The 72,089-nt window shown below is 39.7% G+C and overlaps 3 protein-coding genes across 4 annotated transcripts in view; all 3 read left to right on the forward strand.

Annotated features, from left to right (window-relative positions):
- LOC114472354 (uncharacterized) overlaps window positions 1–14,236 on the forward strand; it is a 15,427-nt gene extending 1,191 nt beyond the window's left edge. Inside the window, exons 2-6 of one of the 2 annotated variants that reach the window (XM_028461587.1) lie at window positions 4,163–4,207; window positions 4,543–4,581; window positions 6,590–6,737; window positions 8,172–8,333; window positions 9,923–14,236. In XM_028461587.1, coding sequence (XP_028317388.1) covers window positions 4,163–4,207; window positions 4,543–4,581; window positions 6,590–6,737; window positions 8,172–8,333; window positions 9,923–10,932 — 1,404 coding nt within the window. In that variant the 3' untranslated portion in view covers window positions 10,933–14,236. Of the gene's footprint in view, window positions 1–4,162; window positions 4,208–4,542; window positions 4,582–5,693; window positions 6,738–8,171; window positions 8,334–9,922 lie in introns of those variants that run through there. The other variant, XM_028461596.1, reaches the window with a different exon arrangement.
- Window positions 14,237–15,712: 1,476 nt separating this feature from the next.
- On the forward strand, window positions 15,713–33,944 carry pdcd4a (programmed cell death 4a). The gene is made up of 11 exons (XM_028457027.1): window positions 15,713–16,156; window positions 23,577–23,879; window positions 25,279–25,376; window positions 26,918–27,031; window positions 27,115–27,336; window positions 27,539–27,636; window positions 27,734–27,848; window positions 31,087–31,194; window positions 31,986–32,096; window positions 32,215–32,354; window positions 33,044–33,944. Exons 1-11 carry the CDS (start codon window positions 16,111–16,113, stop codon window positions 33,093–33,095), a joined length of 1,407 nt encoding a protein of 468 aa, XP_028312828.1. The 5' UTR covers window positions 15,713–16,110; the 3' UTR covers window positions 33,096–33,944.
- Window positions 33,945–36,485: 2,541 nt separating this feature from the next.
- Window positions 36,486–50,743, forward strand: mogs (mannosyl-oligosaccharide glucosidase). Its single transcript, XM_028455963.1, has 5 exons — window positions 36,486–36,573; window positions 43,506–43,869; window positions 45,040–45,263; window positions 45,353–45,546; window positions 47,192–50,743. The coding sequence occupies exons 2-5, from the start codon at window positions 43,521–43,523 to the stop codon at window positions 48,960–48,962; spliced, it is 2,538 nt and encodes an 845-aa protein (XP_028311764.1). The 5' UTR covers window positions 36,486–36,573; window positions 43,506–43,520; the 3' UTR covers window positions 48,963–50,743.
- The last annotated feature ends 21,346 nt before the right edge of the window (window positions 50,744–72,089 follow it).

A 72,089-nucleotide genomic window follows, 5' to 3' on the forward strand; every position in this document is an offset into this window, starting at 1 on the left:
ACCAACCTTTCTGAAACTTTGAACTACTTCAAAGCTCGTGAGTAGTCCATAGGGCTACCAGTTTAAAAAGCACTTATTAACTACTACATTTTCACATTTTCACTTTAAGTTTCAAAATGCATCACTTTATTTCTCCTAATTTATGCAATGGTTTCATTTTTGTTGCGTTTCACAGAAAATAGTCATGTTCCTATTTCACACGCCGCTAACAATTTTAAGTTGTGTGTCTAACCACCATTATGTACCGGTAATATTTTTTTGAAGATCCACTATGCATTTTTATATAAACACATATCACAACCCATACTCCAAATCTGTGACATGTGGCACAATGTTTTTATGAAAATAAACATTTGAAGATGTTAATTTAATACAAAAACGTATGAAGTGCAGCAGTTTGTAACTCTACTAAGGCACCGACTACATCTGTCATCTGTATTTATTTGTGTGGGTTTGAAGCCTGGCAAGTAAATCAGATTTTAATTGGAGCTCATTGGTGACAAGAGCTCTAGAACAGGCCTGAGGGTACCTCACATGGTCCCTGCGGGCCACCTGGCACCATGGTGGTGACCCCTTGCTTGAATTTTCTAGAATGAACCATGATCTCTGTAAATAATCTGGCTGTGGAGCTTGATGACTGCAATCAATCAATCAATAAATTCATCTTTATTTCTAATTGCACATGTCACAGAGCAACACAATTTCATTTCAGTTTCATCCCGTCCAAGAAACATGAAAAGACAAGGACGGGAGAACTGCGGGTCGTCACAAGGGCAGCGCCCCGTATTTAAATGAAAAGTGAAAAAACGGGAGGAAAGGGAGGGTGAAAAAGGCAGGTCATAAACTGAGTTCACTATTGGGAAGGGTTTAGGGTTTGGTGTGGAAAAGAAGTGAAGAACACAATTCTTTGTTCTTTTCTCTCTGCCAAATAAAAGCAGTATGTGATGTTAGTTGGAGTCTTTGAACTGAGCGTTGTAGTGATAGTGTGTGTGCCTGTGATGGTTGTCTCCATGTGTGAGCCCAGTGATGGATAGGTGACCTGTTGCTGGCATGCAGGCAGAGCCTTGTTCCCTAAGTAAGGTAAACATCCACAACAGCATCCCCTCAACCATGATCAAGAGAAATGGCTGTGAAATGTTCAGATTTAATAGAACCTTTCTGTCGCTGATTTCATTATTTTTTCAGTTCTGAACTTTATACAACACTTAACCTTTCGTTTCCTCTCAGAGCTATGCAGGTGTATGAGTGTTTTGTTGGTAAGTTGTGGTTTCTGGCTAATGCTTCTGTGCTTTTGAAAATGAAGCAATGGCAATAATTAAGAGAGCTAAAGTGTTCCATGTTGAAACTTAGTATTTCCTAACTTTTTAAGTAGATGCAAAGTCTTCCTTCATTATCTTTCACTCTAAATAAAGTGAAACTGTGAAATTGTAGTCGTATTTCTGTGTACTGTGTATCAAACTGGTGGCCCTTCAGATTAATCAGTAACTTTGATGTAGCTCACCGTCTCAGAAAGGTTGGTGACCTCCGTGATAGAGACTTTCCAAATGTAAATCAGATTTATGTTATTTTGCCTTAAAAAAGGCTTCCTTAAAAATGTTTGAGGGCCTGTAAAGCTCCTGATGATGATCATTTTTTAAACTGTACCTGTATTTCATCCAAAAGTTGTTGTAATCCATTACTGATACAGTGCACCTCTAAACTAGGGATAGACCGATATGGATATTTTTCGGGCCGATGCCGATTTTTTTTCCATCAGCCTGAGCCGATGACCGATACTGACTGCCGATATTTGGAGCCAATACTGCTTTTGCTCCTTCAATTTACAACATAAAAATTACACGATGATAACAAATGGTAAAAAAGGAACATGTATTGAAATTAATAAAGGTGAAGTAGAATGACAACAAGTAAAAACATTTTAACAAGTATTAAAAACGGATGATGTAAAACAAGAACAAGTAAAACATATTTCTGCTCTCTGTAAATAATGCCAATCAGTGAACGCAGCAGCCTGTATCGGCCGACGCCGATACATGTAAAAAACGCAAACAATCGGCCTATAATATTGGCCAGCCGATGTATTGGTCTATCACTAAAACACACTGCCAAAGTCATTTCCGAACACATTTCAGGTGTTTTCAAACTTTTCATGGATTGAAAGTTGTCCCAAAACAATGGCAAATGCTGATTATGTGGCTTTCTACGGAAACACCCGAATATGTATGTTAACAAACCAGAACAAAAAGGCCACCTAGTGAGTCAGTCTACCTTGTCTGGTGAAGAAATTCAAATCTCGGTAAGAATATCATATTGAACATCGTAGTCTAAACTTTGTCCGGTAAATGTAACGTGAAAAAATTGGGCATTTCTTATGAGTTGCAGCAAAACCTTGAAAATGGATGGTGTTCCTTTTTTAAGGTTTTCTCTACCTTCTTCCAGGTCCTTTAATTGAACAGCTCTGAGGACAGATGACAAGAGTAGTTTAATTTCAATGAGGTTTATTTATAAGTAAAGTTTAGTAGACTAAGCCCACACTCGTGGTAGAGGAAGACGTTTGTGTCTCTCCATGTCTGTGCGTCTGCGTCTACCTCTATATCGTCATGACTGGATCCTCCTTGGTAACGAGAGGTGTCTGGTACAAGCATGACTTAGCATCACAGGGAAGCCCAACTCCCCTCTGCTGCTGACCTTGGAGTCATAAAAACAGTTCACAGTTGTGTGAGTTTTCAAACCAAAGGAACAGAGTTTCAGGACCTATCAGACACACGTTAAGGAATACAGAAATAATACTTTTACTTTGAACTATCCGAGCTTTCTTTCTAACCAAATCTGTCATGAAACTTTTTCGCGTCGGCAATGTCATTGCATTCTTTACGGGATTCCCAATCCCACAATGCAATGCGCAGAACATTCCCGAAGTTCAAGTTTCATGTGATGAGTCAATAATAGGGCTGCACGATTTTGACTAAAAACTTAATTGAGATTTTTCGCACCAATATTGCGATTACGATTGGATTTGCGATTTTTATATTTGATGCATTTAAAAGCATAAACTGCTTGAATGATGAGTGAAGGAAGTCATGTGACTTGTACACTGTCAAACAACATATTATTGCTCAAATTGCCCCACATTAGAATAAAACACATTAGTCTACTTTCAGAAAAATGTGGTTTTGTGTGGACAGCGCTCTCTTCTGGAGGAATCACAGGCTTTCTAAACACTTTAGGATCTGCGTTATGGAAACTCAGACCTTTTAATCTGTTCCAGCTGAACCTGAGATTGCAAGGCTCCACCATTCTGATTGGTGAACATCACACAAAAGCCAGAGACAGAAGAAAAAACCTCAGCCTCTTGAGGCTACGTTATTGCAGTAGTCAAACCTCGATTGCAATTTGATATCGATAAACCTTGCAGCCCTAGTCAATAACTATGTGGGACACAATGACAGATAACACTGGAGCAACTGTCCCCCACTGTGGCACCTGGAATTCTCAGTGGTCCCCCATCCAACTGTTAACCAGGACCAGACCTGCTTAGCTTCTGAGATCTAACGAGATTGGGCAATGACAGGCTGGTATTAGTGCTATATTGTTGCATAAAACTCTCTGGGAAGCAAAATTTTGTTCTAAGCAAAGTTCTTCAATCAATTTTGGTAATTTTATTAATGCAGTTTAAATACATTCTCAGTAAAAGGTTTCTATTGCCATATCCTAATTTTATATACATCAAGGGTTATAATAGGTATTGGACATGAAATAACATTAAGAAATAATTCCAGCAAGATTGTTTTTGTCTTTTTCAATAGTTAAAGTTTCATTTATTCAGACAACTGATAGTTACTTAGGAAATTTAAAAAAATCTTGCTGGAATTACTACGCGGCGGAAGTCAAGGAATCTTCAAAGGAAACATCAAAGCGATCGTCAGACACCTGTGACGAAGACTAGCCGTGGACATTCGACACATGTCAGGAGATCAAAGTGGATTTCTTAAGTAACAGTTGTCTGAATAAATACAACCTTAACATAATATTAACAAATTTGACAGTGAGGCACACATTAGTATTGAAATGATACAGAATCATATTATCTAAAGTTGTGTTGAAGCAAGCTGCGATTAATAACAGCAAAGCTAACATATGGAATATCTCTGTTTTTTATCAGATGACTATGTCTCTGCAGGGTCTGGTCGCCACTGAAGACTCCACGGTAGGCTTTTGACATTTACACTGCAACACACACACACACACACACACCTTTTCCATATAGTGAGAACAGCTCGGTGGTTGCCATGGTTATGCATAGCTATTTGTTTGCACTTATGGGTGCTGTGTGTGGTAACTATATCGAGAACAGATTTAGCGAACCCCGTTGTGTTAGTTTATCTTTGATTGTTGTTTCTCTGTTGAGGGTTTGGGATCGTGCAGTCTTCTATTCACCGTGATATCAAGCATTTAACCTCAACATTTCATCCATTGCTTTTAAAATGATAGAATAAGAAATAAATAACCAAACTCAATCATATCTATTGATTCTGCTTCTAGGTGCCTGTGAAGGAGATCGACATGAGCACAATAAACAAGGTGTGTGAAACCAAACCTGCCAGTGCACTCTTCTCTTTGTAACAACTTTATAAATGCAATGATGAAGTAAATGATGTATCAATAAACTAATTAGGATTAAACGCCATTTGAAGGCTCTTTAGTAACCCTGCATCTTATTTGTTCATACTGTTTTTTTCTTTTATTTAGCACACATTAAAAAAAAACACATCAAAGTTGCAAGGAGGGAACAAAGCCCAAAGGGCTTGTATAAGAGCTCCACCCCTTTCAATAAACGCAAACTATTTAAAAGAAAACCAAAAAAAACAACACTTATAAAATCAAGAGACTAAATGCACAATAAATTTTTATATTTTAGGAAAACTAATATAGAAACAAAGTACACAAAAATGTATATCAAATCATAATATTGAACATAATATTACATAATATTAAATAAAAACTTAAAACATATATACATACAGTATACATGCATATATACTAGGGTGCATCAAACCACACATAAAATGATTACATTTTTAATATTTTTCTGTCCTCATTCTAAATTGGTTTCAATGCCAAAAAAAGAGAACCAAGCAAAATATTATTCTATCATTGTTTCTAGGGTTCACCACCAAGCCAGTGCAAATTTAAAAAAAACACAATAACAACAGAAAATATGCATTTATTTGTTGTTTTCCTGAAGAACATAAGAAAACAGAAATGATAAATGACTACTACATCATCAGTTCATCAGTTCATCATGCTAATTGTAAATGTGTCAATAGTGCCTTATAGTAAAACTAAATAAACTTTATTGATATAGCACTTTTCAAAACACATGTTACAAAGTGCTTTCCAAAGGCAACTATACATTAGAGCAGGGTTTCTCAACTGGTCTCACCCTGGGACCCACATTTTACCACATTCATTAAATCGTGACCCAGTTTCTTTTTTTGTTCAACCAACCAAATTAATTTTTTCTAAAATAGCTGTTGAAACCACACACATATGTAATCTTTTTTAAAACATAAACCTATATATTTTCCTGTGTAACATGCATTTCACAGCATGACTGTCAAAAGAAAAGTTTCTTTCAAAATAAAAGACATGTCCAACATGAGAGACATTAAGTAATAATTTATTTTTGACCAGCTGTTCGCGACCCACCCAGTACAGGTCCGCGACCCACCAGTTGAGAATCACTGCATTAGACAATGAGGTCAGTTTAAAAAACAGAAACATAAAATCACTCATAATGGGGCATATGAAAAAATGTCAGCCTTGAGGTGGACCCCATGAATATAAATTTATTTACCAAATATTTTGCAAGGCTTCCTATTTTGGTCATTAGAACATAATTAGACTAGGGGCACATTGATTTTAAAACATTGTGGGGTTTGATGCACCCTAATATAAACATACACACATACACATGCAAATACAAACATACATAATGCGCATGAATGTTTGTGCTTTAATCTGAGTAACTGTTCTCCATGGTAAGATCTGTATTCTCTCTAAGCTTCATAAGAACGTAGTCTAAGTATTTCTAATGATTCAAATGTCACAGTTAATCTGTAATCAACTTGACTTTAATCAATAGGGCATCCAGAAAATATGTAAGGCTTAATCAGGGAGTCCATGTACTTCAATAATTAAATTATTTTGTGTAAAAAAATGTTTTAAATTAAATGAGTGGCTTGTTAATTAGTAAATGTAATTATTCATAGGAAAATCCTGAAGGTTGTATTTGTGTATTGATGGAGACATGGTAATGTCATTTATCTTAAAAACAACAACACGAGGGAAGAAGCCTCTTTGTATCAACGTGCAATGCAAAAGCCATGAATACCAATTTTAGATCAATATCAATTGTAATCCCATTGTAAATTAGTTAACAACTAATGATGAGCCATGGAGATGTACAGTGGGATGCATCAGCTCCAGGTGGTAAGTAGTTGCACATTTTAGAAAGCCTTCCAAACTACAAAGTTAAAACGTCTTTTACGATTCTGATCATCCTGCAGTGTTGTCTGTCGCCCACTAGGTGGTGAAGCATCATGGGAGTTCTGGTAGCCAGCCTGTAGTCAGCACAAAGTACTGTCCTGGTGTGAACAACAGTCCTGGCTACCTGTGTGAAACAGGACACTGCTGTGGGGAGACAGGCTGCTGCACATACTACTATGAACTCTGGTGTGAGTCAGCCGACGTCTGCTACTCTCAGCTGTTTTAACATTAAAAATAACAAAAAACACACAATTATTATTTACATTTTCTTGTAACACAGTATTGTGTAAAAGTGTTGTGCGAGTGGGGAAAATGCTGAGAAACAAGAAGGCAGGAAAACTGATTTTGTGAATTAATTTCCAATAATTATGTAAAAATGTTTTAAAATTTGAATATCTAAATCTAAACCTCAATTTTTATAGTCTTCAATTTGAAAACATCTCCTGTTGATCTTCAGGCAGAAAATATCCAGTATTCTTTTTTTTTTTTTTGTATGAAGTCCTTGTGTAATCCCTGTCTCTTTTCATAATCCTGTAGGGCTGGGCAATCGATTTATCGAATTTGTAGATAAAAACGATTCTTATTTTGCAAATTCAAGTTAAAAAATAATTAAAATAAAAAAAAAAACAATGTTTTTTTAAGTTTTTTTTTTTCCGTTTTATTTTTTTCCAACACAGTTTTTTGGGACTTTTTCGCGTTCCGTCCCTATGGGTTACCGTAGCTCGATGTGAGACAGCCCCCTCTTTGTTTACCCTTTGAGTAGACTATATGTGTGACACAGGCATGTTACATTTTTTATTCACACTATGCTGAGATGCTAAGGGAAGAGTTTATTATTTTTTTAATTGTAATGTTATATGTTATAAAATATGTAGTTAACTGATTTCTTAATCAGAAAATTTAAGCTACTGTGAAGTTGCTGTTGCACTTTTGCTTAAACCTGGGTTAAAGCTTGAAATAGTTGAATGACAGAGCCTCATTTACTTTTTATTTTGGGATTATTCTATGCATTTTAACTCTTGAGGACAATGACAGCAATAAAGTTACACTTTTGACAATATATCTGATGTCTGCAGTCATTTTAGGTGCATTTAAAAAAAAGAAAGAAAATCTAATCGAAACTTGAATTTTTCTTTAAAAAATCTGAGATTTTTTTTTTTTTAGGAAAAATCGCCAAGCCCTATAATCCTGTACAGACTTGTTGTTAAGATTACAACTCTGAGGAGATTGCATCATCACATTCAATATTTCTCTTTCTTCCCGATTATTATTATAGGGATATAAATTTTATTTGCTTCATTTTTGGAATTGTCAATTCACAAGCCTTCTCTATTTTTTTTTTTTTTTTTTACATATAAACAAATATATTTTGTGTTATGGAGCATTGATGTCATCAGGGACAGTGAGGAACATGATGTTATTGTTAGTTTGTAAAAAATAGACATTATATTGGACAATTTTCTTCTGCTAGACATGTACCACAGACAAAATCCCGTTGATGCACAAGAATGGAGAACCATTTTCATTTCTGCTTATGTGGGTCTGAGCTGGGGTCACTATATGTGTTTGTGTCGAACCTCAACATATTGATAAGTGCCTGTCTTCCTGTTCGTGCTCTGCAGGGTTCTGGCTCCTGTGGACTGTGCTGATCCTCTTCAGCTGTTTCTGTGCTTACCGACACCGCCGGGCCAAGCTGAGGATCCAGCAGCAGCAGAGGCAGAGAGAAATCAATCTGATCGCTTACAACGGAGCCTCTAACTACCCATCCTCTATGCTGGATCTAAGTATGTTGATTTATTATTCATGCATTTCTGAAAGGATATCAGAGTGATATCAGAGTGAAATCCTGCACATACACTATCGGTGAAAGTTTTAGAACACCACACTTTTTCCAGTTCTTTACTGAAAAGTATTCAGTTTATTGTGTCATTGCACTCTGGCATGAAAGCATAGAACAAATAAACAATTTGAGTTGAAAAAGAAGTCATGGAATCAATTTATAGACCAAAATGTGTTCTAAACGTTTGAACTCATCAAAGTACAGTGTTCCATCACTGCCTTTATGCAGACAGAGGGGGTTGGAAGTGACCAAGAAAAGTTGGAACACCTGTAGGAATTAGTAGCACCAGCTTTCAAGGCTGATCCAACCTTCATTGCTGCAGAAAACTTTAAATTGTTAACCCACTTTGTGTTTCCTGAAAAAGGCCTATTTGTATAATTCTGAAATGTACATTATGTTTCAGTTCTGGGTAAACAAACCTTTTGTTTTTAACTTCTGGCTGTTCAGTACTTACCTTTGTACCATTTCAAGCTATTCATTGGACTTGCACGACTTGAATTGCAATAAATAAGTGGAAAAATTAGGGTGTTCTGAAGTTTTTTGACCAGTTGTATATATTCTGATTTCAATGTTTTCTATAATACTGTAGATATCCAGAAGCACAAATACTGTCTATTCACACCTACATTTGCAGGTCTTTTTTCTCTTTTTTTGCAGGTCAAAAGAACTTGTGATATACAGATTTACACAAAACATGGATCAATAATATTTATATTGTGTAAAATAACCTAAAGCTGTTTTTTTTTTTTTTAAAAAAAAAACAAAGTTATACTTGAAATTATAAAAACCGTATACTGTATGCCATGAAATAAATTATCTGGATACACTCCTTCCCATTCACTGAGATCTGCTGGCCAGCTGCTCCTGGTTGTTCCAAAGTCTAGACTGGAAACTAGTGGAGACTGGACCTTCTCAGTAGTTGCTCCTAGACTTTGGAAAAGCCTATCCTGACCAGGACCTCTCCTACAGTTGATAATTTTAAAACTCTTTTAAAAACCCATTTATATACTGAGGCTTTTAAACCGGACTGAGAACTGGCATTATTGGTTTTGCATTTTTATCTAATTTTCTTTTACTTGTACAAAGTTTTATAACATCTGTATAGCACTTTGGTCAACGTCTGTTGTTGTTTTTAAATGTACTCTATAGATAAATTAAAACTGACTCGACTTTCAAACTTTCTCTCTGAGTGATGAAACCATTGAGTTCTTGGTTCTGTCTTTGTCAGAGAAGAACAGGAAACATTTGACTCCTCAGGAACAATATTTACCAATAAAACTGGAAGGTTTTTGGAAAAGGAAGTCTAAGAATTCTTTATCATCCCTCGAAGGCAATTTTTGCTGCCAATCGAATCCACAACGAGAAATAACAATAAAACACAGATTTTATCTCATCTAGTTATTCAGATCAACCACAACAGCAGGAATAATTGAGTTCTTAAACCTATTAGTCCTTGTCTGCTATCTTAGCTCTAACAGTCAGAATATTGTAATGATTTGGAGTTTAAATGACCTTCTGTCTTTTTTCCCACAGGTTTTCTGGCCTCCTTCAAGCTGCCCTCCTATGAGGAAGTAGCTGCTCAGCCCTGCACTCCTCCTCCGCCCTACAGCTCCGTCTTTGCCCTTCAGGGAGCCATCGCCAGCGGTCCCAGCACCTCCTATCCCCACCATCACCACCACCGCCACCCCTGTCCCCCATACCCCCCCTACCTGGGCCCCGGCCCGAGTGGCCTGACGTCCTCTCAGAGCTCTGACAACTACACCAGCTGCTCCTGTGAGTCCTGCTCCCTCACCTCTCCCTCCAGCACCTCCTTCTCTGTGCAGGTGACAGACGAGACGTACGACAGCAGCCGCCTCACCACGCCCAGTGACACGGGAGGCGGCGACCTCGCTGTGACCTTCACACCCGAGTCCTCTCCTCTTCCTCAGTCACAAGCGTCACTGGATGTCGTCCCTGCGATCACTCCGGACGTCGTTTCAGGCCAAAGATGTTCATCGAAAGGCGGCGAACGACTTCCTCCTCCGGCTCCCCCGCTCTCCCTCTCTGTGCACGCTCGACCCTCACACTCTTCACATCTCCCCCGTTTCCCGCTCATCCTGTTATCTTCTGCTCCTCAAGGTCAGGCACTTCCTTTCTCGGATCCACTCGGAGTCGTCGCAGCTGCTCAGAAAATGAGAAAAGAAACATCGATGCACAATTTAACCACAGGATCAACGCCTTCTCCACAAATGCAAGATGCTTTTACGCATTCTGATAGCAAAGAGGAGCGGGAAAAATACGAGGAAGAGGAGGAGGATGAAGATGAAGAGGATCATTTCCGCCACCGACGTCTCACAGGCGACTCGGGCATCGAAGTTTGTCGCTGCCACGTGAGGAGAGGACGAGAGGAAGAAGAGTTGCAGAAGAGAGGGAAGACAGGGGTGGTGCAGGAAGGGGAATGCACCGACGCGCTGCATGACAACCAGGACTGTTTCCAACGCTCCAACACGGCTGCTCGGTCGCCGCACGCACACGAGTGCAGAGAGGCCATCATCACTGAGTAACAGGCAGCAGACAAGTGGTGGAAAGGTGTAGAAAGAGTTGCTCCTGCCTGACAGCTCTCTGTTAGATCAAGGCTAGTAAGTGACCCAAGGAATCACTGAAGAGAAGTCTTGCAGCTCTCACTGTGTTGGCGGGAAGGGAAGACGCCACAAGACTTTAAGGAGCATTGTTGATGTGGCTAGAACTTTGACAAAGTGAGACGTTTCACATCAATTCGAAAGGCTTTCTTATTTGATGGTAGAATACTTAAAAAATTTAAATACATCTCATATCAGGTAAATATATTTATTGACCAAATTGAACACTTAAATTCTTTCAGAATTAATCCCAAACTAACAAACTTATTTGCTCCTATTCCTCCAAGTTTTCTGTTCAATGCACAGAATTGTCAAGTTGTTGTTGTCCTTTTTTGTCACACAAATGTGTTCTTTTATTAGCCAAATTCTCTCCAGTGAAACTTTGACAAATGGCCTCTTTGCTCAGTGACACCTTTTTGTGTTTTGTTGCTTCCTTAATGAAAAATGAGGCATATAAAGAAAAACATGTGGCTATCAAAGCCTTACAAATAAGTCAGTGCTTTGTTCTAAGAGACTGTTACCTAAATTGTCTGTAAATGACCCATCTGTTTTCATTTGGGTAGTATAATAATGTGTTTTATATGATGGTTGACTGTTGATATTAATGCAGGGCAGCGCAGCTGAATCCTCATTGAACAGACTGTTCTTTTTTCTTTTTTTTTTAACAAGGCAGACACTTTAAGATGAATCTCATCACAGAAAATGAATGTAAACGGTTATGCATTGCAACAGAAATACAAATCTTTGGCTGCTTTGAGTTTATTAAGCATGACTCTTGTGTCTAAAGTATCTAAACCTAAGCGGTGGACACGGCACTTTGAAAGCAAGTAGCCATTGTTAGTGTCAAATGGTACGTCTTAAAATCTTTTTGGTCCTGCTTTGATAAAGCCTGTCTTCACTTCACAGTTGCTGATTTACATCGAAGAGTGGTTTATTGGGAACATTTTGTGGAGTGTTGGGAGTTTTCTGCTCTGCTAATGTGAACTGAGTGACATCTTCTTGATCAATGCTCTGTAGATCAAAGGTTTCAGTCAAGTGAAGATATTTGTTTGCAGGTCTAAATAAGAATAGCACAGAAGTTGAGACCAAAGGTACGAGATGTACCGTGTTTGGTTAGAGAATGGCTTTTATTTCCTTAATCACATGTTTCTCTTGCTGTCGTTGGTTAGTTACTGATCAGAGACATTTGTAGCCTAGAAGCTGAATAAAGTGTTGCTTCTCTAGTGAACGGAATTAACTCTAAACTATTTTGAAAGGTTGCGTTAATAGTTGGTTTATATTTGTGCTTTTGTGTGTTTCTCAGACAGACACTGACTGGGACTGTTGAGCCTCAGATATTGTATCAATAGACACAGAACTCGACCACAAATGCAGCATGCCAAGCTTTACTGTTCTATATGGAGTTCTTGTTCTGTCCCTGTGCCTATATTACACTTTTGCTCCCACATTGCAGGGGCGGAGCTAGACTTTTATATGGTTGGGGGGGGGGCAAGGCTTTATCAGAGGGTGCTATTTCATTTGAGCTCCATTGTGACATTCTGTTTTTTGAAGGCGCCTTAATGCGACTTCATTTTCTTATAGTACGTGATGTCTGTGTCTTTTCTTTGAGAAAGTGGACTGTGGTAAATCAGATGTTTTCTACCTGCTCAGCAGTCTTTGTATATCATTGTATATGAACAAAACATACGGGACTTGCAAAAATAGTATCTAGCAATAGTTTTTTTTGCTCCTTTCCTCATTCTAGTTTATGCTAGTTGATGGGAAATGAAGTGTCGTGGACTGAGACATTTACCTCATACTGAGCTGTGCTGTGCTGTGCAGGCGCCCTCCATTGTACAAACCCAGTAGTTCAAATGCCTTCAGCTTCAGATGTCAACCATGCACATTCTGTCATCATCCGGCTTTTACCTTCCACCCACATAATGACTCCTGGGAAAGATAAAGCATTCGTCTTAGGAAGATCATTTCAGATTTCTGACTTTTCGTCATGGTTTCAACACCATTCTAAAAAAGAATGATAAAAGCCAAAAATATATACATCTGTGGTAACTATTGGTAGAAATAGGAAACTATGATTACACTAGATCTGTGATGTAATCTTGCTTCACGAAATAATGACAATGACATAGAACTCTTTAGCTTTAGTTTGAAAATCAATAGTTGTGTTGTGGATTTGTACTGTTACTTATGGAGCTGTGTGTGAATACAGCACAGGAGACAAGAAAAAATTCATCAATCTGTTCTTCACACTTTTAACAGAGAGACATTTTAACAATCACATCTACCTTCATGACTGAAAACCAGCACCGATACTACTCACGATTTCACACACCATGATGTAAATATATTTGAATGGAAAAACTGAAATTTTGAAATAAGTCTAACATTTAATTAGAAATTTCTAACTTTAACTTTGTGCTTTACATTCACTGGTAAGACAGTGGTTCCAAAATGGCAGTGCACCTTCTGTAGTGGGGGACGGCACTTCAGGCAATACCTCAAATTAATTTCTTAATATCAGATTTGAATTCATGAATTCAAGCAAAACGGCTTCATTTTAGAGTTGATTATCAAGCTGTTAACTCCAACTCTCAACCTTCTCCCCATTAACTGGTAATAGACTACCTAATGACAATAGGCAGAGATGGAATTGTACCTTTAGTTCGGTGGAAAAGGGAAATTGTCAGACTCTAACATAATAGTCATAATACACAAACTGTAATCATTACCACTGTGAGCCAAGGCTGGTTATGAGACTGTTACCTCACATGAGATTTTGACTACAAAGGTCTGTTTACTTCTCTCCGAATATAACGATGGTATTATATATTTCTACTGATTTAATTTTATAAAAACTGAAGAACTTTTAAAGACATCCAAAATAGACGCAGCTGAACTGCTTGACATGGAAAAACCACATCTAAGCCAAGAGATTGAGGCTGAAATGACACTGTTTGTGTTCTTCTCCTTTTCCTTCTCCAGCTGTGACACATCTGGATATATAGCAGTACCTATGTGTGTGACTGTATGTGGATGTTGTAGTTTTACAACATGTGGTGTACTTTGAGGGTATCTTTGTGCATCTCTAAAACTGCAGCTATTTTGTGTCTTAAGCATGTGCAATAGACTTTCTGTCAGCTTTGTTGTTGAAATCATTGTGATTATAATGAGGCCAAAGTTCAGTGTTGGTGGTATTTGTTGAAATAAATACACAGTTTTACCAACTTAATTGTGTGTGTTTAAGATATTTCAGAAATGATTTGAGTTTTGAAGAATTGTGACAATGTCAAGAAATGGAAAAACTCCAGTGTAACATAACTTTGTGTCTATACTGCCACCTAGTGGTCTAAAACTACATAAATTACCTACCAAAAAAAGCACAGTAATCCTTGATCTAGAAAACAGATTAGGGTAATTCCTATTTAAAACCACCATAAAACACAAAATATTACATCAATACAAGTTAAAGAACAGCTAATAATTTTAGGTGGAGTGAAAATTATAGATTAATCCAAACTGGACCAACAAGGCCTACACTTGTTACAATAAATCAAGAACAAAAAAAAAAAAAAAAAGCATTTGATTTAATTAATGTATCCTTTTGATACTGTGAAGTCACTGTCTTTCCAAAAAAAATGTACATTTTAGCATATATAAGATGAAAAGAAATCAAACATGATTCATGTGTGGTAGATAAATCATATTAATAATAAAGTTTTTCTTACCTTTCCTTAGGGAGGGCTGGTGATGGTCACAATTAAACAATAAAATAAATGTATTTGTTTCATTGCAATAATAAAACATGCATAGCTGTCCTAAAAAGATCACATTACATGTAGTGATGACCTCTGACAGCGTGTGCAGACAAGGTAGAAATAAAAACAAAAATGAATAAAAAGAAACTGCGGGTGCCTTTGTTTGTTTTTCTTCATGTTATTTGGGTCTTGCAATGTATTTATTTTTATTTATTGTATTTAAATGTCAAGTACTATGTTCAAGGTTAAAATATATGTACTTTAACCAGTTGGTTAATAATAAATGGCTCCGCTTTTCTCACGCCTAGTGTTGATGACCATTGTTCGATGTTTACGTAATATTACTTTACAAAGCTTTTTTTCTAACATACCACACAACAGGATAAGTAAGAGTATGTATAGTTGGCACTGATATCGTATCGGTAAATACTCAAGGCCACAATATCGGTATCGTATCGGAAGTGGAAAAAGATGGATCAGTACACCCTTAATTTATTATTGCTTCAGAAAAACATATATAAATATATTTTTGCCTGGGTTTTGAATCTGTAATAATAATTTATCTGAATTTTAAATCAACCAGTTGAATGTAATAATTTAGTATTTCTATCTAGTCTACGAAAACAAAAACCTAAAAAAAAAAAAAAAAAAAAACATATCCAATATGGCGGCGTAAACAGAGAAAGAGACGTCACTGCAAAATATAGAAAAATAAACTAATAATTCATAAAGGTATATAAATAACTCAATGGATCTTTAGTTATAAAAAGGTACATAATCAGTACATATTAACCAAAAAATGAAGTCGAATTAAGATTTTAAAACATTTCTTCCAGTGAAGCGTGGACGGCTCCTGCGTTGTGATTGGTCAGATGGGAGCAGCACCCACCCCTTCTCCCAGCCACTCCCCGTCCTCGTTCTCTCCACGTGACCTCTCTCTGGCTTCTGTGCAAAGTTAAAAACAGACTTTGTTTATCTAGCAGGCGGTTAGCTAAAATACACTGTGAGAGCTGAGCGAGCCTCCACCACCTCCGTTTACTCGGTTATCCTCGGTGTTCTCATCCGATAGAGGAACCCTGAACTCGACATAACTCGTTATTTAGCATTTATATTCTTTATTTTTTTTTAAAAATTATTATTCGGGTTTGAGCTTTTTTGTTTTTGTTTCGTCCTGTTCTAAGCGTGCAGTGGGGGTCAGAGATTATATTCTCCGATATACTTTATTTACTGAATCGTAGTTGCACTAAACGTGCTGCAGACGTGTGGTTTGTTTTGGGGGATCATCAGCAGTCAGTGAACGCACCGTGAGGATTGTTTGAACCGTGCACACACACACACAGAGAGAGACATGGCTACTGACGTGGATACTCGGTCCACTGCTGCACCAGCCGACGGTGAGTCAAAGCCTCTTCGGTCAGTGTGTGTGTCAGTAAACGGGGGTTCGTCCGTGGCCCTCTTCTGTCGCTCTTTTGTCCGACCATGGGATGGGCAGCGCCATGTGCTCAGTCAAAATCCTCACGCATGCACATGCACACTGCTGCAACAATCAACACTTTAATCTGCACAGGAATCATTCACGCGTCTCATGCACATCATTTACACGTGTTTGCTTTTATTCAAGAAGCGCCCATGCGTTTGTTGACGACCTGTTTTTTTTTTCTTCTTCTTCCTCTCACATTTAACCCTTTCGCGCTTGTGATTGGTCGAGGTGCGAACTTCCGCTTTGTGAATTCGTCGTGCGCACGCTTTTCATTCCTGCAAACCCGCATTACTTGATTCACGATAATAAATGTTACTTTGTTGTTGTTTTTTTTTCAATGCACGAAAATCCTTTGGTTTTCGGCTTGTAATGTCACACTGTAACGTGAATATGTGCACCCTAATACTAGATCTGGACCTGTACACTAGTGTTCGTCCTGTATAATAATGAGTGCATCAAACACACTTAAAACGGTTCTACCTCATGTTTATGTTCGGGTTGTGTGTGTGTGACTCGTGACTAAATAAGTCCGATCACTGCTCTCTGCATAAGTGACACACTGTGCTCTCTTTCCTGTCTGATGACGTATCCGTGTATAGTCTGCTATACGGGCCAATAGAAAATCCTTATATAATCTCAGGCTCTGCGGTCTATTTAAATCTTACATAAGAAACATGTTGTTCAAACTGGCGGCATTTCATGCATTTAGGATTTTTGATTGTAAACAGTGGAGGAATGTGTCATATATTAATATATCATTGTGTTGGTGAATGTGAAGGGGTTAAAGAGTGGGTGCTGTATTGATGACTGTATGGGTATCAGCTCCCTGTTTGCTGATGATATCATTGTCTGTTATTGGAATGAATTACAGATGGTCCCTAACATGTACATTAGGGGAATAATTTTGTTATAAAATCTGATGTGTTTGATGCAGGTTGGATTTAATGGCCGCATTGTTTTCTCCTGATAGGCGTGTCAACACATCTCTAAAAGTTGTGATGTGTCATTATGTTTAGAGTTTCTGAGAGAACGTCTCGATGTCCCGCCCTCAACATCTCTACTTCCTGCCTCTGCCAATCTACCAGAAGCTACGCCTTTACGTTTGTGCACGCGCATTGCAAAACATAACAAAGTCACAGAGCTACAAAAAGTACACATTTATTGTTTTGATTAAAACATGTTTATTACCCATCCGTGAGAAATGTCGCCAAATCCTGGTCCGTTCGGAATCCTTTTAAAAACAGCAAGTCCCTCCACCTTTGAAAAGCAGCTCTGAGGTAAATTCTGTTGCGGTCACAAAGATGTTTATCAGCAAGCTTTGTACCTGGATTTTTATTTTCTTTTTGGAGATGCTCTGAAACTCACTGAGAAAGGCCTTTATTTTATTACTTTTCTCAAGAGGTAATATTTTCATCAATATTTATCTATTTATTTTGTTTGATTGCAGGGTTATGTCTGATGTCAAAATTTTATCCAAAGAAGGCAACCTTATGGAAACTTTCATAAAAATTGACTGATTCAGTTTCATCCGGCTTGGATCCAGATCGCATTGTGTTGTGATTGTGACCATACATTTGGACCTACTGTATCATTATTAATGGGGATAGAAATTCATTTCAAGCCTTTTAGTGTGAATGATCCTCGTACCACGATCAGGATCATTGATTCAGGTAACTGGCAATATCCGGTAAAGAGGATATTTGGGACTTGGCAGATGTTTGCACTCTCTGAGAGCTCTTATTAGGATTTTATTTTTTTACTCCTATCGTAAATCAGCTCTCAATTGAAGACAAGTCTAATGTCACCTGAAGGGTAAATGTAATTGCTACGCCGCAAGCATGCAGTGTGGTTTATTTAAGCATTTATGTCACACAAGAGCATCTCTATACTCTGAGTGCATGTATAGAATAATTTAAAGCCACACCTTCATCTTCATAATAAGGTTTCTTTTCATCTGAGAGTAAATGGAGATACTTACTGTAAGTGGGATGATTATTGATATTCTACAACAGATGAGACGGGTCTTGCTTGAACCTAAACAAGTATCAAACAGAATTGTGCAACTTTAAAAGTGATACATGTGCCGATCTTAGATATGTTGGAATGTCCATTCATTCTTGTAAACATGTCCTGCTGTGTGTGATATGTAGACTCTTCAAACAATCAGTGTGCTTTGGGCCGTTACCATGATGCTAGATTTTCTCTTATTGCTTTAAATACCAGGATTTAATCATTGTGTGCTGCACTACAAAGCTGGCTAACGTTTTACTCAGCTAAATCACCATGGTAACTTAGGCCGAACACCTAACTCGGTCGGGACCAGGTTTTGTTCTGGATACGATCTGAACAAGTACTTAAGTCCCGCCTCCTGACCAATCAGTTCTCTTAGAAAATGGCCTGTCCATTAAAAGGTGGATAATTCTGTGAACACGTTACTGTGTGGATCTGATGTGACGCTGACAGGAGAGCGAGAATGTTTACCGTTTCATTTACTGATGACATCCTATTAGAGATGTAACGATTCACTCAACTCCCGATACGATTCGATTCACGATACTGGGTTCACGATCCGATTCTCTCACGATTCATTTTACAAAATGGGACTGTAGACAAATGACTGAAAAATATTACTTTATTTTTTTCGGTGAAAAACTAGAAATTACTGTACTTTTTTTTTTCTCTCTCTTTTTTTCATTGTCAAAAGAATCCCTTGATAAACTATTCAAAACAATGCAGTTTACCGAAAAATGTATCCTGAATTAAATAAAGTAATAATACAAATGAAGAAGTATATTAATTTAAATTCTGGTTCTATAGTAAACAATGCAAAACTGCATAATAGTTCCTTTTCTTTTTAAAAGTGCAACTGAAAATGTATTTTGTGCCTTAACAATTGGACTTTAAAAAAAAAAAACAGTCATTGCACTGTATTTACATCAGATATTTATTTGGACTGGGTTACCAGCAGAGGGCGCTGTTAACCCAGTGGTCGGTTGGCATGCAGTTATTCTAACAGTGAAGAAGAGATAACAGACAGAGCTAATAGAAAAACGTGACTTTTACAAATATTACGGATATTCTTTCGGTGCTAAAGGGGTGAGGAATTATTTATGAACATGTTTAAGAGTAGTAGGCGATTCCGCCCGCCGCCTACGCTTCTGGACAAGAGAAGGATGAATAGATAGTGCCCTCTGCTGTTTAAAAAAAAGTACGATTCAATTTTCAGAGTATCGATATCAACCGTGATACCTATGAATCGATTTTTAACTGCCTTACGATTAATTGTTACATCCCTACATCCTACAGGAAACATATAGATTTTTATCTGATGGACCGATAAAGTAAAATAGGTCAGCTGATCAAGCCTGCGTGCATCGGGCACTTTCAGAATGATATATTCATTCTTTCATTCATTCATGTAAAAAAAAAAAATTGTAAATGTGAAAGTGAATGTAACCATGTCAAAAATAAACTGAATAAATAAAAAAAATATAAATAAAAAAAAGTGCAGCATCAAAGCCAGGTTTATAATCTCACTAATTTAAGTATTAACACTCAATTACTGCATTAATTCCTGCTTTTACTGAAGCAACAATGTTGTTTTTGATCAAAATTATGGATTTTAATTCTTCATATTTTTAAAGAGTTATTCCTCAGTTGTGGCGTAAGTTGCTCTTCAGATCCTCCGTGATTGTGATTGGTCTGACGCTGTAATCTCCACCGCTGTCACGAGCGCAAATCAACTCACTTAACTTAGCGAGTTGTAATCAATATTTGTATGACAACTTCTGTCTGGCTGAGAATGTTTGGTTAGTTGAAGCTCGCTAACGGAGATAAATCCAGGATATAGTTATCTAGCTTTGTAGTATAGACCCTTTAGCGTGTGTTTACGTAAACAATGCTGAGTTTCTACTTTATCTGTGTTGTTGCTTTCTAGTTTGTGGTTATGAAAGTTAGGATCCTTTCATTCTGCTTCTGAATTGTTTTATTCTGGCCACCAATTTATGAGCTCTGTCTGTATAAACATAAATGGCTGATAAGGTTGTGCGTCTTTAACATGTTGACAGTGCTCACTGTTCCTTTCTTGAAGTGGGAAGCAGTTAAACTGCAAGAACATCCACACCCTCACCACAGATAATTACTTTAGGACCAAACGCAGAATGGCTCTTATCCGATAATCATATTTATTGTGGGGCAGATTTGGATTTTGCTCAATAAGGCATTGAGCAATTTTGTGTCATGTGCACCTTATGTTAACAGAGATGTATTTACTCTAGATTGGGCCTGCATTCAAATCCTGCTAAGTTTCTGCTATAAGGCTGTGTGCTCTGTTAACATTACTGCACTTGTGTTTGTTTTTTGACTGTAAAAAGTTTCGAATATTTAAAATATGTGGCAAAACTACTCACTAAAATCAAAAACTATCCAAATCCTATAAAGCGTTATCAGTTGTTATGAAGACACATAGACATAAATGTATGGACGATCAGTCTCTCAACATTCCCATATAGAGCAGTGAACGACCAAAGCACATTGATCACTGTGGACAGAGTGGCTCTAGTGGCTAAAGGAGGCCGTCTTTAAATGAAGTTGCTATTTCGAGCCATGTCTTTGAGTAAAATATATTTTATTTATTCAACACTCAAAGCATTGGCTTTAACATGCCATGTGCCAACAACTTAAAATAAAATAACATACAATCTGCCTGTGACTTTTAAATCAACTTTGACTCTACTACTTTCTTTTTAGATTTTATTGAAAAAACACAATCAGGTCAACATGCCCAGGTTTCAGTGCAATTCTTTGTGCAGTTACAATGTCTCCTGCATTGTAGTGGAAAAGACTTTCCTGGTTAAATAAAAAAACGATATGGATGCATTTTGAATCGATCCAAGAATCATGCAAAGTAATATCGCGATATATCGCCAAATCAATTTTTTTCAACATCCCTACTGTCAACACTCATTGTATTTTTACATGGCCTCACTTTCAAACTGAACCAGGATTTTCAGCAGTTGTTGACGGACAATTTCCATAAACCAACCTAGTTTATAAATTTAACAGCCTTGGTGAGTGTGTACCGGTACTTTTCTGCATTCAGAAGATTATGGCCACAAAGTTTGTTTGTTTGTTTTTTTTTCCTCGCAGACTTTAATTTTTAAGAATGATGAGCGTACTTGGAGTTAGTTGAGCATTTCTAACGCAGACTTATAAATGTGTGTCAGGAGGTTACTGCCTTTAAAAACTTCCTCCAGTCTTATTATGTGATGTTATAATTCAGAACATGTTGCTTGAACATGTTATTCCTAGTTGTTTAAAATGGCATTAGCTTTGCTCTTATGTTTTATCATAAAACGTTTTTCTGCCTACTGCACTTCTGCATTTTTTTCTCTTCGTGTGTTTCTATACTAAAGCAGACTCTAAAGCCACACTTTAAACCCAAACTAAAGGGTTCAACAGTGTTGTTATGAGGGCTGCTGTAAACATGTAGCTGCATTCCTCCACTAAGGCTTTATTGCATACTTTGGGGTTGTTGTGTGCTCACTTCCCATTCATAAACACGGAAGACTGAACTCCGCTGCGTGAATCAACTATGGGAGACTTTCCCCGTCCTGGCCATGCTGCTCCACTGTGTCATTCAGGCCTGTTGTTGCAGACATTTTTGACTGATCCATCAAATTGGTTGCATTGTGTTATGTGGAGCTGGTTTTGCAACTCGAACCTTGGCAAACCATTCCAACTTTCTCCGCCTTCTCTCTTTTTTTTTTTTTCTCCCTCCCCTATATCAGTTGGCCAGTTGTGCGTTTGGCTTGCTTTCATTGGTTCGTTTCTAATTTACTGCACAAGCAGTCCCTGTAGCCTACATTTGGGGAAGGGGAGGGGCAGAAGGAGGTGATGAGTCGACACATGATGAGTCTGTGTTTGTAGAGCTCAAGTCTTTGGGTGTGGTGCTGCTCTGACTCCTACTGGTTACCTCGGTGGAAGTGTCACTAGTGTTTAGTAGTTGCATGAATCTATATGCAGCCGCCCCGCCTTCTTGCACTTTTTCTATGTGATTGACAATCTGACAGGCCATAACTCCTCCATCCTTGCATGTACAATCCTGGTATTGATTACACCCTCACACATTGCTCCCACTGCCTCCCTTCTCTCCTGTCATGTGAGAAGCCACAGTCCAAACCATGCCATATGTAGTCACGTCCACTCTCGCTGCGTCCAACAGATCGTGAGGCGACAGGAATAAAACAAAATCCAGCGTCAGCATTTCTCCGACATGTGTTCCCCTCCCCCGCCGGCAGCATCAGCTCCTGTACCGCGTTTTGTTTTGTTGTGTTTTTACACACATCTAAGATAAGATCTTCGTGTCGAGGAGTTGCACATTTTTACCATAGCCTTGACCCTGTGGCTGCTGATAGAACTGTTGAGTGTGTGAGAGAGAGACAGAGAGAATATGCGCTGCCGTCAGTTTGTGTTTGTGTTTTCAGTGTAGTGTGACCTTTGGCCTGCTGTGCAAAACACTGGCCCTATCCTGTCGTACACAGTGCCTATGCACGTACCTGTTGCAGTTTTTTTTTAATCCAGATAAAATAATCATCACAGCTGAACTCATAAATGAAAGGCTCGGCCGATTAGTTATTATGCAGGTGTGTTTTAAAGTGTTTCATCCACAGCAGACCTGCAGCCTTATATAATGCGTGTTCTAGAGCTGCACAGTTAATCGATTTTTGATCATGATCATGATTTTGGCTGCCGCAAATTAATTAATCTGCTATATTTACATTTAAAATGTGCGCTCTCCTGCAAATCAAATCAGGCACTTTCTCAACCATTAGTCAGCGGCAGCTTTCAGTAATTTGGTGGATTGATGAAAGCTGTGTGCTGTAATTGTTTCCACTGAGTTGCATATCGTGAAAGCGCTCTGTAATAGTGTATTTATTCAGTTAACCCTTAGTACATTTGAAATTATTTAGTTAAATTCTTTTTTTTTGTATCATTTTTATTTAAAGCTTCATTTTATATAGTTTTAAAAAAGTGCTTGTGTCTTTATTATTCAATCAAAAATCATATTTTCAATTAAGAAAATATCACTTCAATCAAAATATTAACCTTTTCAATTAAAAAAGTTAACTTAATTTAAAGATCAACATTTTCAATCGCATAGTGTTCAAATGCAAAAAAACATATTTGACATCCAAATAATTGCCTTTGAACTCTTTTTTTCTTTGATTGAATATATTTTTTTGATTGAAGTAAGCACACTTATCAAGACTCATAAACTGTTTTTTATGTTTTAAAGCACAACATTAACTCAAGCTCACCTCTCCTGACCACAGGAATGTCTTCTCTGGACGACAACAAGGCAGAGGCTAACCATCCCTACAGCGATGACGAGGATGCACAGAATGAGATCGAGGTGAACGGTAACTGGACGCCCCAGGAGAAGGCGCTCCACGAGGCTCGGCTCAAAGCCAAAGCCAAGCGTCGCCTACGAAAGTCCTCATCCCGAAGCTCCACCAGTGAGTCCTGCTCTCAGTCGGGAGAGTTGGCAGGAAGTGACCCAAACAGTCCGAAAGGCAAAGTCAACACCAACGACCGCAAATCGCGAACAGGCAAAGGAAGAGGACTGCCAAAGAAAGGTAATGTGTCATGTAGAAAAGAGCAGCTCATCCCTTAAGGTGCGTTCACACCGAACGTGACTGCAGTCGCTTGAACATAGTGGCGCCTTTTTGGTCTCTCATCGCTTCAGTGACGTGACGACCAGGGAACAGAATGTGTGCGGAACCAGTGACGGGAGAGAAAGGGCTGATCACTTCTTCTCTGGCCGTGCGTTTACAGCACTTGTCATTAACAGCGCCGCTTTTACGGTTTAAATGATCAACTTAATGAGTTACTAAACGATGAGTTCATCCAGAATGCAGGCTTATTGAAGAAGTTAACCGCTTTAATTTTGCCCCGGTAAATTGAGGAAATGTACAGCCGCTGTCTCATTGTAGCGGGAGGGAAGGGCTGCTGCCTCGGCTTTACAAACAGTGACGGCCGGTGGAGTTGTCGCTTGAAAAGTTCAACATTTTCAACTTTGAGTGCAGGACCTAGTCACCGGAATAGTGCAAGTCGTGTCGCTTGAAGGGAGGTCACTTGAGATTGTGTCGCTTACATTGACTTGGAATGTAATCTAGTCGCTTCAGTCCATTCAGTGTCAACGCACCTTTAGAACTCAGGGCTCAAGATCTTTGTAGTAAATGGAGATCGTGTAACAGATCAATCATGTTTTGGTTTTTTATGTAGGAAGTGAGTTTACCTGTAAAGCTGTGCCAAGTTTGAGGTCTTTGGTTATTATTTTTATGACATTGATAGCACATGTAAAGATGCTTTTTTTTTTTTTTTTAAATCATTGGATAAAGACATAGTCAAGGCCTCATAGATCAATTAATTGAAGATAATTTCTTGGAAAAAAAAAAGATGTAAAAGGTTAAATTTGAAAGTTTGTTTTTATCTCCACTGTAAACACTCCGTTTGGCATTTCCACGCATTGCATTGTGGGATGTGGAGTCCTGTAGATGGATGCATAGAACTGTTTTTACTTTGTTCTCACTGTGATTTCTTGTTTCTTCACCAGACAAGGAGGACAGTGATTTGCTTGACACCAATTTGTTCCCAGTATCCCCCACAATATCAGACTGAAGTAGCAACACTTCTATGCTCGTCTCCACAACTCTGCATCCCACAATGCAATGCACGAAACCTTTCCGATGTCAATAAACAGTGGAGCTCAAAACTGACTTTCGAGCAGTAATTTGAACTGTTGACATCTTTTTTTTCAAGCAAATTATGTTAGACTTATTGATCTATGCGGCCTAGTACACTTTATCTTTGTCTAGTTCAAGGTAAACATCACTGTTGGTATCCTTTAAGCACATGACAACTCGTTGTTTTTCTTTATTTCTGTGCCAACATTCATAGTACCAAGGGGCTTATTGGCAATATATTCTTTTTCTTGGGTCGTCGGGAGGAGTTATCCTTGTTTATTGTCTTCAGGTGGTGCAGGTGGTAAAGGAGTTTGGGGGGCTGCTGGAATGGTTTATGAAATGGAAGAACCTGATGCACGAGACCCCAACTACGACGAATCGGCTCAAGTGAGTGAGAATGTACAGACTGGACCTGCAGTGCTTTAAGCGAGTAGGAAATGGTTCGTCTCCTTGAGAAGAATGACAATGCACTTCTTAACTCCAAAATATAACAGTTTTATTGTTAAATAAGTAACAAATTTTAGGGATTGAAATTCTTACGATGCATATTAAGTAAGACTGTGTCCATTGTGTGTAATCTACTGAACCTGTCACTTTCCATAAGGCTAAATGGAGGATGCCCTGCCTTTTGTACACATTGATATCTGCTTTAGTTCTGCAGACACTCAGTAGGTCATTTCAAACCTCCACCATGGATCTTTCTACAAAAGGTCAATGTTGTTTTGTGTGTATTTGATGGATTCACTGGTGCTGGCAATATACTATAAACTTCTCTGAAACTGTCACACATCACAACCAGAGATGATGTCTTTACTCTTGAAAATGTAAAATCTTGAGCTGTAAGTCCTTACGTGACTTAGTCTCGGTTAAAGTACGACTGACGTTCACATTATGAATCCAGATGGCTCCGTCCCATTGATGTCAACAGCACTATTTAAACTTTACCCCTGTTATCATGCAAACACTCTCTCTAATGCTGCAGGGCCAAGTTTGTTGTCCTCTCTCTGTGGTCCACCTGAAGGCAGTGGGAACGCAGCTTCTGTCACTGAATGGCTGATAGCGGCTTTGGCAATCATTCTGAAAAGCCTCAATGATCTGACCTTGACTTTTACATGAAAGTAAATATTTCAGAAGTTGAAAGGTAATTGGGACAGATTGGTACAGGAGAAGAATTTTCCTGAATTTTGGCAGGCCTTTGAATGTGACATAGAACATCACCTGATAACACATTTGGGAACAACACAGGTCAGTCTGTCCCTGGGAAAAGGAAAATAATTTTAGTAATCAGAGAATGGGAAGGAGAATGAGACTAAACAAGTATCAGCTTTTGATTCCATGACCAGCATTTATTTCAAAAATATTCTGCCTGAAGTTTAAGCTGACAAAAATACAAGTGACTTATGTGGCTAGTGCTAGTAAAAGCCTTATATAGTAATATAATTCAACCCTTTTTATGTCAAAACATTAAACCTTCAATTCCCATCTCTAGCTGTTCATATACAGAGGCTTATTAGAGCAAAACAACTAAGGGTAGTTACAACTTTCTTTTCAAATGTTTGCTGTGCATGCAATGTTTGCTTAAAAAAGACTAAATACACTTTAAAAGCGAGCGAGAAAAGTAAATGCAGCATAGAGGAACTTTAAATATTGTATCCATGTGGTTGAGATTAATCCATGATTAAGCCATAAAATGATTAATCAATGTGTTAATTTTATGTGTTTTTTATGTTGCATATGTTATAGTACTTCAAGACAAGAAACTGATTTCTTTGGTGACAAAATTTTTCAATGTAAAATCATGAAAAGTAAGGAAGTTAGATATACTTATTAGTTTTAAAGTAGGAATAAATTCACTGATAAGCAGGCGTCTTTTTCAGCCTGTTTTTTTTTAACATTAGGACATTTTTGTGTGTGCTCTTCTCACATAGGGTGACACAGTCTATGCCACAGTTGTGCCAGAAGTAGATGAGAAGGAAATGGAAAAAATGGTCAACCCCATTGTGCAGGAGTATTTTGAACACGGAGACACCAAGGAAGTTGAGGTAAATGGGTTTTGAACAAATAAGTGTGTCTTTTAACAATATCAAGGATATTTTTTAATATATTTTTCTCTGCTCTCTCATAGATGTTACTGAAGGAGCTGAACCTGGGCCTCCATAAGTTTGAGTTCTCCTCTTTGGCCGTGTCTCTGTCGCTGGAAGGAAAGGCCTCTCATAGAGAGCTGACGTCCCGCCTGCTGTCAGATCTGTCTGGAAAGATGCTTTCTCAGAGCGACATGGCTCGCGCTTTTGACAAAATCCTCAACGAGCTGCCCGACCTGATCCTGGACACACCGGAGGCTCCACAGGTACAGCAGCTTCATCACTATTATTTTCTATTGGCGTGCACTGTCACATTTCATCATGTTACACCAACTAAAGGATGTTTCCAGTAATGTAAAAATCAATGATTGTTACTTTTGTCCAATCCCAGGGATTTAAACAGTACAATAATGATTAGTGTAGCTTGTTGAGCATCTTTTGACTGTACTGGTTTGCTCCCATGTGCAGATGTTAGGCCAGTTTATAGCCAGAGCCATAGCGGATCATGTCCTGCCCATGTCTTTCCTGGACTGTTACAAAGGGAAGGTGGACTGTGAGCATGCTAGGTGAGTCATTTCTAATGAATAAAGGCAGATTTATTTTTGTGTGTGTAAGATGGTTTTCCAGCCTGTAACTGTGAGCTTGCTTTTTTTTCTTCTTCAGAGTGGCGTTGGACCGTGCTGCAGTGCTGCTGACCATGAAAAGAGAGATGGTTCGTTTGGATAACGTGTGGGGCGTCGGTGGAGGTCTGAGACCTGTTAAACATCTCGTCAAAGAGGTAATAACCAATAAAACACTATAAAGTACTTTGAGACATACAAGCATGTCTCAGAGCATCCACTATAGCACTAGTCAAACTCAAGGCCCTGGGACCAAATCTGGCTCTTTAGAGTATTCAATTGGCACACAGGAGAAAGTAAAAATGACAGAGAAAACATGAATTATTGTGTAAATTACCAAATAATCCAGTTGTAGATATCTTAAATTCACCAATTTAATGAAACTCCACAGTATTCTAAGGGGCTTGCTTTTTCCTTTGTTCATATCACATGAATGCCGTCATATTTAATTGCAAATTGTGGAAAGGAATGTGAATTTTGCTACAAATCAAAAAACAATTCCACAAAGTTACTCACTAATTAACACAGAAATTAATAACAAAATCAATATTTTTTTAAGTGAATTTAACTGATAGTGAAAACTAGGGCACAATGAAGTTAAAATTGTTAAAATCTTCATCCCACTTGAGCTGAATTGATTTGTATTAACTCCTGAACTAAAATGAGACACACCTCCACTATGGTAATCACACTCAGTGTTCATGGCTTTGAGCAACTGGAATCACCTGTTAAACTGTGATATGTCATTCTGGATTGTAACAAAGAAAAATGAAGTGATCCAAAAGCCAAAGCCCAATTTGCATCTGCACCAACATGCATTGATTGAAAAAAGAAGAAAAGCAGAGCAATGCTAGCTCAAAGATTGAAAACAATAATCATTTCTGTGAAAAATGTATTGCTTTATGAAAATAATCTATGCAGTTAACCTTCTTTGAGGTTACCAAAAGGCACAGTTGTATCTTTGTCATGTTTTCTGCAGTATTTACTGTAATAACATTGTGAGGAATGTGCAAATGTGAGAGCAGTGTGTTGGTGCTTTCCATCACTCAGTTAGTTACTCTAGCATTCAGACTTGTGGAGCCTCTGCACAGTTTTGATTTCCTGCCTGGTTTTGTGCTGCCCCGAGGAGATCAAACCCACTTACTCTATTCTTTTCATTAAATGCATTTTATCTATTTACTTTTTTTTTTTTTTTTTTAATTTCCTCTTTTCCGCATGCTCTGCTCAACTTCTGCATTCAAGAAACTGGGAGGGTTTTAAAACTTTGGCTTCAATAACAATCGTCCCTGATTCTGATTGATGTGTTGACTTTAGTACGAGTGATGCAGTGCTTGTTCATGAGTGTGCCGTCTGTCACGCAGTGGAAGAAACGGCAAATAAAGCAGACAAACAAGAGCCCATGTATCTATTACCGACAGGAAACCATGTGTATTTCAAAGTAGTGTGGTTACATTAAAGTAAACTCTTGCTGTCATTGCAATCTCCATTTGCTTTGGTTTGTGCAAGCACATTCAGAACTTTGTGATAAATTGGCCATGTGGTCCTTCCCTTACATCAGAGAGCACCAGTCCAAGGCTTGATGTAGAATTGGATGATGACACCACCATTGGGTTTATCTGTATTGTAGCAGGGGGACATCTGAAACATGCTGAATAGGACTAGGCCTGATCACCGTGGACCTAAAGTCAGACCTGCTTTTCTTTTACTGTGCACACATGCTGTTGGGCTTGTAAATAACATTTCAACCTGCTAGGAATGTTTGTTTTTTTTTCCTTTTATATAAGCTGAAGCAACACTTGAAGGTTAAATGGATCATAAAAAGCCTCTGAGGTGTTATACATGTAAGTTCTTGTTTGTCTCTGTGTTAATATAGGTCCAATGTGACTTCTAGTTCTTTGAGCTCAGTGCTATACCAACCTAAAGGAAAGGCTTGAAGATATGTGTTGTCGGTGCATATCTGTTCCCTCCTTATTCTAAAAATAGTTGAGGGTCTGAGGAGAAGTGAAGCTTCTCGTGGGTGTGTGTGTAAGGTTGAAGGCAAAGCAATCGTGTCACTGATGTAACACGTGGTATTGTATGTTTTCAGTTGGGACTTTGATAATTGTGGGATTAATAGCTGTTTGATAATTATTACAGACTAAAGAAAAACTGCTGTGATTTACTGACTTTACCAGCAGAACTCGATTTTATTGATCCCCGAAGGACAATTCACTTTAGTTACCCTGCCTTTATGCACTAAAATGAACAAACATTCAGAGTAGTATATAGACAGACAACTACATTCACCTGACAGTACCAACAGATCAGCAATAAATACAATATCGAAGATACAATACAGTAAAAATAGAAAGTAAATCATCCTGAGACTCCGATGTAGCAAAAGCCACAGTTACAGTTTACCTCTCAGCATTTAGCAACCTGATCGCTCAAAGAAAGAAGCTGAAGGTTTGTTTTCCTTGGGGGTGCATAATAGCGCCGCCCAGAGGGCAGCAGAGAAAAGTCAGAGGTAAGAATGTGGTCAGGATGATCTATAATTCCTCTGGATTCCTGGAACGAGTGTTTCTTCCAGAGAGAGCTGTACTCCAGTATTATTGAAGCAAACCTTAACAATCTGATTTCTAAAGTCTCTAAATTGCCCGCAGAGGTGAACGTGAGTGTGAGTGGTTGGTTGTCTGTGTGTTGCCCTGCGATGGACTGGCACCCTGTCCAGGGTGTACCCCCGCCTAATGCCCTATGAGAGCTGGAGATGGGAACCAACAGATCCCACGACCCTGAAAAAAGTAACAAGCAGGTCAGAAAATAGATGAGGTTAGTGCAGCCCTTCTTCCTTGGTCTGCGGGTGGACATGCTGGATTAGAGTGTAAGGGAGTTGTCTTTTGCTTTATTTCACCTTTTGCCAAGTCTTTTGATGTTCTTTACAAACAGTCTATTAAACCAGCAAACAAAAGAAAACGTTAAAAGCCTTTTAATAAAGGAGTGGTAAAAACAAGAGACGATGCCCTTAGAAACTCTGAAAGCAGGATTACTATTGCAACAACACATCATTAGTACGGTAAAACTAACCTGTCACGACGGTCTGGTTGCCCTTAGAAACTCAGAAACAGTTCATCTTTTGCAACAAGTAAATGCTTTGTTGAGCACATTTAACTATTGACAAACTTTAGGTCAGAGTCAAACACAGTTCATTGATACTAGTAGAGTCTTTGACATGTGACCATTCACTAAAACCAAACAATAAAATCTGATCAGGCTGTTTAAAATATGATGAAAGTCATTGAAGTAAAACATGAGGCTGATGAAAAGTCAGCTAATGGCGTTCCTGACCTTTAAAGATGCCTATATATATATATATATACTGTGCTGTTTGCACTGACCGTATTATTTTGTTGATTCCAGATGAATCTTCTGCTCAAGGAGTACCTGATATCTGGAGACATCTCAGAGGCCGAGCACTGTTTGCGGGACCTGGAAGTCCCTCACTTCCATCATGAGCTGGTCTATGAGGTAATGAATGTAGTTTCATTGGTTTTCAATGTCATCTGTATTTATGCACCTGACAATAACAACAGAGAACAGTTTTTCAAGACATAGAGAATAAATCGTTACGAATGTGTCGCCCCCTATAGTGCATTTACGTTATGCAGGAAGTGAGTGGTCGTACAAAGCAGTGAATGGTGTATTGGTTTAGTGTAACCGGTGACACAGCTGTGGCAAAGCTTTAGTTGGGTCACTTGGAGTGTTTATGATAATGTGGTGCCATATAATTTATTTATTGGTTTATTTAACAGGGACAGTGTACATTAATATCAATATATTGAATTACCTTTTCATCTGTAGTCCCTGGACAGAATGTTCAATTGTCACCCTAAAAGAATACAAAATACAGGAAATATACAATAAAATGTACAGTGAAAAACATACAAGTTCATAAAATCAAACATTAAAAAGTCACCAAGAATAAAACATTATCTAGGAAAGGATTAAGTAACAATGCTGACGATGACATGAGGACAGAAAACTGACTGATGAGGAAATATGCCAGCTTATTCAATAACGTCACTTTGCTAATTTTTATGAATTGGCACAGATGGCAGTAGTTTAGCGAAGGTTTACCTGCATCACTGAAATGCTGACCCCGCTCAGAAAACCTGTCTGCATGCAAAGATGGTGACCAGGAATGATGATCTTTGACCACTTCTGATCCTTTAAATGTGTATATGAACTTGTATAAAACATAATTAGGCCTTTTAACTCCATCTGTTGTGTTTGGCTTTACATTTCTTGTTGGTTTTCAGGCTGTGGTGATGGTGCTGGAGTCAAAAGGCGACTCTGCCATTCACATGATGCTGAAGCTCCTGCAGTCCCTCTGGAAAACGGGACTCATCACTGTGGACCAGATGAACCGGGTCAGGAACCTTCTGCTAAATAAAGCATTTATATTTTAGGTTCTGCCACTTTTCACAGGAATATTTCTAATTGACGCGGCGCTGTTAAATGAGTCGGGTTGTTTTTTTTCTCTTTCAGGGATTTCAGCGCGTCTATGATGAACTGCCTGAAATCAGCGTCGATGTGCCACACGCTCACTCCATCATGGAGACCCTGGTGGATCTCTGCTACCAGGAGTCTGTCATCACCAAACAGCTGAGGGATGCCTGTCCTTCCAGGTTGGTTGTGAATAGAGAATGCAGGGCATCTTTTTTATATATTTCTAATATATTTATTACTGGTGAGGTGAGAAGTGTCTGATTGCTCCCAAATAGCAGAGGAAAAGAGGGCTTTAAAAATAGATTTGGGGTTGACGTAAGCTTTGTTGGTTGTTTTAACAACTCTAAAATGTTATAAAGAGTTATCATATTATATTTAGATACTTTTGTCTATAACTGCACTGTTAAGCTGGTGTTTAATTGTTTGTTTTTGCCTATTCTGAACAATGATTTGAGTTTGTTGCCTTGGATAAATAACCTTACACTGTAATATGACATTATTTGAAAAAAAAAAATTATATCTGCTGGTTACAATATGTTTTATCAGATACATTCATAGAGTAGGCTTCATTGATCAATAAATCAAAGATAATTTGCTCAAAAAAAATGATGTTAAAGGTTTGCTACCATCTCCACCTTAAACAGTGCGTGTTTAGAGTACAGATAAAAACAAACTTTCTAACTTTTTCCCTTTTTTGGAGTAAATTATGTTCAATTCATTTATCTATGAGGCATACACTATGATTTTCTCTAGTAAAAAATATTGTGGGTAGCAGCTTTAGGTCTTTATTCTTTATTTGTAAGGGCATTAAGCTTGTGACATTATTGCAATATTGTGTACGAATACATATGTGTTTTGTCTCCACTAGAGGGCGGAAGCGTTTTGTAAGTGAAGGGGACGGCGGCCTCATCAAGAACTAGTGACCAGAGAAAAAGAAGCAGCAGCAGGAGGAAGAGGTCATGATGGCGTTTCTACAGCGCCCCCCCCCCCCCCACCTTTTGAATGGTCTTGAAAACGCACACTCGCGTTGACTTTTTGTGAAATAACCTGAGGAGTGACTCTGGTCATTTGTTCCCTTCATGTTGTTGGATAATGTTGAAGAGAATTGTTTTTTTTTTTTGTTTTTTTGGAAGAATATTGGGTATTGTTTGGGGTTAGTGCAGCCCTTCTTCCTCGGTCTGCGGGTGGACATGCTGGGTTGGAGTGTAAGGGAGTTGTTTTGCTTTATTTCACCTTTTGCCATGTCTTTTTTTTCTAATTTTCCATGTGAAGCGCTTTAAATAATAATAAAAAAAACAAAACAGATTTACCAACAGAGCATACTGTACAGAGAGCACTTAGTTAAAAAACATGAATCAAGACATTTTTCTCATTTCTGCTGCAATTTATTTCAAGGTTACAGCACTTTGTGACACCTGGTTTAGTTTGTCCTGTTGCTTTATGAACAGTGATTTCCTTTGTTTTGGTCTGAGTGGCCCTGATGTTTACTTTAAAAGCAGCAGTCAAAGTTAAAAAGTTTTTTTTTTTTTTTTTTTTTTAAATCATGCCATGCTCTTACAAAAATATGGATCCAGCGTTTGTAGAGAAAATGCAATTTGTTTGATGCAATATGACATTGGAATTCAGATGATTGTAACAAGGTGATCTCAAAGTCAAAAGTGGAAATTTTCAAATTCATGCATTATTTGAAAAAACTTCACATCTGGTGTGTCTTTTTTTTAAAATTCATCTTGAAGTCAACCAAAGTTTAAATAAACCTGTTTCATTCAGACGACGCACAGACGTTTGTGTTTTTATTTAATTTTCTCACTGTTTATAAGCAGGAGGATGATACATCTGTGAGACTAAGAGTTTTTGCAGTTTTCCTGATTATTCATTTGAGCTTTATTGGATTAAACCTGTAAGTGGTAAGATATTACAAGTTTAGATTTAATGCATTGAACTTTCTTTTTTTTTTTTCTTAAGGATATTTTGTGACATCAGCGGTGGATCTTTATTTTACATCCGTATTAATAACAAGCGAAAGAAAAGGTTTTAAAGGGGCTACACAGAAGGCTTTCTAGGAACAATTTGGAATATGTATCTGTTGAATATTTCCTGTTTATTTTAAATTTATACAGTCATCTTTAAAATAACAAGTCAAGATTTCTTGCCAGTTCTTTCAAACGCAGTTTTTGCTTTTTTTTTTTTTTTTTATGAACCTGACTTACAAATTTTCACAAAATACCAAAACATCTGAGGGATTATGTGTTATTTTGTAATCAGATTTATTTTGAACACAAGTTTCCATCTTGTGAAATATTACATTGAAACGTCTCTTGCTGTTTTTCGTTTTAATTTTTATGATACTGAAAACTGACATTTTAAAAATGGTTTTTCAAAAATCTGGATATATGCTTATTTTAGACAATTTAATGTATTCATTTTCTACTCTTTGAATGGTCAAATTATATAAAGTTTTTGAATATTTCCTAAATAACTTGACTAATAATTATTATTATCCACCAAAAACATATTCTGAGATTTGAACAGGATCTGTTCTGGTTATTCATGTTTTTTTTTGTGTGTGTAAAGGATTGTGTCACAGCAAAAGTAACTTAAAAACATAAAGAAAGGTTAAATAAATAAAATAGCAAGAATAGACACTTCCTGAAAGTTGACCAATTGTAAAGCCTATCCCTCCAACTCAGTGGTGACAAATATAAAGATACAAATAGGTTTGGTTACTTTATAAACGGTTCATATTAAAGAGTATCTGTACTCATCTCATCATAGATTGAATCAAACTGATAAAGGACTCATCAATTCTGCTTTTGTCGTCTAACCTTTTATCTTTTGCACCTTTACCTCCACACTGAAACCAGAGCTTGCAAATCCAAACAATCTTCACATATACTTAATGCTGACCCTGTACAAAATTTAATTTTAAGTTTTTTAAATCTACAATTTTAGTCACAATCTGGGTCACCCGAACCACTTTATGTGCACACAGTAGGTATCGTATGTAAACATTTCCTCAAATGATCGACAATTCAAACTGAGCTTTAGCAAAGCGTGTGATGGATGGAAACGTAATATTTAAAAAAAAAAAAAAAAAAAAAAAGATGCATAGGCCATATCTGATTAAAAGTGCAACTCAAAGCATCATATTTCTGTACTGATAAACAACTGCTTAAAGCAAGTTTTTTTGTTTGCTGTTTGATATAAAAGTTGGGGAATAAATTAAACTTTATTATAAAGCGTTTTTCATACAGAGTTAGGGCTGGGCAAAAAAATCAATTTAATCGATTAATCAAATTTGTAGATAAAAACAATTTTTATTTTGCAAATTCGAGTAACTATTTTTTTTTTTTTCCACCACAGTTTTTTTTTCTCTGACTTTTTTGCATTCCGATGTGAGCCATTCTCCTCTTTTTTTTTTTTACACGTGTTTACCCTTTGAGTAGGCTATATGTGTGTCACAGGCATGTGGCACACATATATGTTTTTTCTCAACTATGCTGAGATGCTGAAGGAAGAGTTTATTATTTTTTTAATTGTAATGTTATAAAATATGTAGTTATCTGATTTCTTAATCAGAAAATTTAAGCTACTGTGAAGTTACTGTTGCACTTTTGCTTAAACCTGGTTTAAAGCTTGAAATAGTTGAATGACAGAGCCTCATTTACTTTTTATTTAGGGATTATTCTATGCATTTTAACTCTTGAGGACAATCACAGCAATAAAGTTGCACTTTTGACAATATATCTGATGTCTGCAGTCATTTTTAGGTGCATTAAAAAAAAAAAGATCGAAAATCAAATCGAAACTTGAATTTGTCTTTAAAAAATCTGTGATTTTTTTTTTTTAGGCAAAATTGCCTAACCCTATACAGAGTGTAACTCAAAGTGTTATACATAGTAAAAAAACAAAACACAAACCCCATCAACCACATTCAGACACACACAGGTTAAAATAAAGAGCTGATTCTAAAGGCCTCAAGGCAGATTTCTTTGGAGCCTGTGGTAATTGTTGGCTGAAATATAATATCTAGATTCCAACACTGTTTATGTGAGTATGAACAACTAAAGGCAGAACAATGATCATAAAAGCTGTGTAAGAAAGACAAATCATAATTAATAGATAAATAAATGAAATCTAAATACGTATTTTCAGAATCATTTAATCAGTTATTTTTAGGACTCTTTTTTTTTAATTTTTATATAAATACACCAAATTTAAACAGTTTGACTGAAATGTCAAAAGCTGAACAAGGATCAGTCCACATTTTTTAAACGTTGTGTGACGTAGTGGAGCGTAGTACACGTCAGTGGAAATGACTGGTGGTGGTAACCAGGAAGTGCTCGTTGAGCGGAACCTGCCGGATAATGAGCAGCTGATTGTCTCCAGTTTTCTAAGGTCGGTAAACCTTTGTTCAGTCAACCGTTCGTTTTAAGCACAAACTGTACTCGCAGTCTTTCAGCTGCTGACGGTGTGAAGCCTCTGTGTTTAGTGATAGCTCCTCGTTATCGTGCTATTGGTGTACGGCACAGCGTGTAGTCTGCATGGCTCAGCGTGGCGTATTCTGGGCTTCAATGTAGAGAAATATACGAGCGGGATCCATAGTGGGCTTTTTAAAGCATAGTTTCATGCTAGTAATTATATCACTATATTCATAAGGTGAGCTCCTGTTACGGTTTCCTCATGATGTTGTTTTAAACGTGAAACCCCAACCAATCCACATGTTACAATGCATAATTCATTGGAATATTTACATTGGTGGAACAGTTGAATTGGGTTTTTAATTGTTCTTCCCATTCATCACCATATCATAAGACCACTCTGTCATTTTTGATTGGTATGATGATGCAGTACTGGACATTTTAAATTTTATATATATATATATATATATATATATATTATAACTGACTTTTGGATCATTCCCATCCTATCTGAAGCTTCCTACTCAACTGTGTTTGTTTCAGTGAAGATTGTCGTGAAGAATACTTCTATTTCATCCCTTCTGACCGCCAGAGGCGGTGCTTCAAGCACTGAATGATCATTCTTGCGCATGCGCAGGTCGAGAAATTAATAACAACAAAGTCACCTGTGACCTCCGGTGACCCACGTGAATCTATAAAGTCACATGACACCGGAAACACAGTCCCTTTTGTTCTTCTCGCGTATGGTCGAGTGTTGCTCTTCTAAACGGACTCCACATACTGTTGTAGTCTTTTTGGCGGCTCACTACTATCGGCCCGTGACCTGTGGTGGGAGCTGCGAGCGCGTCTCGCCCTCCTGGGCTGCGTGGGCTGCTGCTGCGGAGTGGGTCCCTGGTGAGTACTTTCCTGTTGCCGTTTACGGTGAGGAGTGGGCTTGTGTGTCTGGTGCCGTGTTCGGCGTGACTTGTTTGTTACACGGAGTACAATCAGATGCTTGCTTCCGCACGACGCTGCCGTGTTCGGCTTCCTCGTTGCTGGTTGAGATAATGTGACTGCAGCCGTTTTTCGGCTTATTTTTTTTTTTTTATTTTTACTTTATTTCTTCTACCCGACGTTGCCGTGTTCGGCCTCTCGGTTTTCTTTTTTTGGTATTGTTACCGGCTATCGGCAGTGGTTGTTCCCTGCTCGCTTTATTTTTTTGTTGACTCCACCAGTGACGTGTTCGTTCGGGTGGGTCTGTTTTTTGTAGCGTTTTGGGTCGCTATTGGTCTGTGACTCGACCTGATCCGACGTCATGCTGGCCTCTCCTTGTTGTAAGGATTGTTCGGCGCCGCTGGATTTGGACGACGGGCACGACCGGTGCGCCTCGTGCCTCGGTGTGGACCACCTTCGGGACGGCCTCACCGACGCGGCGTGTGTGGACTGTCGGGTAATGCCGTTGTCCTTACGTAATACCCGGTTGGCCATGTGCGAGGGTTCTACGTGCTGGCCGCAGAGGTTGTCTTCCTCTCTGCTTCCGGATGGGCAGGCCACGGTGGTGGGGTGCTCCGCGGCGGGAGCCGCCCCCTCCGCCGCACGGAAGCGCTCCACTACAGGAGCCGCGGTCTCTGCCAGAAAACGATCCAAGGTGGGTCGTCCATCGGGGCTAGCGGTGAAGGTCGACCACTTGTCTTCGGAGCTGGCCCAGATGAAGGCTCTCCTCCAGTCCCTTCACAGAGCTGGTCCTGCTCACGGGGTGGTTGTGCAGGGGCATGAGGACGAGGCGTCTGTTCACGACCAGGACGTCCTGTCTGTGGCAGCGTCGGACTCGCAATTTCGGGATGCCGACCTGCATTCGCCTGAATTGGCGGACGTGTATACGGATGCATCTGAACTGGGCACTTGTGTGTCTGATGTCTCTGCGGGGGGATAGTGAGGGCTCTGCCATCTCCGCCATTCGTACTGCGCTGGCGCGCTTGCACCTGGACGCCCCCCCTGCGCAGTCTACTGCCTCAAGTGCCTTTTTTAGGCGGCAGGTTTCGTCCACCTCTTTTTTGGTTCCCCCCTCCGCGGAGTACGTCGGTCAGCTCCATGCCTGCTGGACCGACACTAAGGCATATTCCAAGCCTACTGCCGATGGTAGGGCGCTTGCTTCCATGCAGGAGGCGCCGAAACTGGGCTTGGATCGCATGCCGGCGGTCGAACCGGCAGTGGCCTCCCTTATTGTGTCTCCAGAGGAGGCCCTCAGATCCGATGCGAGGTGCCCGCGCCCTCAGTGTCGGGCCACTGATGAGCTTTTGTGTAGAGCTTATGAGGCCGGGGCTCGTATGGGGCGTATCGGGAATTCCCTGTCCCATTTGCTGCTGGGACTGGCTGCGTCACTGGAGGATGTTGATTTAGATTTGCCTACGCAGGGTCTTGTTGACACTTCTCTGCAGGCTTTTGCGTTTATGTCGAGGGAGCTGGGCCGCCTGCTCTCCACTCTTACGTTGGCTCGGAGGCAAGTCTGGCTGTCCCAGTCTCCTCTGACCGAGTCCTGTAGGAGGACTCTGCGGGGTCTCCCGGTCCACCCGGGGGAACTCTTTGGTTCGGCGACAATGGAGGCTCTGCACCGTACGGCACAGGCCACCCAGACGCGTCAGCAGTTGGCGGGCCTTCACCAGCGTGCACCTCCACGGGCGTCTGCGCCGGGTCCACCCCCAAGGGTTTCCCCTCCCTCGGCGGATCCCTTTGCTGTTCCTCGGCGACCGCTTACAAGGTCTGACCATTTTCGTGGCGATCGACCTCGGACGCAGGCCGCTCGTCTGCCCCGCATGGAGCGACAGAGTCGGCAACCCTCACGATCCACTAGGGGTCGGGGGGGACGCAGGTGAGATCCGGGGTCCGGGGGTCGGTTGTTTCACCCTGGAGCAGCTCCGTTATTGGGCTGCCCACACCCGGGACGTGGGGGTGTTGAACATATTGTCCGGGGGTTACAGACTACAGTTCCGCCGCCGACCTCCCATTTCTGGCCCAGTCCGGGTCACACATGTCCACCCGGCCAAGGCCCAGGTGTTACGACTCGAGATTCAAACCTTGCTGGACAAGGGTGCGATCATGCCTGTGGATCCCCTGCAGGATCCAGGGGTTTTTTATTCCAGATATTTTCTGGTCCCGAAAAAGACCGGGGACCTGCGTCCCGTGCTGGACCTGAGAGGTCTCAACATGTTTTTAAAGGTGTTATCGTTCCACATGTTGCGTACCACGGAGGTGCTTCGCACTGTATCGAGGGGCGAGTGGTTCACCAGCATCGATCTGGAGGATGCGTATTTCCACGTCCCGATCGCTCCTCCTCATTGGAAGTTTCTACGTTTTGTTTTTCAGGGCCGCCATTTTCAGTTCAGGGTTCTCCCGTTCGGTCTCTCACTGTCGCCCCGCTTATTCACGCGGGTTGTGGCAGCAGCGCTGGCCCCATTACAGGCACGAGGGCTGAAGATACTGCCTTACCTGGACGATTGGCTCATTTGTGCACCGTCGCGCGCTCGGGCTGTTCAGGACACGGAGACTGTCCTCGAGCACGTACGACGGTTGGGGCTCAGGGTCAATCTCCCCAAGAGCAAGTTGAGTCCAACCCAGGCCACGGTTTTTCTGGGGGTTGCGCTCGACACGGTCTCCATGATGGCTCGGCCTTCCCCACGGCGGGTCGAGGATATAGGGGAGACCCTCTCCGCTTTTCGCGGGGCCGGGAAGCTCCCTTTTGCCAAGTACCTTCGGCTCCTGGGCAAGCTGGTCTCGGTTGCTGGCGTAGTTCCTTTGGGCCTGCTTCGCTTACGCCCCCTGCAAATCTGGCTGAACGACCGGGGTCTGGATCCGTCACGGTGGGCACACCGACGGGTGTTGGTGCGGGTATCGCATCGGTGTCTTGTGGCCCTGACTCCATGGCGGGACAGATTCTGGCTGGAGCACGGCGTCCGGCTGGGGGTTTGTCCGGCACGGAGAGAAGTTGTTTATACGGATGCGTCATCCACGGGCTGGGGTGCGACATGGCAAGGCCGAGTGACCCAGGGTATGTGGTCCCCTCAATCGAGGCGGGAGCACATAAATGTTTTAGAGCTCCTAGCGGTGCATTTGGCGCTTCGCCAGTTCCTGCCGTATCTGAGAGGCCGACATGTTCTGGTGCGATCAGACAACACCTCTGTGGTCTACCACATCAACCACATGGGGGGAACCAGGTCGGTCAGGTTGACGGAGGTGACGGCTCGGCTACTCACGTGGGCGTGGCCTCGGCTGGCGGGCTTACGTGCAGCGCATTTACCGGGTCCGCGGAATCAGGTGGCCGATTTCTTGTCTCGCCATGCGTTGCCGCTCGGAGAGTGGATGCTCCATTCGGAGGTGGTGGAACGGATTTGGGGGGTTTTCGGCAGGGCAGAGGTGGATCTCTTCGCTTCGAGGGAAGCCACCCATTGCCCTCTCTGGTTCTCTCTGGGGGACGTCACCAGCCCGATGGGCCGCGATGCGCTGGCGCACGACTGGCCGCAGGTCCTGCTGTACGCTTTCCCGCCGTTGCCGCTCATTTTCCCGACGCTTCTCCGGGTCCTTCAGGGGGGACACCGGCTCCTCCTGGTGGCCCCATTCTGGCCGGGGAGGACATGGTTTCCGCTGCTGCACAGGCTCTGTTGCAGCTTGCCGATGCGTCTCCCTTGCAGGGGGGACCTGTTATCACAGATGGGGGGTCGGGTATTACACCCCGATCCCGATCGCTTACAGCTCTGGGTCTGGCCGCTGCACGGCCGGGCGTAGATTTTTCTGTGTTTGGCGGGGGTGTGGGCCACACGATTTGCAATGCACGGGCGCCGTCCACACGCATGTTGTATGCTAATAGGTGGAAACTGTTTGCCAAGTGGTGCGGTGACCGTGGGCTGGACCCTGTATGCTGTCCTGTCCCTTCGGTTCTACAGTTTCTGCAGGACCTCCTCGACAAGGGGCGGTCTCCTTCTACTCTGGGGGTATATGTGGCGGCTATTTCGTGTTGGCATGTTGGGGTGGATGGTGCTACTGTCGGTGTCAATAAGACGGTCTCCCTGTTTCTGAGGGGTGCCCGGAGACTGCATCCCCCCAGACGCCACGTGGTGCCTTCATGGGACTTGGCGGTGGTGCTCGAGGCCCTGGGGTCTCCGCCTTTTGAGCCATTGGCAGAGGTGAGCCTTAAATGGTTGTCCATGAAGACTGCGTTCCTCTTGGCGATGGTCTCAGCTAAGCGCGTGGGGGAGTTGCAGGCGTTCTCTGTTGAGGACCTCTGCTGCCAGTGGAACCCAGATGGTTCAGGGGTTACTCTCTGGCCTAATCCATCTTTTATCCCCAAGGTTCCCTCTTACGTCTTGCTCGTTTTGACTCGGGCTCTGGCTCTGAGCATCTCTGCCCGGTCCGTTCGCTGGCCGCTTACCTGCGTGCGACCGCGGCACTACGCAAGTCGGGTCAACTGTTTGTGTGCTTTGGGGGACCCCGTGTGGGCCTTCCACTGTCGAAGCAGCGTCTGTCACACTGGGTTGTTGGTGTCATTGCTGAGGCTTACGCCAGGTGTGGTCGGCAGCTGCCCACAGGTGTGAGGTGCCATTCCACCAGGAGCATCTCCACTTCCTGGGCTGCACAGGCGGGGGTTCCACTGGAGACTATATGTGAAGCAGCGTCGTGGACGTCTTCAAACACCTTCGCCAGATTCTACAAGGTGAACGTGGCCGCTCCACATCCGTTGGAGGGCGTCCTCCGTCAACGCCGCTCTTGAGCGAGGTGAGTGACTTTTGGTTCCGGGGATTCCTCGGGACCTTGTTGATATTAGTCATTCAGTGCTTGAAGCACCGCCTCTGGCGGTCAGAAGGGATGAAATAGAACGTAAGTTACGTATGTAACTATGGTTCTATGAATCCCGAATGACCGCCAGAGCATTCAGTCCCTCGGAATCTTCTGTGGTTACGCGAGAAGATTGTGGGACTGTGTTTCCGGTGTCATGTGACTTTATAGATTCACGTGGGTCACCGGAGGTCACAGGTGACTTTGTTGTTATTAATTTCTCGACCTGCGCATGCGCAAGAATGATCATTCAGTGCCTGAAGCACCGCCTCTGGCGGTCATTCGGGATTCATAGAACCATAGTTACATACGTAACTTACGATTTATGATAAACCATTAGGTGGAAAAAACCATTTCCATCAACCAAACTTAGACAATATACTTGCCCCTTATGATGTGTGTCTGATTGGTTTAATCTGTTTCACTGTCTGATCTTGTGCATTTAAAAAGAATAAATAATAATGTCAATAAAGGAAAATGAATGAGTTAAAATCCTGAATGAGCCTCGAGCATAGGCGGAGTTTGAGATTCTTGCCAAGGGAGGCAAAAGAATAAATGGAATTAAATATATAGACCGTCTCGAGATTTGCGCCAACCACAATGTGTGTAACATATACGATAATGCAAAAATGATTAGTATCATCATTGGTAATGTTGGCTGCAAAGGTTTGCGTGGAAGCGTTGTTCAATGTTGTAACTTCATGTTAAAATCAGGCCGGCGGAAGCTTTCTGCTTTATTTTTGCAGCAGTGCCATACATGAACGACTCGGCGCAGTGTTGCTTCACCATTTACATATTGCGAAGAAGAATTGCACGATAGAAGAAGAGCACCAAAAAATAACTAGTATTTTTAAAAGAAAAACAAACGAATTCACATATTTTGCACAGTAAGTGTTTTATGGCATTTGAAATATTTGTATATTATGTATATAATATTAATAACAATTATATTTTTTCAAATTCATTTAGGAAAACTGTAATTGAAACCCCCACAAACTCTGCATGCGTATGCCCTCGAGCAAGCAGAAAGCACTTCTTTGATGACTAAAGGAGGAAACTCTTTATATTAATACTTTTACTCTTTAACCGACCCCCCCCCCCCAGTCTCAGAAGGGCAGGATGGGCAGGCAGAGGAAGAGGGTGGTGACTGGTGAAGCTGCTCCACTTCTCAGGAAAGATGAGAAGCCCTCTGGATTTCACCGCAAAGAGAAGAAAAAGAAAGTGGATATCGGAAAAGTCTTCATTAACATCTCCATAGGGCTGTGCATATTCAGCCTTATCTGGTTCTTCTATGCGCTCTACATGAGATCCAGCCTGGCCAAACGGGTGGTGACTCTGCATCCGTCGCCTTCTGTGCTGGACGCCAACAGCAGCAGTGCCAACGTGTCTCCAGATAGGTTCTGGGGCTCCTACAGGCCTCAGGTCTACTTCGGCATGAAAACACGGAGACCCAGGTCGATGGTAACAGGTGGGTTTGACCCAATGCTGGGGTCACTTGTATTTTTCAATTACAATTACATCTTCAATTATCCATCAATTAAAACTTAATCACAATAATGGTGACTGGCATTTTTTTCCAATTACAATTAAAATTACAATTATAATTTCCCCCTTGTTCTCAATTAATCACAATTACCAAACCTGAAATAAATAACCCCATAAAAGTGTAACCTTCCTCTTGCGTTAGCTTCCTATTAGCATCTCTTATGGTAATAGGTCAGTTTGACCCATGTCTTAAATCAGCTGTAAAATACATTAAAAAATATTATCTATCATTTAATTTGTTTTTCATCTCTTGGTTACGTTGTTAGGCTTCCTAATCAATGAAAATATTGGTATTAATATTTTTTATGTTGGCGTCAGAATTTTTTTTCTGTTAAAAATGGTAAAATGATCCTCAAGAGAAGTGACAAGTAGTGGGAAAACTTGATCTGAAACATATTTTGATAATTACGCGTGTGTAAGCCATAGAACTATAACATGGTTTCTCAGGTTTGCGTTTAATTAAATTGTAATTGACAGTTTTTATAGAATTTCCATGCCAATTAAAATTACAAAGTCAATTATCTGAACTTGATTGCAATTCAATTCCGATTATAATAGCAATAAAAAAAAAAAAAGAAATTATTACAATTATAACTAACCTGAAGAAAATGCAAGTGAGGATGCAGATGCTGGCCCATTTTTCACTGCATTAGCTTAGCATTAGCACTAACCTAGCATTACCACATACCTTGCATTAGCATTTGCCTAGCATTAGCACTAACCTAGCATTATCATTGCCATTAACCTAGCATTAGCACTAAATTAGCATTAGCCTATCATTAGCACTAACCTAGAAATAACATTAGCACTAAACTAGCATTAGTATTAGCCTAGAAGTAGCATTTGCCTAGCATTGACACTAACCTATCATAAGCATTAAAATCACATTAGCACTAACCTAGCATTAGCCTAGCAATATACTTCCTGTATCCTCACTAATTAAGTCAGAATTGTAATTACTTACCATTATAGGATTACATTTATAATTGACCCCAACCCTGGTTTGGCCGTCTAAAAATCCTTCTCGAGCTTTATCATTACTATAATATTGGATTAGTAGAGTTGATCTTTCTTTCTCGTCGTGACTCTTCAGGGATGATGTGGATGCGTCAATTCTCTGACTTGGACATCAATCTAAGGCACACCTGTGAGCAGGGGGACCATTTGCAAAGTTATGGCTGGCTATTGCATGACGGGATCAGCTTCGGTGTCCAAGAAATTCGTGACAAGGATTTCACACTAACCACTGAGTTTGTCAAGAGGATGGGAGGGGAACACGGCGGAGACTGGACCTGGAGGATCACAGCCAAACAACATGTAAGCCATGATCTCCCATTGGGGTTAACATAAGTCATGGGGCCATAATAGAAGGTATGAAGTAAATTATATTTTTGTTGACTTCACAGAACTCCGTCTCCCACGCGCCAGTGATCTCCCTGATGTTCTATGCAGCGGCGGACACACAGGGCTCGCTGCAGGCACACGTGGAGGAGAAAAAGCGCCTCGCATCCATCACTGGGTTCTCTGAGGAGCTGGGAAACTTTAAGATCACTTTCAGAAAGCCTATAACTGGAGAGGTGTCGAGTGTCAAATATGCTAGGTAAGTTTGTTCGAAAAGCAAGAAAGTTTCAGAAAAATGTTGTGAATGCAGGAAGAAACGGTTTCATTGCTTTTTACTTCAAAGTTATTTTAAACGTAAAAGGTGGGCGGAGCTAGAGAGGAGCTTCAGAAGCAGTCCACATATTAAAGCAGAGTCATCCTGAGTTTGTCTCCCTTTGCTTTTTAAAGGGAGGTAAAGGCCTATTGATGATTTAATGTAGTGTTTTTCAACCTTAAGGTCATGATCCCATGTGGGGTCTCCTCCTGGAAAGTCTAGTAATTGATTAAAAAAAAAAACATGCTGATTAAATTATTTGTTTATACTTTCTAATCATTAAATATAATTCTACTTCAAATAAAATGCAGTAAAAATATATATATATATATATCTGAGCTGGTGCAACTTGTTGCTTTGTGCACTAATTAATAAAGATTTATAATAAACATCTAAAAGAACGAATTCTCGAGAAAAGAACGTCACTGAAGTCCCCAGAAATTTGTGATATAAAAATGGGGTCACGGTGTGAAAAAGGTTGGGAAACACTGATTTATTGAATCAATTGATACTGTTACTGTTACTTATGGTAAATACATATTTACAGTATTTACCATAGGTTTGTCTTTGTTTACTATCTGCAGGTAAGTAGAAGCTCATAATCCTAGAAAAATGAGCAATTTATCTTTGAGGAAAGTTACTGAATTAAAAAGTCTGTAAAGGCAAAGGTGATCTGGGTCACAAATATATATTCTGTAAAAAAAGAATTAACTGGATGGCAAAGGCATTGGTTGAAATCTCAATAAAAATCAGGCAGAAAATGTTCTCCAGCCATCTATACCAGTTTATCCTGTTCTTCTGCCAATATTTGCATCATGGATACCAGCTTGACGTCCGTAAAAGGAAGGATTTTTGAACCGAACTAAAAAAAAAAACTACATTGACAGAACAATGGTCTTGTTTAATAAACTAGCGAATTAGCATCTGGCTGAATAATCATCCAACCACAAGGTGGCAGCAGAAGAAGTTATTAAATTTTTCATTCATTTCTAAAGAAAAATATAATTATTGATAGGGACTGTAAAACCTTTCTGCTGATGTGCCTGTGGACAAGGCCTGTCTTTCCCAATTTGACCATTTTTTGATTACTGAAAGAATCTACCATTAATACTGTTTTTTTTTCCCTTGCATTTGTTTAAAACTTAGATTAAAAAAAAAATTTCTCCAAGAAATGTTTATCCACACTCTGGAAGATCAGTGTGGGCTCTGCAAATTCACGGAATACTCTGGTCAAGGCCTTTTGCAGGGCACAACAATATTTCACACATAGAAGAGAGCCTCAGAAAAGCAGCGTTGGAAAATAGAAACATTATGCACTGATAAAATAGACAGGAAAACTGTGAAATAATATTTTTGAACACTGTGGGAATGTAGATGCAGCACCATGACAGTAGCAGAGCTTCAATATATTGTAACCTAAAGATGTAAACATTAACCTATAATAAAGTGCTGTGCGCATGTTTCAGACCATGTTGATGGTTATGAATGAGTCCTCAGACTATGATAAAGAGAAGTAGATTTCATTTACATTTTTTTCACACAAAATTATTGTAAAAATAGGATTGTTTCCTTTGGTTTCTTCTTGTTGCAGTTACAACTACCTTCAGACTGTCTCTCCTGGTTTGGAGAAGCTGACCGACATTGTGAAGCACAGCCTGAACCGCAGGTTTGTCTACAACCCTCCGTCTGGTGAAAAGAGACATTACATTGCTGTTGACACCTACAAGCCCCCCCACCACCCAAACCAGCAGAAACCCTCGGACACCCGACCAGAGAGTGACTTTGTGGTTCATCAGGTTACGGTCCAAACACCATTTCAGATCGAGGTGCTTTTTGAATCGGGGAGTTTCCACAATCGTCTGAACCAGCTGGTGGGATCGGTCATGACTCAGGAACTGGAGAAGAGGAAGTCTGACTTTGACACAAAGTTTGAGAAGACCTTTGGGCTAGAGAGAAAAGGTTTCAGCCAAGCACAAGTTAAATTTGCTAAAGCGGCTCTCAGCAATATGTTGGGTGGAATGGGATACTTCTACGGGCAGTCGGTGGTTCAGTCCGTCTATAATGAATACCCACTCCTGTACCCTGAAGGGGCTTTGTTCACTGCCGTCCCTTCACGATCTTTCTTCCCCAGGGGTTTCCTTTGGGACGAAGGCTTTCACCAACTTCTGCTGAGTAAGTGGGATCCCCAGGTGGCCAGGGAGGCTATTGCTCACTGGATAGACCTGATGAATATGGAAGGTTGGATCCCCCGTGAACAGATTCTTGGGGATGAGGCTCGCAGTAAAGTCCCAGCTGAATTTGTTGTTCAGCGTAATGAGAATGCAAACCCACCCACACTCTTTTTAGCCCTTCAGGAACTCATTGAACAGTTCTCTTCAAATCCAGACAAGGCAACTTATCAGGCAACTTTGCCTTTTCTGCGACGACTTTTCCCTAAGCTCAAAACCTGGTTTGAATGGTACAACACTACACAGACTGGGCCACTGCCCAACTCCTACCGCTGGCGTGGGCGTGACAAAGACACCAACCTCTTCCTTAACCCGAAGACCTTGACCTCGGGTTTAGACGACTACCCCCGGGCCTCTCACCCCTCAGCAGATGAGCGTCACGTGGACTTGCACTGTTGGATGGCCTTGTCATCGGGCATCATGGCTACCATAGCCCAGCTGCTTGGTGAGCCCCATGAGGACTACCAGCTCACTCACACGGTGCTCAGCGACAATAACCTGCTCAATGAGCTCCACTGGTCGGAACATTTACATGCTTTTAGTGACTTTGGCAACCACACACAGGCGGTGTCCCTACAACAGGAGAAGGTGTACGTCCCCCCAGGACAACCTCGGCATCAGTTCCCAGTAGCTCGCCTTGTGCGCTCTGTGCGCAGGGCTCCCAAACTGCAGCATGTCAATGCTTTGGGTTACGTTAGCTTGTTCCCTTTCTTATTACTCCTCCTTCAGCCCGACTCTCCAAAATTGGAGCACATATTAAGAGATATGCGGGACCCCAATAAGCTGTGGACACCCTACGGCCTACGCTCGCTGTCCAAGGCCGATCCAATGTATATGAAGCGGAACACTGAGCACGACGCCCCCTACTGGAGGGGACCCATATGGATTAACATCAACTACTTGGCAGTGGGAGCTCTTCACCACTACAGCAACACAGAGGGGCCATACCAGGAGAAGGCAGCTGCTCTTTATAAGGAACTCAGGAACAACATCATCAGTAATGTTTACAGACAGTACGTGGAAACGGGATATATCTGGGAGCAGTACAACGACGACACTGGCCTGGGCCAAGGAAGCCACCCATTCACTGGCTGGTCAGCGCTGACACTATTATTAATGGCTGAAAAGTACTGACTCACTGGAGTTCATCATTTTGATCAATGTGATCTTATCTACAGTACATGGTAATAAACTGGGGTTGATGAGAAAAAAAACACAAAGATTTTTTTCATGTTCAAGTTTCTTCATTAAACATAGATTTAAAAAAAAATATTATTCAAGGTTTTCTACTTTTAAACATGAAAAGGAGGAGCTTCCTGCCCTCTGATGTATGTGGAGCCAAACACTTTTGAATGGGTGAGGGACAAAAAGATCTATGATTATGAAATGAAAGTCATCACCTGTCCAACAACATTAATTCAGAAAATAAATGCACAATTTTAAAAAAAAATAATTATGAAGTACTGTACATGAACGAAAATGTGGTGAAGCCATTTTTTATTGTGTTTTACTGATATGTTGTAAGAGTGTATGATGTGTTCATTCTTTTGACTGAAATTTTTCATCAACTAAATTTGTTGAAGTGACAATAACTAGACTATAACATTTTTTTTAAATCACATGTTGACAAAAACGATCAAAATTAGTTTTTGTTAACTAATAAAATCTACACTTTTGTTTCATTGGACGAAATCCAATCAAAACTAGTGATCATGTGGGCATTGATCACCTCAAATAGTAAATGTATTTACAAATGATATCCAACATCAGATTAATAAATGGTAATTGAATCTTTAAAAATCGCATAAACTTTATATTTTAGTCGATTATAGCTGTAACAGATTTAATCGTCTAAAATGTTAATTTCAATTAGTTGACTAAAACCAGAGTTGTTGCAACAACTCCGTTCACGCCAATGGACCCTTTTTTTTTTTTATTGTACAGTAATTGCGGCTTATGGAGCCTCACAATAGTTCCCGGAAGTGATCAGTCGAATATTGCAGCGTAATGGAGATAGAGTGAAGTAGACAGTTGAACAGTAAGATGTTTAAATAATCATATTGGATATTATCAGCGTATCTAAACCCATTAACGTGTGCATTATTAACTAATCATTAATAAATTATTAATACATCAATGTGTGCATATAGTGTATAAATACCAAAAATCCCAGTTATGTCACTCAGAATCAATGGATTTGAATTGCCCGCCAATCACTTCCGGGACCTATTTGAGTCTACATGAATCACGTGACGTTCAAGCAATTCAAACTTCTTTGTCGCAACTCTCTTTCTAAATAGCTATGACTAAAAGTAGACTAAATGAAATAATCCTGATGACTACATTTTGACTAAAATTAAGTTGCATTTTAGACTAAGACTAAAACTAAATCCAAATTACCTGTCAAAAGTAACATTGTATAATACATTTTCTTCAGTTTTTTCTTTTCATGCTGATTGAGGAGCTGCAGTTAAAAAACAAACGTTATGTATTGAATATTCTCAGTTGACAATTTATTTGCATATATTAATGATCATAAAATGATTTTCACATAGTTTTAACAACTTGAGCGTTTTGATAATTTTTTTTAAAAAGGTTAAAGAAAGAGTTTTGGTTTAATTTATTTCACATAGTTTGTTACTTGATATTAAAAAGCGTCAGTGTGCGCTGACACTGAATTAAAAGGTCAGGCTTTTGTTCATGTTTGCAGGCTACAATGTTCTGGCACAAGTTGTGCTTTTACTTCAGAAATGATGGCTGTTATCTGTGTTGGTGCCATTTTCTTTTTTGTCTGTCGAAAGTAACTAATTTAAAGTCTTAATGATTGATCATTTGTCTTTTTCATTGTTTGTTTACATCTTTGAAATGGAATACATTTTGTTCAATTCTTCAGATGAGAAGTTAATGCTTCTTACGGCGCAAATAATTTATGCACAACCCGTGCATTGGCTGACAAGGAAGATATTCTGACAATAAATGTTTTAGTTGAAAACAATAAATTGCTTTTGGTATGTCACCATTTGTTTTCAGTTTGTGAGTAAATGTAGTCTCTCTTGGAACGGAGCAATTTGCTCTTTACTGTGTATTAACTTATCTCAACGTATCCCTCTGTAAGTGCTAATTCTGCTTATTACCATTGTTTGATGATGCAGAGTTTAAAAGATATTTACAAGCAGAAAAATTAGTACACAACGATCGAAAGAAATTCTCAGCCAAATCCGACCCTTTGGAACATCCATTTCGGTTCACAGGATGAAATAAAAATGATCAACTAATTCAGTTCTATATAATAATTCACTCCAATATTTCACAGTTTTCCCGTGTTTATATCACATTATAATCGCATTGGAATATATATTTTTTACTATTTAACTATTCCACAACATTTCCCTAAATTAAACAGAAAGCGGTGCCAAAATTAAGGGAATTTAAAGTGAATATCCTGCAATCCAGTATGTGCCTTACATACTTTATCATTTATATGTAGAAGTGCAAACGAGGGAACAATAAATTTGAAATTACTTGTTTTCCAGCCTAAAACCTGCAGCCAACTAGAGATTCAGCTGGCCTGTATTTGGCCCCTGAACTAAAATCAGTTTGAGACCCCTGATCTACAACTATAAAACATTGTGATACTGTATTAAAGCTGTAAGCGGCGTCGCAGGGTCCGAAGAAGTGGCCGGGGTCTGGAACCCAATGTTGCGTATCCCAATGTTGGTGATTTGGGTTTGGCCAACCCAGTATGAAAGGAAAAACCAGTTGTATTTCATAATATTTTGTGAGATGTCTCACTATGGGATGCAACCTCTGTCTGCATTCCTCAGAAGCATTTATTTCAATCTGCCAATCCTGATTGGCTGGTGAAGCACATCAGTCCACTATGGGGAGACCCAAGGAGGACGCGGACAGACACGTTCCATTCAAACACCTCTTCTCCTCTCAGCTATCTCATGTTTTCTTTTGCCAGCTTAACTGTCCACAGGCTGTCCAGCACATGTTGGCCGGCATCCCTGCTAGCACCTGTGCTAGCTACCTCGTGGTAGCACTAGCTAAGCCACCTGCTCTCTTGACTGCGCCACGCGGTGATGGAGACTAAAGCTTCTCTCACAGAGGGAGTGGGATGCTCTGGGACTTGCGTCTGTTTATGTGGGGTAAAATCTCCGCCAAAGACAAGCACAAAGTCTGCCCCAGCTGCCTGGGTCTGGTTCTCAGCTCGACCTGGTGACCCCCTCCAAGCTTCACAAGGATGTCCTCATAATTGACTGTGGAGAGTTGATGAGGACTCCTCTGACCGTCTCAGCTTGGTTGTGGACGAGGAAGACAAACCTTTCATCACCCCCGGCTCTGGGATAGCTTCCTGCTGCCTCTTTTGCCTCTCAGGAGGTGATGGAGGGCCCATCTCCTACTGTATCTTCCCAGCCTGGACGTGTGTAAACGTGCTGGCCATTCCATGGCCCACCATAGTGACTGAAACCACCAGGTCCCGCTACGAAGGGAAGAAGCTTCCATCATCCGTGTATGGCTCTTCTCTCAGTGGGTACACCGCAGGACTTGACATCTCTCTACCTGAGGATAGAGATGTCACCTTGGGTGTTATGGACGATATCGAAGGGTTACAGGCTGCAGTTTGCATCTGTCCCTCTCCGTTTCGCCGACGTGAATCACTCTCGGGCCCACAGAGAGTGGGCCCGTGTGTTACAGGAGGAGATCACATCCCTACTCTGCAGGGGAGCGATCTCAGTGGTCCCTCCCGCTCGGTCTCGGTAGGGGTTCTACTCCAGGTACTTTCTGGTCCTCAAACGAGGGGGGTCTGGAATCCATCCCATCCTGGACCTACGGGCCCTGAACAATTGCCTCAGAAAATACACCTTCAGGATGATCACGCATTCATCCCTCCCATGTCTGGTACGACAGGGCAATTAGTTTACATCTGTCGACCTCAAAGACGCGTATTTCCAAGTTCCAATTTATCCCCCCCACAGAAAGTACCTATGGTTTGCTTTCCGGGGGGGTGTGTTACGAGTACCGCATTCTCCCGTTCGGCCTCTCTTTGACCTCAAGGGTGTTTGTGCGCTGCACGGATGCTGTGATCACTCCACTGATGAGGTGGGGCATTCACCTGGCTATGTACCTGGACGATTGGCTGCTCTTGGCACAATCAGAGGTGAAGGCCAAGGCACACACACGCATTCTGCTGGATCACCTGTCAAATCTGGGATTTGTGGTGAATGCGGAAAGGAGCATGTTTGTCCCCGACACAGGAAATTATTTTCCTGGGTCTGTTTTGGTTACGCCAGAGTGTGGCATGGCTCTGCGCCACTGGCGTTCCCCAGGCTTCCTGACGGATGGGGTGCCTATGGGCATTGTTACGTCCAGGAAGGAGGTCTCCACAGAAGCCAGCCTGACAGGCTGGGGTGGGAACCACAAGGGTGGGGCTGTGAGGAGTTGCTGGGATGCTGTCCTCCGGTGCGCTCACATAAATTACTTGGAGCTGTCGCTGATCCACTTCCTTCCGTCTCTCAGGGGACATCATGTTATGGTGAGGATGGACAATACCACGACGGTGGCATACATCAATCTTCAGGGCTGGTTGTGCTCGTGTCGGTTGCTGTCACTGGCACGCAGACTGATCCCGTGGAGTGTTGGGCGACTCCTCTCGCTGAGAGCGCCGCACGTCTCGGGGATCATGAACGTGGGTGCCGACCTGTTATCCAGGGGCGCGCATCTTTACGGGGAATGGAAGCTGCATCCAGAGGTGGTGCGGCAGCTGTTGGCCCGTTACGGACGGGCTGAGGTGGACCTGTTCGCAGGCTAAGAAAATGCACAGTGCGCAATGTTCTTCTCCCTGCGCAACACGGAGACTAGCGCACGGTTGGCCGCGCATGCTTCTTTACACGTTCCCCCCGTTGGCTCTGACTCCCTCCACCCTGTCCAGGGTGAGGAAATGCGGTCACACACTGATCCTGGTGGCTCCACTGTGGCCGGCCATGCATTGGCTGGCGGAGATTTACCAGCTGCTGTGTGCACGTCCCTGGCAGAGGATCATCCTGAGACCCAACCTGGCCTTTGTGCCAAAAGTTGTGGGCTCGTGTTCTCCCATTGACCCTTTGGCCTTTTTTGTCTCACAGGATGAGCAGCGGCCGAATGTGTTATGTCCAGTTTGTGCGATCCACACTTATATGGATATGACTAGGAGCCTCAGGATGAGCGATCAGCTGTTTGTCTCCTGGGCCAATCCCCGCAAGGGGAAGCCTGTTACTAAGCAACACCTGTCACACTGGGTGGTGGAGGCTATTACTTTGGCTTACTCGTGTCAGGGACTGCAGCTGCCTACGGGTCTGCGTGCACACTCGACTTGGGGTCTTGCCACATCCTGGGCTTTATTCAGAGGAGTGTCTGTTCAGGACATTTATGCAGCGGCGAATTGGACCTTGCCCCTCACGTTTGTCCGCTTTTACATGCTAGACGTTTCCGCCCCGTGCATGGCAAAGCACGAGAACGCGAAGCATGATGGGTAATTTTCTCACTGATTCTTGTTTAGGGATGGACAGTCGTGTATCAAATATGGGCCTGTTTGAATTTTGTATATGAGAGATATATATGCATTTTTCTATTACGGCTTGCCATAGTTGCTAACAGTGAACATGACCATGAATAGTGCCAGTCAAAAACGCAAAGCATGATGGGAAATGTTTCATGGCGGTCATGAATTAGCTTGGGCAAATGTCATTTGTGTGAAATTTGAGGCCGATTGAACTTTGTGTGTCAGAGTTATAGGGATTTTTAATTTGTGTCGTGCTCACAAAAATGAGCATTGCAACACCACGACCAAACCGTTAGAGATACGCAAATTCCTTGGATGATTTTTAATCTTCAGTGGGTTGAAGTGTTCTGGTCGAGTTTGAAGCAAATCAAATAAAGCCCCTCAGACTAGCTTGTGCAATTGCGTTTTGCCATTTTTGACCTTTGACTCAGGATGGCTGACTTCCTGTTTGGTTTTGGACGTGGGTCATATGGTAACTTTTTGCTCATCCTGGGGTCAATAATATATGTGGCAAATTTTGTAAGTATTGGTCAAACCTGCCGGTCGTGCGGTGCCATCGCATTTTTATAACATTTTTTTACTTATTTTTTTCATTACTCCAATTATCAAAAATTTCAGCAGGCCTGAGGTGCGTGCAAATTTTGGTGACGACTTTGGGCATTCTCAGGGGGTCAAATTATCAATCAAAGGGGAACTATGGAATAATAATAATAATAATAAAAGCAAAAACAATAGATTCCTACATCAAAATAAACAAATCTGGCTGAATAAAGCTAAAATTGGTTGAAATTGAATACCAGCGTGAATAATATCCTGACTTATCACAGGGCAGTCCATTTAATCTATCCATCTATACTCCCTTACTTAGAAACAGCATCAATGAATCTGACTTGGTTTGTTTCCTGTTTTCATACAAACAGAACAGTTCAGCTCACAGTGCTGCTTATGGAAGAGACTAAAAGGAGAGGCAGTATATAATCGTACAGTAAAACACTTTGCAACCTTGACAGAAAGCGACAAACAGCAAATGGACTCAAGGCAACCTTAATATTAAACGTTTTTTTTTTTTTTAAATTAGAGAAAACGGACACTTTTAACTCTTAAATGGTGAGTTCTTTGCTCAAATTATAATTGAAATTATTTTAAGTCATTTTTAAGTGCCTCACAGGAGATTGTTAAATGATGAAGAGCAATGCAATGGAATAAGTTGCCTGAGAAAAAGTGAAGAAAATTTGAAACACTGCACGCAAATGATATTTAAAAAAAACAAACCCTTTTGAAACAAATGAAAGCCAGGCCTAAACGACACAGCTTCAGTTTGCACTTCTGCCTGATGATGAAAGTACCCTTTGATCTCGGTCGTCTCTCTCTGTAATCAGTTTTTTTCACCGCAGAATCACTGGAACACAAAGAAATCAAAGGTTTGTGATTGACTCAGGAACAGCAGATTCCTCAGTTTAATAAAATATACATACTATTATTGTCTTAAGTCTACAAATGTAGGCTGAATGTGTCTCAGACATAATCTGGAGATATTAATATTAATTCATATCAATGCAAATTAGGCTTAAGTAGCAAAACACACAGGTTTGACCTTGTTATTGGTGCGACATAGTGCAGTGGAGTTGGGTTTGTATTATTCCATCTGGATATCGATGTAAACAGAGCATTTTTTTTCATCAAATGTTGGATACAGCTGTAACTGTTGTATGGCAGTCGCATCAACAGATCCGTGACCTTAAGGACAACAGCCCGATCCCCTCTCTTTTGTCAAATGGCACATTCAAAGGCCACTTGCTGACGACAAGATTTTCACATGGTTTCCATGGAGAGCAGTTGTTGTGAGGGCTCGGTTTAATTAGCCCACATCAAAAGACAGGAGGAGTACATACATGGTGAACTCTTTTCACTTCTTGATATGCGCCGGCACACATTCACATACGCAGGGTTGTGCGGTGGCAGTGTTCTTATTAATACTTTGACACTAAATATAAAACGCTGGTACCTGGACTGCTGATGCTGCTCTTAGTGCGTGTGTGTGAATGACCACTGGGTTTCAACCTGGAGACTTTTGTGAATCCTTTGAATGGGCCAAATGTGCTTGTTGTATAGCTGAAGGTTTAGTGTGGTGCTTTTGAGGCAGTGTGGCTATAAATAGTGCCTCCATCAGTTAACAGAACAGCAAATAGTCAGTGAAACAGCAGATTGCTGGGAATTTAATGCAAGCTTCTGTTTCTGTTCTTTTTCTGATATATATATATGTACATACACACACACGCACACACATTATTGGAGAGGTAAAGACCTTAATCCATCTATTATCTGTTTAACACTGCGAACGCTTCAGTTCACAGTTTCTTTATGAGTATTGGTCTCGAACATGGATGTAAGATGCATCAATGTGCACTGATTGCCTTTATGGCAGTCATTGGAAACACACTCTCTGGTTTGACCCTTTGACCTGTAAACACAAAGTGCAGCATCGAGGGATTCCTGAACACAGACAAATCCATATCTAGTGCCTTTCGCCTTTTCTCTCAGAGGCAATACATCCCACAACCCCCTTCAACGCAGCTGTAGCTGAAAATGCATTTATTTCTTTGAAAAACATCGACAATTTGTATGACTAAAGCACTCGCTGTGTGTAATCCGTTTCCCTCGCCTAAGACCTTTTCCCCCTGTCAGATGGGACAATGGCTCAACAGCAGAGGAGCTAATTAATGTGACTGCATAATAAACACATGAGTCAGACACTCTTAATAACAACCCAACTTTATTAGGGCAGCTGTACAACCTTATTCCTGGAGGTGCTACTGTAGATAGCTTTATCGACGCAACTTCCTGTTTGATAGAAAAGGTGGCAAATTAAATAATTAAGTAGCTAGGCAGTGCCGATGATAAGTGTTTGAGTTAGTTTTTAAACAAATGTAAGCTATTTGATAAAATATTTTGCAGTTAAAATTACAAATTATTTTTTGTCTACCTGATTATTATCGAACAGATCTTTGTCTGATAACTCGTCCCCCAAATTTAGTCCGATTTTACCGACCAGGCTACCACATCATACAAAATACTTAAGATGCCCCTGCTTTGTTCTGGTGTGATTAATAACTTAAATTATAAATTCCCATTCAAATCTATTGGAACTGTGACTTCATTATTTAGTCAAGACTAATACAGTGTTTCTGGGGGGCATGACATCTTTATGGCCCCCTCATAGAGATGTCATGTTGAGCGGTGAAAACAGTCTTGCTGAACATATAGCATGAAAAATTCTTTGCACTCAACAAACTTTATTACTAAGGTTCAGGTTCTAAATTTTGACATTTCACATTTTACTGTATGTGGTTTTTCTGAGTTTTATAGAGGACTAGTTGAAATGTTTTACCTTTTCCAATAAAGCCAACAATTGTTTTGCCCATTTTGTTGTATTTTTGTTGGCCCTGAACATTTCTTTTTTCAAAGGTAAAGAAACAATTTATAGGTACATATAGTAATAGAATGTCATTTTTAAATTCCACTTCAGAAAGTAAAACCCATACATGATATAGACATGACACATAGAGTGGAATACTTATTTCAAAGGTCTTTCTATTGAAATACAATAACAGAAAATAGCTTTTACTGTACAGGGAAATGTTTTTTTTCTTTTCTTTCCCCCACCCTTAATAAAAACACTCACACAGGTCACAAAACACCCAAACATGAGTCAAGCCTAGTCTAGACGACAAATATCCACAGCTGCACCTAGAAATCACATTCTAAGTAATAAAAGGTCAGGGTCGACAATACATACATCTGTACAGATAAGGGCAAACTCTGAAGGAGGCCGAGTTGCATTCAAGAACTTTGTTGGTATATAGTCTAGGATGCAGTAACGCACCAAAAATAATAATAATGATAAATAAAATGATAAACATAGAGAAAATAAAGAACTTTACAAAAATAAATCAAATAAAAAGACAGGCAAAGGCTACTCAGATATGACAGTAGTAAGTCCCTCAAAGAATTTCAGAAAGGGGTCCCACAATTTATGAAAATTTGTTTTCCGTTCCCTGGGTAGTGTAATGTATTTTCTCTAGATTCAAGCAGGTCATTGTATCTCTTATCCAGTGCGAGAAGGTTGGTTGGACAGGATCTCTCCACGTAAGTAAAACTGCTCGCCGGGCCAGCAAAGACATAAAGAGATATGCCAAGGATAACAATCAAAGGGTTTGGCTGAACAATACATGTGAGAGTGAAATATTTCCAGTTTGATGATTATGGCTTACAGATAATGAAAACCAAAAATGTAGTGTCTCAGAAAATCTGAACATTATATAAGTGTCAATAAAAGAAAGGATATTTGAAACATAAATGTCAAGCTTATGAAAAGTATATATATTTTAATGCACTCAATACTTTTTTGGGCTTCCTTTTGCATCAATGACTGCAGCAATGTGATGTGGCATGGAAGTGATCAACCTGTGGCGCTGCTCAGGTGTAATGGAATCCCAGGTTGCTATGATGGCAGCCTTCAGGTCATCTGCATTCTTGTCTCTAGTGTCTCTCATCTTTCTTCAGACCTGAACCAGTCAGCCCAGTTTGGTGGCCAATCAAGCACAGTAACACCGTGGTCATTGAAATAGCTTTTGGTACCTATGGCAGTGTGGGCAGTACCAAGTCCTGCTGGAAAATGAAATCAGGGTCTCCATAAAGCTTGTCAGCAGAAGGAACCATGAAGTGCTAGAAATCATCCTGGTAGATGCTGCGTTGACTTTAGAAAACACAGTGGAATCTTCACACTGGACTTCAACAACGTGGATTCTGTGCTATTCCACAGTCAGTGATGACGAGGGTTGCCATGTCATCTGCTGCTGTTGGTCCACTGTGTTTGCTGAAGTCCACAGTCAACTTAAAGCTGCACTACTTGAATCTTGAACCATGACAGAGGGGCATGGCTGAATTTGAACAGTAAATCCCGCCCCCCACTCTGATAATCCCCATTCTCCTCCTCTCTGGAAGTGCACGAAATCGCCCACGAGAGCTGAACGTGCACTACCGGTAAAACACGTCGCCACGCAAAAGGATACACACAAAATAATAAGAAAATGGAACATTAGATTACCTGTCTAGAAGGAAAACAGCCACTTGCACGTCCAAAGTTAGTCCAAGACTGAAAACAAGTTTGCATCGTGCACGTCACGAGACCATATCATATATGAGATTCACTTTCTGAAATGAGTGGAAAAAAATATTGAACTTTTTCATTAAATAAATTTTTTTTTTTTGCATTTACATTTTTTAATACAGTTTACTGTATTGATAATGCTGAATGCAAAGTGTTATACTGACTCCAAGGGGTTCAGCTTATGTTTCCTCATTTTCCAAAGAAAATGCAGTTCATATACTGTAGTTACAAATGTAAAGCCTGTATTCAGAACTGTTTTTGTAAAAGGTCTACAAATGTAATAAACCATCTGTTTAACTTTACACATCTGGATTTGTTTCTTCTCTTGTTCTGTTACCCAGGAAATTGCACCCATAACTAAGCAGTAGCATGCCAGGGAATAAGACAGATATTGAACATTTTGTTACTGCTGCAGTCAGTAAATCAGCAGGCGAGTGCAGAGGACGCGGACAAAACCATGTGTCCAAAAAAAAATGTTAAATTAGCTTTTCAAACTGATGGAGTCTTTAGAGTAATTATAAAGTTGTCTGAGTGCCTACCTTACCACCACCTGACTGATGTGTGCAATGTAATTACTAGGAAGGTATGGTAGTGGAAGCTAATTAATAAGGCATTTGAGAGTAGAAAAGTGGCTTTTTTAATAAAGCTTAGCTATCATTTTACTTACAATGGAGAGCTACTTAGAATTAAAGCACTATAAGTGGATAATTATGCTAATGGTGCAATTTGGATTTAAGATATGGTGGCAGGCTGTATTTCTGGGTGATCACTGACACTGTTCCTGCATCACAGTCGAACAGTGGCTGTCGCACAAGTTCTGTTTAAATGTTGGCCTGCTGGTGTCATTTAATCTTGTGTATGTGGTGTATATATAGGTGTTTTGTGTCGCACCTTTTTGTTGTGTTAGATAAGTCTTTATTGTCATTGCATAATCATACAAAGTACGACATACAACAAAATTAGAACACACAGTCCCCCTCGATGCAAATCTCATTTCATTCACACGCGATACATAAATAAATAAATAGGATTAAAAAAAAAAAAGTGCAGAGGCAATTCATCGATCATTTTTCAGAATAAAAACAGTATGCATAATAAATAAGAAAAGCAGTTCAGTGTGGGTCTGTCAGGAGTAAGCAGCATTCATTCAGAAGTGATTTTGCACATTTATGAAAACTAACTAAAAAAATTAAAAAAAACAAATATTTGAAAACAAATATGTCAAATATTTGGCAAGTGGCCCAAAGGTGGCCATACATATAAATCTATACGAATATATTTATTGATTTTATGTAATAAAGTTGAACACAAATAAACCCTCCCACATATTTGAGATTATCAGTACTCTTGTGTGAAATATATATATATTAAAATGTAAAGTATTATATGTATAACTTGGGAACAACTGTATTTAACTGTTGGCACCTTTGATTCTTTGCTGGTTCACTGCTAACATTTGTAGACCTTAGCTTTTGCATTGCTGACCTCAGGATTATGCAGCAGAGTGTGTTTCTTTATATATATATACTGTATATATATATATATATACGAGACTCTGTTTAAATCAGCTGTCACAAGCATCAACATCCACACAGCGGCACTCATAGTAATTTCTACTGTTTTGTATCCTTCTATAAAATTACTCCAGGATTCAACTCCTCCATTTGTGCATCCCCTGTGTTTTTCCACCATGAAGCCTACTGTTTAGTGCCAACATAGGTCTATGTATGTTATGTAAGGCCCACTATAAATAGGTTCACCCGGGATCTTTTGTCTTTACCTGATTCGCTCTTAGCCCAACAGTTTTTATTTCTGGAGAGAGCTGTGGAAGCTAGTGCAATGTCGAGCTGGCCGTTTCCATAGTTACTTTTGTTAGCTGCGAGCTCTTAACATTCTTCATCTGCTTCCTCACATGTCGGCTGTTAGCTGTTTGTTTGAATCTGTTTTTCCTGCAATCACCGAGTGTGCATCAATAACGCAGCGATGATGGAGGGACTGCTTTCTAATTATTAGCAGTTGCTTCTCTTCGTACACGCCAAGGTGTCACTGGATAAGAGAAAGAGCAACAAATATAAATCAGTGTGGGTGACGATGAGTCACTGACTGGTGAATGTGGACCAATTAACTTGTGTTGGTCAAAACTACATGCAATTAGTCTCATGTTGTGGTGGTGTGGGGAGGGGGAGGTAATGATTTTGTGTATTGGACATTATTGAACTCCGGTCCAATGGGAATGTGGAAGTATCTGTAGAACACATTAACTATAACTCTCTGTTATCTAATGCTAATGACCAAATATTCCCAAGTTTTACCCAAAATAGAGCAATATTTGCCAATAAACTGCCATTAGTGACTTATTCATTTGGTTAATCAGAGTTATGTTGTTAAATCTCCCCAGGAAATGTGCAGGCATGTTAAGTAACAGCAGGTGCAGCAGCGATGGATCAAAACCCAAAAAAATGTGTGTGTCAAAGTGCTGCGAGCATGAATCCCACAGAGAGTAGGGCAAGGTGGGAGCCGTGTGTGTGTGTGTGTGTGTGTGTGTGTGTGTGTGTGTGTGTGTGTGTGTGTGTGTGTGTGTGTGTGTGTGTGTGTGTGTGTGTGTGGGGTGTGTGTGTGTGTGTGTGTGTGTGTGTGTGGGTGTGTGTGTGTGCGTGGGGGGGTGTGTGTGTGTGTGTGATTGTGTGTGTGTGTGTGTGTGTGTGTTGGAGTATGCGGGCATGGATAAAGAAACACAGGGGCATTCCACAATCATGAATTGAGAGCCAATGATGATTCTCACCTATCCTTGTTGGTGAAGCAGAGAGTACAGGCGGCTGGGGACCAAAGTGGGCGAGTGTGAAAGTATTTTTGGATCACACGGGAAACCTGCCACACCAGCAGCAGTAACAGCAGGAGGACTGGGAGGAGTGGGATTATGGGGGCCTGATACCGGGCTTCCCTAACCCTCCCTCAGAGGAAGGCCATGGACAGAGACCTTCCTTCAAAGGAGGAACCACGCTTCCGCCGCTTTCATTCCCTCCATATGAGCTGCTGTTCTCTCAATTGCCCGATGTTTGAATGATGATCTCGTATATATAACCACGCTGAGCCCGACATGATGGAGTGAAGCAGGGGGGGGGAGGAGGAAATAACAAACTTGGCAGTTGAGGCGAAATATCTTGTATTTATAGAAAGTCGTGTTTCCGGCAGAGGTTTCTTTGGTTTTTTAGCACTATCTCAATCCATTTCTGCGCTGTCTTATACAGGCCTCATTGTACTCAGGTTTAGATTGAAGATGTTCCCTGTTCTATTGCCTTGGGGGAAGATTTGACAGCGCAACATGTCAGAATTTGATTTTAGGAGCCAGATGAATTTCTCAGGCTCATTTCAACCTTGGCTTTCGTAGGATTGATTAGAAAAAAATGTAGTGAGCATCCAGGAACTTAAGAAGATATTCGTCAGAGGTAGGACACAGCACTGCAGGCTAGATGTAAATGTGGGTTTTGTATGATATGCATTTAATTGCTTTATCTATGCGGCTTTACCTCATGTTTTTTTTTAATGTTTTTTTTTCTTTTTGTTGTTGTTGTTGTCTTGTATTTGTCTTGGAGACTCGGTGTAGCATTTCTTAAACCTCCTCTTCAGATCATGGCAAGTTTCTTAAAGGAGCCTCACAGCAGGGTTTTCCGGTGTAGATTGACCTTCAAAGACCAAAATAATGACTAACTTTTTTTTTTTTTTTTACTATTATTAATAATGTCTGGGTATATAATGGGTGAAATGAAAATGTATGTCATCAACTTGTTTGATACCAAGCATTACGGCGTTACAAAGGCACTTTGCTAAAAAATAAGCAATAAAATGCATGAATAGGAAAAAAATAAATAAATAATAATAAAAATAAATAAATATATATATATATATTTATATGTTACGAACTCACTGTTATGGCAGCAAGGTGGTGCAGTGTCTAGTCTAGCACGTCCGCCTCCTCGTACTTTGGTTTTCCTCACACAATCTAAAAACACGTATCTTAGTATAATTATCTGAATCTCTATAGGAGTGAATGGTTGTTCCTCTATGGTTGTCCTGGTTACTCTGTCTAGTAAGAGTGTAGGAAAAAAACTAATTTCGTGATATATGGCAATATTTAACCGCGCGGTCATCGTGTTGAAATAATCTAAGAACTTAACAGAATCAGAATCTGCTTTAGTAGCAAAAGTTTAACTTTTTTTGAAAATTTTAATTTGATAGTTTGATAAACTTAGCACTTTTTTTTTAATTAAATTAATTTCATTACAGTTAGTTACCATTTACTTGCATTTCATACCATCTTGTACTTGTAAAGGTGAAATTTGTAGTCATTGATATTGCGATATATCGACATGTATATCGTGTTGATTAGTACCGGGATATATCGTGATTGGCAAACCGTGACTGGTATCGTATCATCAGATTCATGGTTGTGCACACCCCTACTGTCCAGTGTGTAAGGTTACCATTGAGCACCAGCAGACCACGCAGCTCTGAACAGGAACAAGTGGGTCGGAATATTAATAAATTTAATTATTTTAAGGTTTAATGTCATGGAAGATTAAAAGCTGTGTTATTGCCAAGCATTATTAAATTATTGTATACATGATAATAACAGTATAAAGTCTAGCTGTTGATACTAGCTGCAATGCTAAGTGCGTCACATTTTAGACTTTAAATAAAGGATGTGGATGATAAAATAACACATACTGTAAATGTCTCTTACAGGTGTCAGTTGTCCACTTTCAGGAAAAGTTAGCATTAGGAAGTATTAATTCGGTCCAGGGACTACAGATGAAAAATAGCCTTCTGTCTAAATCTGGTACATTTTCCGTATATATTAATGTACACTGCCACTGTTGAATAAACCAATAAATAAATAAAATGAATAAATTGGCGTCTCTATTATCCGCTGCATGTTGTTGACACCTACAGTCTGTAAAGCAGTAAACACTAGAAAGGCTTTATCAAACCTTTTCAGATGGAGAAAAAAAAAAAAGAGAAATCTGGTAATTTGTAGTGATGGAATCAATCATAACATCACATGATTTAATGACTGAGATAACACAAAATAATGAATTATTTATTAAAATATACAGTATGAGTCAAATCTCTGTCAAAAGATAAAGAGCACACGTTATTGTATGTTACAATGAAAAATGAATTAACACAATACTTTTTGAAAATAAACCTATTTTATTTGATGCTGCCTTGCCTTTCCACAGGATCATATTCTCAGACAAGGAACGCACCAACCATCACTGCCGCTCCATTTTATTATGAACATTTTTAATGGTTTAGTGTTTTTCAACCTTGGGTTTGTGACTCCATATGGGGTCGCCCTGAAATTGAAATGGGGTCACCTGAAATGTGTAGTAAATGATTTAAAAAAAAAAATCTAATCACATTTATTTATTTTGTTTTTTTTTTTTTAAACAACTGTACATAATAATTGTATTTTATCATTTCACTTCCTCAAATACATATCTAGTTAAAAAACACAGTATAAAAATGTAATAATTAAATAGAAATAATATTTTTGTCATTTTTTTTTAAGTTTCAAATTAAAAACACCACACACAATTTCAATTAACTGTTTTTTATATGTTCACTTCCTTAAACATAAATCTAGTAAAAATAAATAAATAAAAAATATCTGAGTTGGCACATCTCGTCACTATAGTGCTACTCATAACAATATATCACAAACATGATCAAAAAGTAATGCTTATTTAAAAAAAGTCTCTGGGGTCGCCCGAAATTTATGATATTAAAAATGGGGTCACGACCCAAAAAAGGTTGGGAACCACTGGTTCAGTGCATGTTAGTCTCAGCATTCTTATGAATTAGCAAAAGGATTGGATTTGTCTGTAAAACCGGGAGAAATGGATTCACTAAAGGTGGGACAAAGTATTAAGTGACAAGTCTCGATATTAAAATGTCACAAGATGCATCGTCGAGGATATGAGCGGTATCGTGGGGTGAGTCGGATAAATTCACACAATCTACTACACACCATATTGTTTGTTTTAATTTTTTATTTTCCTATTGAGTTGAAACATTCATACCCAGAGTAAGTTAAATAAAAGCATAGTTATTTTTCAAACTGCTACCTTTTGCCTTTTTTCCTTTCCAAAAATATCATATATCAGAAACATATTGTGAACTGTGTATCGTCCCACCCCTACTATCTACACATGTTGACCTCACCTTCCATGTCTCTACTTTGGTATTTTCCTCTTCTGTAACTAACAATCTGAAGAAAAAAATAATAAAACTGCATTTATTTCAAATGTAAGCTCTTGTTTCCCTTATGAATACAATCATGATCAATTTTAGTTTCCCACATTTATTGAGATCATGACAATAACAAATAACGGACAGACATGAGCCAAGATATTCTTTATTAAAGCAGTGGTTCATCCTATTAGCTGTGTGCTACTTTTAATTTTATATGAAGTCAGAGCCTTGTTAAAACGTGGATGCATCATCTCGTCTCGTAGTGCTCAGGGACGAAACAAATGCTTTCATTTAACTTCTGCAGGTATAGACTTAGCCCTGCGCTATAATGTCAGTAAGTGCTAACATTATGTAAATCCATTACTTAGTCCCTGCGCTGTGGCATTTTCTTGAGGAGAGGGGTTAGACACGCTGTCGTTATCATAACAGCATCCTGTGATCTGAACTCTGTGTGATCAGATTGGTTTTAATAGACTTTGGATTACTTGGGGGCTGTTTCTCGAAGCTAAACATCTCTGGGCCTAGAAGTAGAGTGCACAGCTGAGGTGAAAACGATTTGTTCCGGAGAATGTCAACGCTGCAATGAAAGAGCTTGCACGCTATTATCAGACTGTGCCTTAAAAAAGATGACAAGGTAGTGGTAACTCAGTCCTTGATAGCTTTTTCCTCTACTCAGTATTGATATTATAAAAAACCCATTTGCATTGCTCATGTGCATGCTCCTATGCACACGTCACATTTTTCTTATGTATGCCTATTGAATAAATAACTACTGTATATAGTTGGTCATGTATAGTTATGAATCCCCTCCCCCCCATCCAGGGTTGGGGTTAATTACATTTTTTCATTACAAGTTTGTCCTCAATTATCCATGTTTAATTACAACTCAATTACCATTACGTTGACCAGCATTTTTTTTACAAGTGCAATTATTATTTTCCCCCTGAAAGTCAAATACAACTGCGTTCTCAATTACTTCACTTCATATTAAATTAAATACTGTACCAATTACTGAGCCTTTAACTAATTCAGTGCCAGCTATTTTCAAAATTTTTACCCACTCAGTGCCAGCCGATTTAGAGCATTTTCAATAGTTTTTTTTAAAGACTAATAGAGTATGTTGTACTATGACAATCTGAAAGATCAGACTCTCTACTTTCATCAGAAAATTTTTTTTTGTTTCTAGCTTGTTTCGTTCTTCCGTAATCAGCAGTTGAATAGAGGCAAGTTTCACACAAATCGCCAGTTTGTGACAAAAAGCTGAGAAAAACGTCTTTTTCTGAAAAAATCTATTCGTGACTTTGAAGCAATTTTTTTTTTGCTTTAATGACACCTCAACATTGGTTTCCTTCTATAAAACTACAAAAACAACACTGAGACTAGGCTTTTGATGGCAAAATTATTATTATTTTATTATCTAGGTCAGAATTGAATGGATTTCTTACTGTATTTTTGCCTTCCTCCAAGTCTTTCCCCACGTCATTCTCCCCACACACAACTTCCTCCTCATCCCGGACATGCCGAGTGTCAGCGCTTGCTCTGGTCGAGTGTGTGCTGCTGTGCACTGCTGTGAGCTGCTGGGAACTTCACCACCAACTCTCGTAGCGCCATTTTCTGTCTTGTAAACTCCTTTCCTCTCCTTCTGAGCTCTGCCCATAACGGGTGATCTCTCATCCAAAGGTGCTCTGCTGCCACCTACATGTCACCAGTTGGTCACTACATCATGGTACAAGTTAGATATTCACCGAAGAGCTTCTTCACACTGTCTCCTAGCAACCCTAGCCGAAAAACACAATTCACATCTATAGACGGGAATGGCACTTGTCACGGCAAATTTGCAGCGGAGACGTTGGAGAACGTGGCTGGCGCCACTGATATCTGTCCTTGATAGTGTGTGTGCGTGTATAGCTGCATGTGAGTTTGAGTTTGGCCTTCAGCAGAGACTGTGTGTTGCTGGCACTATGGGTACAATACAATCTGTACTGTTAATCTAACATGACTCAGCTGTTCAAAAATGTAAAGAGTAATGCAGTCACTGTGTATTAAAACATGAGAAATTGTACATATGAACACACATTTGACGTATGATGACGTATGATGATAAATATAATAATTGCTTTAACACACTCAATGAGTTTTAATAAATAATCCCATAAAACGTAACCTTCTTGTTGTGTAAAATACATTAAAAGAACATTATCTATCATCTAATTTGTTTTTCATCGCTTGGTTACCTTGTTAGGCTTTCTAATCAATGAAAATATTAGTATTAATATTTTTGGTGTGGGCGTCTGAGCCTTTTTTGTCAGTATAGCCCTAAATTTACTTATTTTATACTGTAAAATGATCTTGAAGAGAAGTGACAGGAAGTGGGAAAAGTTGATCTGAAACATATTGTATATATATATATATATATATATATATATGTGAGCCATAGAACTGTAACATGGTTCAGCAGGTTTGCCTTTTAATTCACCTGTAAATGGTACTTTTTGTAGAATGTCCATGCCAATTACAATTACAGCGTCAGTTATCTGAACTCAATTACAATTACAACAGCAACATATTTTTGCAACTACGAATACAGTTATAATTATGTAATAATTGCAATTATTTATTAATTATGTGATTACAATTATAATTCACCCCAACCATGCCCCCATCTATCTCCTATAGTCCTTTCTATTTCAGGGCAGTAGGTACACCATGGACAGCTGGTCAGTCCATCACATGCTTTCACACTAACACAGACAGTTACATGCAGCAAACCTTCCTGATCTGATTGTCCCATGAAGCCTCATCAAAGAAGAGAAAGCCTCCCCAGTCGCTTCCATCCGCTCCCATGTTGATTGCAGCCATAATTTCAAGAGGTATTTATGACGAGGTAAGGAGGCTTGTGTTGATAGTTTTTAGTTACAGACATTTATCTTGTCCTTTCAAATGTTTGCTCTTTATTTGCCTTTTTCTACAAAGCTCTTCTTAGTGTTCAGCGCTGAAAGCAGCACGTTCCTTTTGTTGCTGTTCAACCTGAATCGCCTCAGGAATCAGCTGTGGTGTTTTTCTTTCACCAGCCTTAACAAACTATCTCCCAGCGTCTTATTTTCCTTAGCAGCACTTCACATCCACTAAACATCTTAACACCTCATGTAATATCACAGACAACTCTTACAGATTTTCAAGTATTTGTGTCATGGCCAGGTAGTGTTTTACTACAACATTTTGAATGCTCACGGGCAGCCCGTCTGTCTTCACCATCTTTAAAAAGCAACTTCAAATTCTTAACGTCTTATTTTGAAATTGAACTATTTCCTACTGCTTAATCCATCATGCCATCCAAATGCATCAGCAACATGTATTTGTTCCAGACCCAAAAGAGAGAGATGTACAACTAACACTCTCTACTGCACACACTTAAACTTAAATTAAGTCAAGTGTCACATTTGAAATGGTTTTTGCATCATAGAGGTGCTGTAATTCAAGAAAATCCAGAAAAAATACAAATTTTTGGTTAAATCCACTGAAGGTTCAGGTTCATGAAATATTCATACATACATGGGTTCAAAAATCAGTGTTGAATGGGTCAGCTAATACGTTTTTGTCCCTTTTTTTTGACATGAACTCATTGTCACCTGATAAACTTTTAGACTATGTGCAAACATTGTCAGTATACAGTGCTGGCTCTAAACAATTTTGCAACCCAGGCAAGATTTTATTTGGCGTTCGTTTGCAAATTAAGAACAAAAGAACCTGAATATCTGTGACCAAATTCTTTTAGTTTTAGAAAACAAAACTCAAATTAAAGTAGTAATTGAAAAAAAAACAAAAAAAAAAACACAGCAAATAATATAGATACAAATGAATTGAAACATAGATACAAACACTGAAAACATATTTCAATATGTAAATAGAATAGATAGAATTAGTACCAAAAAAAATAAATTACGTGACATAAATGAAAAAGGCAGAGCAAAAAACAAGATGTTATGAAAACCAGTAACACATATTAACAAATACATTTTTTTTTTTTTTTTTGCCCCCTGGATTGACAGCGTTGCCTTTATTACCTACCATGGGCTGGTTCTGTCAGTATGACAAATATTATGACAAAAACATTTCACTTTTTGTCAACAAAATAAACAACTATATGAAAATTCTTTTAAATGCCAAAATCAATCACTTTTTTATTGCCTGTTGCAAGTAAATCAGAAGAAATCTCCTCTTTTAGTCATGGGGATTTTCCCAGAAAAAAAGAACAATAACACCAACAATAAAAACAACAAAAACACAACCAACAATCGAAAAATGCTGAGCTCACAATTGTATCATTCTTTTCCATTAAATGTTTCTTTGCGGACCACACAGGTATGTTTGTTCACTTTTGTTACTATGATGTTATAAATTCTCTGAGTGTAAGTGAACCTATTACATTTAGAAGAATGTCATCCAATGAAACCATCCAGTGTAAGGCAGAAAGCTAGGAGTCGGTGTCTTGAGGGCTAACGTGTGATTACATGGCTGAATGCTGCACCGTCGCTATCCTTGGTCCTGAACCTCCAGACAGAGCCAGAGGTCTGCTGTACACCGCAGCGTCCTATGAAAGAGAATCGACTTTTTGTAATAGGAAGTGTGACCACTGAGTGCACCCGGCAACAGATGAGAAATAGAAAAAAAAAGTGCTTTGGGGGTTGAAATGTCATGTGAACAGTTGGGTTCAAACACTGAACACCTCAGGGGTGTTATCGACTCCCTTCAATGCTTTGAAAGGCCAAGGGTTCCCTCAGACTGGGCTTTGCAGTTATTCACCCTGGACTTGGTTAAGCGACCCACAGTTTGCAACAGCAGCCAGTGAGGAAGCCAGAAAAGAGAATCTGAAAGCTTCATGAATCATCCAGAACATGCAGTAAGGCTCAAAGGTGGGGAGGATTGAGAAGGAAGTGTCCAAACAGAGAAACAGAGATTAATCTGGCTGTACTATCTATCTATCTATTTATCTATCTATATCTATATCTGTATCTATGTCTATCTATCTATCTATCTCTCTATCTATGTCTATGTCTATGTCTATCTATCTATAGTATCTATCTATCTATCTATCTATCTATCTATCTATCTATCTATCTATCTATCTATCTATCTATCTATCTATCTATCTATCTATATCTATGTCTATGTCTATGTCTATGTCTATATATCTATCTATCTATCTATCTATCTATCTATCTATATCTATGTCTATGTCTATCTATCTATCTATCTATCTATCTATCTATCTATCGATCTATCTATCTATCTATCTATCTATCTATCTATCTATCTATCTATCTATCGATCGATCGATCGATCGATCGATCGATCTATCTATCGATCTATCTATCTATCTATCTATCTATCTATCTATCTATCTATCTATCTATCTATCTATCTATCTATCTATCTATCTATCTATCTATCTATCTATCTATGTCTATCTATCTATCTATCTATCTATCTATCTATCTATCTATCTATCTATCTATCTATCTATCTATCTATCTATGTATCTATCTATGTATCTATCTATCTATCTATCTATCTATCTATCTATCTATCTATGTCTATGTTTATGTCTATGTCTATCGATCTATAGTATCTATCTATCTATCTATCTATCTATCTATCTATCTATCTATCTATGTCTATGTCTATGTCTATGTCTATCTATCTATCTATCTATCTATGTCTATGTTTATGTCTATGTCTATCGATCTATAGTATCTATCTATCTATCTATCTATCTATCTATCTATCTATCTATGTCTATCTATCTATCTATCTATCTATCTATCTATCTATCTATCTATCTATCTATCTATCTATCTATCTATCTATCTATCTATGTCTATGTCTATGTCTATGTCTATGTCTATCTATCTATCTATCTATCTATATCTACAGTATGTATCTATCTATCTATCTATCTATCTATCTATCTATCTATCTATCTATCTATATCTACAGTATGTATGTATCTATCTATCTATCTATCTATCTATCTATCTATATCTACAGTATGTATCTATCTATCTATCTATCTATCTATCTATCTATCTATATCTACAGTATGTATGTATCTATCTATCTATCTATCTATCTATATCTACAGTATCTATCTATCTATATCTACAGTATCTATCTATCTATCTATCTATCTATCTATCTATCTATCTATCTATGTATCTATCTATATCTACAGTATGTATGTATCTATCTATCTATCTATCTATCTATCTATCTATCTATCTATCTATCTATC

This window comes from Gouania willdenowi, chromosome 1, assembly GCF_900634775.1.
Source record: "Gouania willdenowi chromosome 1, fGouWil2.1, whole genome shotgun sequence".
Classification (NCBI taxonomy): Eukaryota; Metazoa; Chordata; class Actinopteri; order Blenniiformes; family Gobiesocidae; genus Gouania; species Gouania willdenowi.

Excerpts from the sequence above, each read along its gene's own strand:
- pdcd4a (XM_028457027.1), top strand. The coding sequence starts at position 16,111 with ATGGCTACTGACGTGGATACTCGGTCCACTGCTGCACCAGCCGACG. Across the intron at positions 16,157-23,576 it reads CACTGCTGCACCAGCCGACG|GAATGTCTTCTCTGGACGAC; the intron begins GTGAGTCAAAGC and ends TCCTGACCACAG. Across the intron at positions 27,032-27,114 it reads GAGACACCAAGGAAGTTGAG|ATGTTACTGAAGGAGCTGAA; the intron begins GTAAATGGGTTT and ends GCTCTCTCATAG.
- mogs (XM_028455963.1), top strand. The coding sequence starts at position 43,521 with ATGGGCAGGCAGAGGAAGAGGGTGGTGACTGGTGAAGCTGCTCCACTT. Across the intron at positions 43,870-45,039 it reads ACCCAGGTCGATGGTAACAG|GGATGATGTGGATGCGTCAA; the intron begins GTGGGTTTGACC and ends GTGACTCTTCAG. Across the intron at positions 45,264-45,352 it reads GGATCACAGCCAAACAACAT|AACTCCGTCTCCCACGCGCC; the intron begins GTAAGCCATGAT and ends TTGACTTCACAG.